The sequence below is a fragment of the Gallinula chloropus genome (genome assembly GCF_964237585.1).
Source record: "Gallinula chloropus genome assembly, chromosome: 3".
Taxonomy (NCBI): Eukaryota; Metazoa; Chordata; class Aves; order Gruiformes; family Rallidae; genus Gallinula; species Gallinula chloropus.
Genome location: NC_140087.1, coordinates 13,124,110 through 13,196,198, shown reverse-complemented (window position 1 = coordinate 13,196,198; position 72,089 = coordinate 13,124,110). Strand labels below are relative to the sequence as shown.

General features: G+C 44.6%; 2 protein-coding genes across 4 annotated transcripts in view; both read right to left on the bottom strand.

Moving 5' to 3' along the window:
* Window positions 1–20,017: 20,017 nt before the first annotated feature.
* Window positions 20,018–49,301, bottom strand: POPDC1 (popeye domain cAMP effector 1). Its single transcript, XM_084261834.1, has 8 exons — window positions 49,182–49,301; window positions 43,993–44,226; window positions 41,731–41,855; window positions 33,336–33,523; window positions 32,268–32,376; window positions 30,246–30,413; window positions 28,243–28,384; window positions 20,018–20,302 (listed from the first exon to the last, which is right to left on the bottom strand). The coding sequence occupies exons 2-8, from the start codon at window positions 44,213–44,215 to the stop codon at window positions 20,178–20,180; spliced, it is 1,080 nt and encodes a 359-aa protein (XP_084117960.1). The 5' UTR covers window positions 44,216–44,226; window positions 49,182–49,301; the 3' UTR covers window positions 20,018–20,177.
* An 11,371-nt stretch (window positions 49,302–60,672) lies between these two features.
* Window positions 60,673–72,089, bottom strand: part of POPDC3 (popeye domain cAMP effector 3) — a 17,434-nt gene continuing 6,017 nt past the window's right edge. For 2 of the 3 annotated variants that reach the window (XM_084261856.1, XM_084261857.1), the window contains exons 2-4: window positions 65,205–65,949; window positions 63,295–63,403; window positions 60,673–61,871 (exon numbers count right to left, since the gene is read on the bottom strand). In XM_084261856.1, the coding sequence (XP_084117982.1) occupies window positions 61,551–61,871; window positions 63,295–63,403; window positions 65,205–65,695 (921 nt within the window). In that variant the 5' untranslated portion in view covers window positions 65,696–65,949 and the 3' untranslated portion in view covers window positions 60,673–61,550. Of the gene's footprint in view, window positions 61,872–63,294; window positions 63,404–65,204; window positions 65,950–72,045 lie in introns of all 3 variants that reach the window. The other variant, XM_084261855.1, reaches the window with a different exon arrangement.

The following is a 72,089-nucleotide window of genomic DNA, read 5'->3' as shown; positions in this document are numbered from 1 at the left end:
AAATAAGAGGAAAAAAGAAATAATCACTTGAATTTTATGTTTTAAAGACAGTGAGTTGAAGTTTTGAAGGTCATTTCACCTGTTTACTGTCTTGAGGGACTAAAGCACTGATTGCCTTTCTACATATCATGTATTTTATATTCTCATTTCATGCCTCGTGTCTTTTTTTCCTGTCAGTCATGGATATTGTGAGGTTTTAAAAAAAAATTACTTGATTAAAAATAAAACATATAACGTTGGCATTTACAGCAGCCTCCAGGGTTTTCTTTACTTGTATGATAAAAAGAGCACCACGGAGTCACTGGGCAGACTTTTCCTGTGCACCTGTGTTCACTTAGCTTTAGGCTGTTACCTTCAGAAAAGGGAATATTAGTTATATATGTTGGTGTCAGGGGGTGGAAGAAATAAATGACTAATTTGTACCTAGATCACATGATAGCAGTGCTGCTGAAATTGCACTCCAAACCCTGTCCAGCTGCTCTCTGGGAGAATACACTGGTCTGGAACACAGGTCTTAAAATGAGTGGCTGAGGGAACTGGGACTGTTCAGTCTGGAGAAGAGGAGGCTGAGGGGAGACCTTACTGGTCTCTACAGCTACCTGACAGGAGGCTGGGGTGAGATGGGGATCAGCCTCTTCTCACAGATAACTCACAATAGGACCAGAGGGAATGGCTGCAAGTTGTGCCAGGGGAGGTTCAGGTTAGAAATTAGAAATTTCTTCTCAGCAGGAGTGTTTGGGCGTTGGAACGGATTGCCCAGGGAGGTGGTGGAGTCATCGTCCCTCAGGGTGTTCAAGGAAAGGTTGGATGAGGTACTTAGGGACATGGTTTAGTTAGCAATACAGTTGGTAGGGGGACAGTGGCACTAGATGATCTTGGAGGTCTTTTCCAACCTTAATGATCCTGTGATTAAAGTTACCAGACATTCAGGAATGAAAAGCTTTTGGTATTCAAGTCCCATCCCATCTTTACTATTTCTGCCATAATCTGTCAGCTTGCACATCTCTCACACACATTAATTTACAATGACTGAAAGAGTTGTTTCTTTTTTTAGCAATAAAGATCCTGCTGTCTTAACAGCTCCTGGAAATTCCATCTCCAAATCACGTGAGATATATCAGTGACTGCAGCAGCTCATCACGCTGTGTTAAAACAGTTGGGGTTTGTGTATAGGAGCTCCAGCCTCTGTGCCAGTGCAGGGTGCTCTCTGCCTGGCGATGATCAACAGCAAAATTCAATGATCTCAAAAGGCAAAAAGAAGACACAACCCCTATCTGTACAAACAGTTGCATGAAGGGTTACTATCTACTCACTCCATTTACTCTTCTAGTTACACAAACCTTCATTTACTCACCACCACTTTTCAAATTCATGGCCTCAGAAAAGGGCGAGCGACAACATGTCCCCTAAACACGTCCCACCCATCCAGTCCTGCCCCACCACCCCACTCCCAACCTGCAACCTTTCATCACCTCCCTGGAAAGGGGAAGTGGAATCCCCTTGGCTATCATCTCCTGCACCTCCCACTTCTTGGGACAACCGTGAGGAGCAAGGCTGTCTCTAAAACATCTGAGCGTGTTCTTGGAAGAACACAGTTCACACCATGTTGTTACGACATGCTCCTGACCCCAGTGCTTGTGGGAGTGGAAGGGCACACCTTGGGGGTGTCACCAGCTAACTGCTGCACCACCCTGCCAGATGGCCCAGGCAGGAGCACTGTACCTTGAGGAGCTGTGAGCAGCTCTGGACACAGACAGATGTGAGAACCCTTGGAAGAAATAAAATGGGGAAAGCCTCCCCTCCAGCAGTGCCTAATGGCAGCTGAAACCAAGGTGCCAGGAAGAGCAGCAACACCTAATCCCATCTAGCCTGCGATGAGTGCCTGCCTGCCTCCCTCTGGAGCAGCTCCACATCAGTGGGCTCCATCCTTTCAGCTTCTCCCTCCTCCCCACAGTTGAGAGCTATTGAGCTTTCGCCTTCACCTTAAAGTGGGGGGGAGCACTAGGCACAGACACGTCATCAGGAGTGCTTGCGAGCCAACATCCTCCTTCCTAACCTCCCAGAGAGGCAGAAAGTGCACCAGGTGTTAACAACAACAATGGTTCATGCCAATGAGACAGAATCCTTAGTTTGAAGCTTCCTGGTCAGTCCACAATCAAGATCACAGCAGCTCTTCAAAAAAACCAAAAAAGCATTTTCATTTGGTTTCCTGTTCCAGCAGCCCCAGGCCATGTGCTTCCCAGCCAGCCCCAGTCTCTGTGCAACCCTCAGTGCCCAAATTCAGCCTTTTTTGAAAGAGTTGGGTTTTCCCCCTGCAATCTGCAAGGACCAGGAGCTGTTTACACAAGCTGGTCATTTCAAAATCACTCTTAACCCATTAAACACTCCATACCTAATCTCCTCCCCCCAGCACCACTGATTTTTCCCCTGATAATAAAAATACCCCAGGTGAAAATAATTTCATGTATTTTCAAGTTGCTCACGTACTTAACACTCTCCTTCCCTGTATACTTGCACGTGAAGAAGCTGTGGTGGAGACAATCATAGAATGGGCTGGGTTGGAAGGGACTCCCAAGGATCACAGAGTCCCAACCCCCCTGCCACAGGCAGGGCCACCAACCTCCAGATCTGGATCTACACAAGGTTGCCCAGGGCCCCATCCAACCTGGCCTTGAACACCTCCAGGGACGGGGCATCCACCACCTCTCTGGGCAGCCTGTTCCAGCACCTCACCACTCGCTCTATAAAAAACTTCCCCCTAATATCTAATCTAAACCTACCCTCCTTTAGCTTTAGTCCATTCCCCCTTGTCCTGCCAGTGTCTACCCTTTTAAAAAGGGATTTAATTTTGTGTCTCCCCTGCTTCTGTTTATCAGGGTAATTTAGAGGATAACCTGATTAATTAACTTAAAGACCTTTTTTAGCCAAGCACTCTGCTGTGCCCAGTGGCATCCGCTGCCTGCCATGCTGTTGACCTCCAGGACAACCGATCCCCTTGAGAGCAGGTTACTCTGCAACCATGCAGTGGGTGAAACAACCAACCAGTAGGAACAGAGTAGTGGCCACCTCACCCCAGGCATGTTTTCAGGCTGCTGACTCTCCCTTAACATGCAGCTGGTCGATTTTTGTTCCCTGGCCATTCAATATTTGTCCCCAGGCATTATTCACTGCGCAGCACTTTTAGCCTAGATATTCAGGGCTGGAGCATCCAAACATAAACCAAGATGGATGAACTGGTGCCATTACTGCCCTTTTACCAGCCTGGAGAAGATGGACTAAGCTGAAAGGCTGACGAGTACTTGTCTTAGGTATCCATCCAGCTTTAAATGCTTACAATCCAGGGTTTTTTTTCCAAATAATCCAAAATTCAAGACCAGAAAGCACCAAGTTGTTCATCTAGTTTGACCTGCTGCATGGGGTGGGCCATTAAATTCAGGGCAGTTACTGCTGTATTGAATTTTAGCACTCAGCTTGAACTGGAGCCTTCTTGGCTTGGCTGCTTTAAGCAAATTTTCCAGTTGGGCCTCAGATCAGTCCTGGATGCTCTTGAGAAAAAAAAGACAAAGAAAAAAAATGAGATGTTCTGCTCCCTGGAAGCTTGTTTTAATCACCTGCTGTTAACTGGTAGCGCCTCATTTCCAGTTCCTCTGGCCTCAACTTCCAGCTCTTTGTCCACTACAGGAAAAAGTCCCAGTGTGCACCAGTAAGAAAATGCAAAACCATTTTTTTGGTGCTTTTAAAAAAATTATAGACAAGACCCAACTCCTTTATCATCATCTTGAGAAGCCTCCTCCAGAGTCCTTCCAACTTTTGATGATGGAATAGCGTAACCAGCACTTGGCTTTAAAACCAGCCTCCTGTCTTCAGTCAGCCAGCCAGCCCATGGTTTCAAGGCTGCGTTACCCAAAACAAACACCAGCCAGAGCACATAGTCCTACTAGCCATGGCGATCCAGCATCTACCAGGCCACTGCTGGATGTTGAACTGTGCCTTCCTCCCTGCAGGAGGACAGGTAAAAAGCCTGGACATTTCCATTAGTGGAGATAATTAACCACCAGAACACACACTCACCCCCCTCAAGGCACAGGGTAGATGGAGTTGGACTGCAATGTCTTTCCTTTGATGTCTTCAGGACTAAATGTCTTAGAGATGTTCTGCAGCTGGAAAAGAATTGGCAGACTCACCTTGGCTGCTGCTGAGTGAACCTGTTACTGGCAGTACTACACAAAGGTCTTTCAGTTGCACTGCCACAGCCTTGGTCTTCAGAGAACTGGTTCTTAGATGAGCTACTTAGGGACATGGCTTAGTAAATAATATAGGTGGCAGGGGGATGGTTGGACTAGGAGATCTTGGAGGTATTTTCCAACCTTAGTGATTCTGTGATTCTTTTATCTTCTTTCCTCTCTAGAAACATGTTGAATTGTCACATCCTATGATCTTTAAAGCAATTAACTAAAAAAAAAAAAAAAAGCCCAAACCAACAAAACCACCACCCAAAAAAAACCCCCACACACCACCAACCCCAAACAAAACAAACTAGCCAGAGTATCCAAAATATTTGAGGCAATCAGACTAACTGATTTTTAGGAACTACTGGCTGAAAGTTACTGGATTTTAAGTTAGATTTGGAAGCATTTTGGAAGCTGCTCATGGAAGAAAGCAGAAATGCTCCATCTCCCCCGAGGCAACACAGCAAGGGCAGGGGCTCAGAGTGCAGCAAGTTCCTTTCCATCCAGCCCCTGGTTCTTTCATCTCTCCCTGACCTACACTGACAGCTGTGACAGAAAGTCACAGTCAAGCCTGCCAAACCATAACCTCTGTGGAGTCCCCAGGCTGAGAGTCTCTGAAAAGCAGTTTTCTGGCACCAGGCTGCAGGGAGAGGAGCAGAGGTTTCCCTCGCAGCACAGGAGGATGAAGGGGCAGGCAGAAGCATCACCCCAGCCTCCCTGTGCCCCAGGACCAGTTTCCCTGTCAGCAAAAGACAAGGGGAATTCAAGTAAAAGAACTGCAGGAGCAGATGCATGGTTCCAGCACCAGGTGATTTAAAAAAGAAAACCAAAAGAGGGTAAGGTTTTCTAGCCCTTTGGAGCAAAGAATCCGGAAAAAGTATGGTTACTGGCAGCTCCTGGAGGGGGTGGAAGGAGCAGCGATAGGCTCAGGTCCCCTCCTGCCCCCTGACTGTCCCTTTCAGCCAGGGACTGGGGTTGCTTCTCCCAATGACCGGCCCAGAAGTGGTGGCCCACAACCAGCCCCTGTACTAAAAGCTACAGCCTTGTTCCCACAAAGTCATTTCAGTGGAGCTCTTACTCATTCTCAGCGATGCCAGAGAGTGTCATTAGCCACATTAGCATATCTGGAAGTGACCTAACATGCACCTTCTCCAGCTGAAGAGAGCAGCGGGTCAGGAGGAGTGCTCAGACCACCTCCTGCCCATTTCACCCTGGGACCCGTGGGCAGTGCAGTTAGACTGCAGGAGCTTTGTCTTGGGCAGGTACAGCTTCCTGAGGGACACAAGGGTTTTGGCACTGGGGGAGGGGGAGCCTGACTGTTGTTCTTGAACAGATCACCTCACCAGCCTGAGCAACGAGGAGACGTGGGCTCTTCGGGCAGAAAGTGTTTCTCCTGTCTGGGGCCAGCCCTTGGGTTCGGGCCAGTCTAACCACTATAGCTGTTCCCAAGCTGGTAGGTTTTATTTTGCACCTCTGATGTCTATGTATGTGTTGGATCCATACCACAACCACACATGCCACAGCGAAGGGCACGTGTCCCTGCTGTGCTAGACCATTAACTAGAGAGGCTCCCAACACAGGCAGCATCATTGCCCAGACTTTCTCCTGCAGTGCTGTGCAATTGCTACCTACAGGAGAGTGCCTATAGCTGAACTCAGACCAGATTAACTCACCTTGGCACAAAGAACAGACCCCATCATCTCCTTTGCAAAGCTCTGCTGTGGTCAGAAGAGCATCAAACCCATGAATGTCTCCCTCCCTTCCCGGTGGAGCCACCAGCATTTCTTCCAGACTTCAGGCTTTGGTGAGAGCATCTGAGACAAGATCATCTGTAAAATGCAGCTTGGTAAGAGCAGCTGTATCAGGTTCTGGTTTGGGGCTATGGGGCAGCTGCTTTTAGCTGCCCCATGAGCTTTTAGCACCGAAGCAGCAGGTGGGTTCTGTGCACCATCTGGTTTTGTGTCAAAAGTTTCTTCAGCACGTGTGGCTTCCAAATGGGAGAGCACAGCATCCCGTGCTGGGTGGTACCATGTGCTTTAGCACCAATAACTTATCCCTGCCCAAAGTCCAGAGAGGCTGAGCGTATTTCACCTTGAGCCAGTCCTACTGAGCAACAGCCACCTCAGCAGAATGCTCTTCCTCTGCATGCTGTGCTCTGCATCAGAGCCCAACGCTGGATAAAGGCCACACGTTGCCAAGAGGAAGGTAAAAACCCCTTCCTAGAAAACCCCACTGATCCACAGATCCAAGAAAGCAGCAAGGGAGAGGCTGAAATTCCAGCTCCTACCTCCAGCTGGTGGATCAGACAGCAGCATCTCTACAGGTAATGACATAAAACATCCCATATTTTGTCTACTCACAATTCAGCTTGGGAAGGGAGCAAAGCTGAGCTTAGAGCTCACAGAACGATAGGGGTCGGGAGGGACATCCAGAGATCATCTAGTCCAACAACCCCCCAACAGGTCCTTCCCAACAAGGCTGTAAGATAAACATTTTCTGAGCACTACAACTGGTGAGTCTTGGGGGCTGGGAATGACAATAGATTGATCTCAGTCTCTGAGGCTTAAGCAGGTGTTTTTCCTCTACCAGCAGCAGTGGCAACACTTTCCACAGAGCAAAGATTAGAACTGATCTGCAGGGAAAATTTTCCACACACACAAAAAAATCTACCTGCCTCTTTTTACACAGGTACACGGCCACGAGGAGCTACAGCTAGGCAGGGAAACACAACGGGAACAGGGAGGCTAATGGAAGAAAAAGATGCTGATCGGCTCAGATCTTGAGCCCCTAAGTAACACAAGATATCTATTGGCTTGCAGCTAGGAGACACAAAGAGTTACCAGCAAAAAAAAACCCCTCGTCACCCCTGTGAGTCAGAGGGGGACATGCTATACTCACTCAAAATAAAAAGAAACCCACCCCTTCCCCAGAACACAGCCACCACAAAGCCTAAGATGGAAAGTGACAGGATACAAGGAGGAAGGGCTGGTGGGAGAATAAAGATCAAGAGTCTCTTTCAATTGGTTTCCTCGGGCTGCAGGGAGATGCTAGCAGGTCCTCAGGGCCATGGGGCTCCTGGGGTCATTTGGAGCCCCCACCTTGCCAGCAGCACCAGCATCCACCTGCACTCATCACCCAGTGCCTCTCAAACGTCCCATCTAACCTAGTCCAGAGGGTCTGAGGCTGGTTTTGTCTCCATTGAGTCAAAGGGGGAAGGATTTGGGTCACTATGAGCTTTTGTCAGAAAGGTTCCCTAAATTAGCTCCTCTATTTGAGATAAAAGGAAGAAAGAGGTCCATCTCTATTTTCCCCATTCACCCACCATAATTACTCCATCTCATCCCTGTCTCCTATTCACTGGCTCTCAGCAAGGCCCCGGCAGCCAGGTCACAGGTCAGCACAGAGGACAAGCCTCTGCTTCCCTGAAAAGGGTTGAAACATCTTAAGTGCAGCTTCCAGAAAGCACCCATCCCTCCTGTAAAGACAAGAGTGAACAGCATCAGCAGCGATACAGCGAGGAGGTCAGGGGCCTGGGAATCAGCGCGTTTGCACTTTGTTCTCTGGATATCACTTGGTTTGTTCAGGATGTCAGGACAGTGGATGTACCCAAACCTCTTTATAGCACACTCCTTTGCTCCTCCAGACTGTATAGTGTGGTATTTCACAGAATCACTAGGTTGGGAAAGACCTTTGAGATCATTGAGTCCAACCATACCCATCCTCCACAAAACCAGATCCCTGAGCACCTCGTCTACCCATATTTTAAATACATCCAGGGTTGATGACTCAACCACCCCCCTGGGCAGCACCTTCCAGTGCCTGACAACCCTTTCAGTGAAGAACTTTTTCCTAATGTCTAATCTAAACCTGCCCTGGTGCAGCTTGAGCCCATTCCCCCTCATCCTATCACCTGTCACTTGGGTGAAGAGACCAATACCCTCCTCTCTACAACCTCCCTTCAGGTAGTTGTAGGCAGTGATAAGGTCTCCCCTCAGCCTCCTCTTCTCCAGGCTAAACATCCCCAGTTCCCTCAGCTGCTCCTCATAAGGCTTGCTCTCCAGCCTTCACCAGCCTTGTGGATTTTCAGATCCTAGAATCATTCTGGCTGGAAAAGACCTTTAAGATCATCCAACTGCTAACCCAGCACTGCCAAGTCCAACCACTAACCCACGTCCTGAAGCACCACATCTGCATGTCTTTTCAATACCTCCAGGGATGGTGACTCAGCCCCGGCAGCCTGTTCCAATGCCCGAAAACCCTTTTGGTGAATAAATTGTTCCTAATTTTCAATCCAAACATCCCTGACACAACTTGAGGCCATTTTCTCTTCTCTTATCGCTTGTTACTTGAAAGAAGAGACTAACACACATGGCTGCAATCTCCTGTCAGGTAGTTGCAGAGAGCAATCCGGTCTCCCTTCAGCCTCCTTTTATCCAGGATAAACCACCCCAGTTCCCTCAGCTACTCCACATAAGACCTGTTTTCTAGACCCTTCACCAGGGGTTCTACTCATGTGCCTCCTCTGTATCTGTGATTAATTTTAATCCACTGCATTATTTTGCCACTGTTGTTATTAACAGTTAACAGCAATTGCCCTTTGCCTCAAAGGCCTGGGAAGAGATGTTGCCTGTACATTTCATATTAGAGCTAGTGCTGGACATGTTTGCTCCTCTTAACTTCTTACATTGCTATTTCATAGTCTTTTGCACAGAAAGGGTTTCCTGAAACAACCAGCTTTAATAGCTATAAGAACACTTGGCCTTGAATTCATACATAGTTGTAGCTGCACTAGAAGCCATATCCCACATCACACCAACAGTAATGTGCTTTATCATCCCTGCACTGAGCCACCACCTCCCAGTTTGGACCTGGAGAACCAGGAAAAACAGACTATCTAAAGGAAGTGTTTGTAACAAACGTCTGCCATGAGTTTGAACACATCAAAGCCAGGCTGCTGAAGGATCCTCAAGTAAGAGCAGCAGCACGTGGGTCAGCAGCTGAGAGTTACCAGCCCAGCTCGGCCACATTCACAGGTAATGGAGTTAGAAGGCAGCATTTGATGTTACCTCACAGAGATCATCAGAAAAACTGCCTGGTGCACACACAAGTAGGTATGGTGGGGGGAATCTCAGCTAATCAAGAGAAAATGACAGTGTGGGTTTCCAACAGCCGTAAGGTTTAAGCCAGGATGCACTAAAGCCAAAAAAGAGCTCCTGGTAGTGTTACTGAACAGCGGGGATAGGAGAAAAGCATGATTTTGAACTACACATGACTGGAGCACTCAGAAATGCCTGGGTGTGTTCATGTCCTGGGTTCTTTTCCATTAAAAAAAGAAATAGGGGGAAAAAGAAAGAGAAAGGTTAAGTAGGCAAAGAAAGCGGTAATGTGATTCGTGCTCAGGAGGAACAGGCTGCAGTCCTAACATGAGGCCATCTGCTTAAGAGGAGATTCTTTTATTCATAGTTTAAGCTCAAATCAAGAGGAGAACATCACACTATCCAACCCCTGGCACACACCTCATTCAGGATCTTGTGAGATTCTATTGAATTTGTTCTACAGAAAAGCTGTTTGCTGCCCTGTGGAAAGAAGCTTCTTTCAGAGGTGCGTGCCCCTGGATACACGCCTGGATCCTGGATCCTAGGGAGCCTGCTTTGGCAGGGGGGTTGGACCCGATGATCTCTCGAGGTCCCTTCCAACCCCTACAATTCTATGATTCTATGATTCTATGATCCACCTGGCAGCATCCCACAAGTGCAGGATGCCCACATACATAACACAACCCATCCCAAAGAAATCTGAGGGCACACAACTGCAGGGTCATCATTATGAGCGTTATTAATGCAGGTCAGCAGCTCACACAAATACAGAATCAAAGAATCTTAGGGGTTGGAAGGGACCTCGAGAGATCATCGGGTCCAACCCCCCTGCCAAAGCAGCTCCCCAGCTCATATTGCACAGACAGGGGTTCAGACGAGTCTTGAATATCTCCAGAGAAGGAGACTCCACCACCTCCCTGGGCAGCCTGTCCCAGGGCTCTGTCACCCTCACTGTGAAAAAGTTCTTCCCCATGTTGGTGTGGAACTCCCTGTGCTCCAACTTGCAGCCGTTGCCCCTTGTCCTGTCCCCACAGAGCACTGAAAAGGGGCTGGCCAATTCCCTCTGCATTCCATGCTTAAGATACTTCCAGACATTAATTAGATCCCCCCTTAGTCTTCTCTTCTCAAGACTGAACAGCCCCAGCTTATTCAGCCTCTCCTCATAGGGGAGATGCTTCAGGCCCTTAATCATCTTTGTAGTCCTTCTCTGGACTCTCTCCAGGAGATCCCTGTCCTTTTTATAGTTTTTTATACGTGTTGCTTACAAGAGGAATTGTCCCAAAAGAGACACGTAACCCCCTGCATCCAATGGATGTTCCTGTGAAAGCATGAGGACTCTCAGCTTCTAGCTTGAGTAGAAACAGGACCACAGCAGTGATACATTGCAATACAACTCAGCTGTGATCCACACTGAAGCATCACATAAGCAAACATCTGAGGGAATTCACTCTGCCCTGGCATCGGTGCCGAGGACGCAGCTGGAGCAGTTTTTGTAGCTGCAGGTAGCACACCAGTGACAGCTTCTTGTACAAGCAGCATGTGCAGAAAATCGCCAGTTATGAGGGTAGGCTGAAAGGAGCAGATGTTGCTGTCTCTCTAGTAGCAGCCTCCTTCCACGGGGAGGGCTGCCTCAGAGGGACTAACAAGCAGTTGGTCTCCAAATCGAAAGGAGCTGGGTGGGGGGAACCCTATTGAACCCAGTTTCCTTTTGTAGCAGTTTGAAGCAGGTCAGCAGTAGGCAAGCACTGAACACCCATCTACCTGACCTTACTGGGAGAATTACTGCCAGGTGGGAGAAGACAAGCCCAGGAGAAGCAGGTTCCTCTTCCCTCTCTCTGCCCTGTTGTGGAGGGGTAGGTGAGATGGGGGAAAGAGGCAGAGAAACCAGCTGGGATCTCAAATGCCTTCGGACTGGCACAGCTTTAGCTGCCAAAATTAATCTGCTGCTTCCCTGCTCTGCTGCACAACGTCCCAAGATCTCAACAAGGCAGGCTTTGATGAGAATCAACCCATTCACCTGGCCACGAGGACAACACTCACTCTGCAAGACCCGTGCTGCAGATGCCAAAGATTCCTTTAATAACAACTCAATAGATGTCATCTTTTTCTCCCCATAATACCAGCCAGAACCAGGACTGGCTCTTAGTGTAGTGAGGTTAATGTACATAAGCTGGTAAGGAAAACAGTGTAAGAAAGTATGCAAGAGGGTTTGATTTTCAAACCTGAAGTTTAAGATAGAGCTGGAAAGTGCCAGATGCCAGTGGAAATTCTCCAGAAACACTGGAAAAGAAAATGAATTCCCACTCCCTTTGGAAGTGATTAAAATATTTCCCCATATTGTTTACATACATCATCTCTTTTTTTTTCCAGCTTGACTCTGTTGGGAGTTTCCACTACTTTCAGCAGCTGGCACTTTGTAGCACTTCTAAATGCACTGTACAGCATGATAAATATGACACTGGACAAGAGCAGAATGCAGACCAACTGCTTCGAGGCACAAATCGCTTCACAATCATTCTTTCCACGACGTGATTAGCTTACTCACTGCACAGTGGGTTTCTCCCTTCAGCAGGCTCCCATGCTGTTAACTGAGAGAGGTGGAAGAAGGATCTCTAAGAGAAGAGAGGGAATTGGAAAGAGATGGGAGATTGAAGTTGCAGGGTCACCTGCGGTACCCTGATGTAGCTAGGAGCTTCTCCAATAGGAGCAGCCATCTGGGGAAGCTGCTGCAGGCACACCTTACAGACCTGCAGCCTATCAAAATGATTCTGCTTGTTTTAGTAGTTTTCCCCAAAAAGTTTATGATCATATCTACACTTCACCACCCCAGTCTAGAAAACGTTGCCTCCATCACTTACTCTGGGCACCATGAGATACAGCCTAACCTCCTCTGGCCCATCTCCAAGCCTGAAGCTCACACGTTGCCTCCGCAGTCTTGGCCAAATCAGCATCTTTCAAATAAACTGATTTTGGGTTTTTTTTTCTCCCCCGTGGATACAGACGGCGTTTGCAGGGAGCACAGGAGGTTTGTCCCCAGCAGAGGCTGCTGTTTGTCTGCATTCTTGTCTCCCAACACCCAGAGCTTTAGATTTTGCCTCTGCTGATCCAAACAGCACAGATGTCGGGGTGCTCTCGCTGGGAACAGCCCATCGGGGCTCAGCGGTGGCTGTGCTGGGAGAAACTCTTGTGCTGGCTGAATGCCATCTGGAAGCAGTTTGGGAACAAGCTTGGCTGTAATGCCACCACCCAGCTCCACCTTCTCCCCTGGCCCTGACAGGGTACCCGCAGCAGAGAAGAGATACCCACTCAGTTCTCTTCACTGCTCCCAGTTTCAAGGTAACTTTCAGAAAGCAGTTGGACTTGTGGAGATGGTTATGCCAAGTGGAGATCAGATTGGATGTTCAGCAGAGCCTCTCTCCATTGAGACAGCCAACATAAAAACAAACTGGTTCGAGCCAAATGCAGCATGAGCCACCTGCAGACAAACTGTAATTAGCTCCAACTGACTCATTTAAGTGAATATAACTGAAAAAAAATCCCATGGGTTCCATGGTACTATCCCATGGATACACACCACCTGCATGTTAAACTGCCATTTAGGGGAGAAACTAAAAAAGCTGAACCCAAACTGTTGTCTGTTCTATGAAGAAAAAACAGGGTTCTCAGCCCACTAAAGCAAAATGGAAAAATAAACCCCACCCTGTTACAGATTCACTTTAAAAGGTTTTTTAGGGCTCTTCCTCTGTGTGCTAGCTTCTCAGCTGCCCAGTCTCCAACACCCCATTTCTAGGCCAAGGCAGCAGAGGGAGCAGACATTCACTGCAGAGCCCGGAGAAGAATCCCAGCTTCTCCAGGAATCACACACAAAAACGCATTGTCTCAGTCTTCTACTTCTCCTGCCCACCTCAAAGAGCTTGTAGCAATGAGTGTACACAATTAAAGAATGCCCAAGACAAATGAGGAGAGGGAGGCTTTTCAGGGTGGAGGAGAACCCCAACTTTTAAAAAAATGCTCCTTTTTTTCCTCTAAGTATCATGATTTCCCCTTTGATATTTAGGTAAGGATACACATTTAAACATTTATGGATACACATTGAAACTTCCACACTGTGTCAGGTGCTTTACAACATGCCCTGTGCTTGCAAAAAGCCATTTCCTATTCAATACCCTCTAAATCAAGAGTCAAAGGCAGCAGTAACCTATTAGACAGCTATTCCTCCAAACATCATGCTAAGTTATATCAATGCAAGCTTTTTATCTTCTACTTTGGCTGTTGCTCATCACAGTGTAGTAGTGAGCACAGAAAAGCCTACAAAAGAGGAAAATAAAGATTCCTTTGATAACTGTCCCTACTTTGGACTTGGTCCAAACACAGAAAGAGGGAAGGGAGCAGGAAAGAGGTGGGTCACCAGGCCAACCCCACAATACTTGTGTGAGCAACCCTCAGTAGGATTTCCAGGAATACTGCTCCCACCCACCCCAACAAGCACCTTTAACTTTAGGCAAACCAATATCATTACAATTCCACTTTCCACTCACATGAAATAGCAGCTGGAATACAGGACAGAACCTGGCCCTAAGGAGGACAAATCACAGCAGAGGTAGGAGCTGCAGGGGCAATACAGACTGCTTGCCCTATACTCAGGACCACTTACCTCTCCCCAGGCTGCAGCCAACCACCACCAGACATGTCTTCAGCTGATTTCCCCAAGCACAGAGCACAATCCAGCTCAACTCCAGGACATCAGAAACCACCCCCCAGCACACCCATGTGTTGACTCACTCCCTATCAACCAAGCTCACACCTCTCCCCTCACACCCAGCCAAATAAACCCCCCATCTCCACCTGGGTTTCCCCATTGCTACTGGTCTTAATGCAATCTTCACCCTGAGATAAAAACCCTGTTTCCCCCAGCCCAGCTCAATCCTGGTTGTGCTTGTTGTGTCCTCCAGGAAGGGGAACAGTGATGGAGGTATGATGGGAAGACATCATCAGAACAATAATGCTGTGATTTTAGAATTTAATGAATGTTTAGAAAGATCTATTTGATGTCCTGCCCCTGGGCACTACAAATGGTTTATGTCTTTCTCCCTGGGAAGTAGCTGCGTGCCTCAGGCCCCCAAAAGTCCTTAGAAATCAGGATGATCCCACCTTCGACTCCTATTCAGCCAGGAGCAGGTGTTCTCTGTGCCCTTTCTGAGTGTAAGCCAGCAACCTGCCAGCTCTCCTGAGTACCCCTGCTTGGAGAAGTAGCCTAAGGGACCAGGTTGTTGACTCGACTACAAAATGGAATTTGCAGCCTCTTGCAAAGGATTCCCTCCTCCCTTATCCTCTCTCCACAGGGGATTTTTAAAAATTCTGTGAGGAGGAAACAGTGGAGAGAGAAACACAGATCAGTGCCTGGGGAGCCCAGAACTGGACCAAGCACTCCAGATGCATCTCACCACACAGTTAGTAGAAAGGAAGGGTCACCCTCACCTTGACCTGCTGTCAATGCTTGTACTAAAGCAGCCCAGGATACTGCTGCCCCTCTTTGCTGCTGGGGCACATTGCTGGCTTGTGTTCAACTTTGTGTCCACCATGTCCTCCAGCTTATCTACTGCCAAGCTGGTTTCTGGCTCTTCAGCCCCCCCACACAAGCTGGTGCACAGGGTTGTTCCTCCCCAGGGGCAGGACCCCTCGCTTCTCCTTGTGGAACTTGGGTCACCCCTGTCAGCCCATTGCTGCAGCCTGTGCAGGTCTCTGAAGAGCAGCACAACCATCTGGTCTATCGGCTACTCCTCACAACTTCGTACTGTCTGAAGGGCTGCTGAGGGTGCAGACTGTCCCATCCTCTGGCTCATTAATGAAGATGCTAAACAGTATTGTCTCTGGCAAAGGCTCTAGGGGTACTTCCCTAGTGACCGGGCACCATCACAACCCTTCTGATCCTGACAGTTCGGGCAGTTTTCAGTTCACCACTGTCCACTTACACAGCCCATATTTCATCAGTTTGTTTGTGATGATGCTGTGGCAGACAGGGTCAAGAGTCTTGCTAAAATCAAGATAAACAACATTTACTGCTCTGCCCTCACCCACTAAGCCAGTCCAGTGTAAGCCATTAAGTCAGTCAAGAAGGATTTTCTTTTCATAAATCCATAGTGATCCAATCACATTCTTGTCCTTAATATTTGGAAATTGTTTCCAGGATTATCCATTCCCTACCCTTCCCAGGAATTATGATGACGATGATGTGTCTGGAATTTCCCAGATCCTTCTTCTTGTAGATAAGACCGACCTTTGTTTTCTTCAAGTCCTCAAGAACCTGTTGCCAGCAGGTCAAGGGAGATGATCCATGCCCTCCATTCAGCACTGGTGAGGCCACACCTGGAGTACCGTGCCCAGGTCTGGGCTCCTCGGTACAAGAGACATACCTGACCTGTTTGCCTTGGCAGGCTTTCCACAATGCCCTAGATCTGCATCCCCAGCAAGCAGGCCAGGCTGGCAGCTGAGGGTCTACTAGGAAGAGAAATCCATGTTCTCAAACCACAGTGACCCATCTGTGTGGCAAGCACAAGTTAATGAAGTGCAAAAAGAACATGGAGCTTGTGTTTAGCAACACCTGCACTGGGGCTGCTTCCCACCCTTCTGCTGTTTATGTGAGTCCCTGCACTGTCCGAACCTTCCCACGCTGGGCAACTGCCATCAGACAGCTGCCCAGGCTTTCTTTTATCGCCTGCCTAGGTGTCATCTGAAGTCACCTCCACATGAGTGCATTAAGAACTGAAGCTCATTTTCACTGTGTTAAGGCATTTTATACAGTACCAGTTCTGCTTCATCCCTTCACCATGAGCCATTTGCCTGCTGCCCCGGAGAGAAGCCCAAGGACAGTGAACAATTAAAAAAGCCCAGTGTAAAACTCCAGAGGTTGGTGCCATCATGGAAATTATCTTTTTAATAATTGAAGGACAGCATGCTTTCCTTAGCATTCAAAAGCCTAGAACATCCATATTTCTTCACAGTACTTTTGCAGACAGTGTCTATACTACTCCTAAATTCCTTAGTTTTCCGGAACAGACCAGAGCACTGAGTACTGGTGAGCGCAGCAGTATTGATGGAATAGCACACAAGTGGCTGCCTGTCAAGAGGCATTGCTTTTGATCTGTTCTTCGCTACAAAGGACGATGGGGAATTGCTATCCCAAAAGCACTTTGCACAGGAAATCAGGATGTGGCTGTTACAGATATTAATCCCCCAGGAGAAAGTTAAGGAGGAATTCAAGTATGGTAAATTGCAGTGGCTGGACAGTGTTTATTTGAGGAATCTGATAGCTACGGTAGGTGTCTGGAGATCGAAACACAACTTCCATCCATCCCTGTGCAAATCCCTAATTCCTGCTTGAGCTCTGACACATGGCTCTGAAAGAGCTTGCTGGAAAAGAAAGCTCTCAGGCTTCTATTTAGCAAACACAGCGGCAGGGCTGCAACTTACTTAGATTTGTAGTTTACTATTTCACAGAATCATAGGGGTTGGAAGGGACCTCGAGAGCTCATCGGGTCCAACCCCCCTGCCAAAGCAGCTCCCTAGGACAGATCACTCAGACAGGCGTCCAGGCGGGTCTTGAATATCTCCAGTTAAGGAGACTCCACCACCTCCCTGGGCAGCCTGTCCCAGGGCTCTGTCACTCTCACTGTGTAAAAGTTCTTCCACACGTTGGTGCGGAACTCCCTGTGCTCCAACTTGCAGCCATTGCCCCTTGTCCTGTCCCCACAGAGCACTGAGAAGGGGCTGGCTGATTCCCCCTGTTCATTAGGTGCTAAGTAACTACTTTTGCGAACTAAAATTCAGCTGATGTTTACGCTCACTGAAAATGCTTCGTTCTACCTGTAGTCATACCAACTTCACCAGCAGAAGAGCAGTTTGGTCGGTTAAATGGCCCAACTGCCGCGGTGCGGTGCAGCCCCCCTGCCGCGCTCTCCTTCCTGGGAGAAGGATCGCGGCTGCGTGGCGGCCGATGCTGAGCGACCCCCCCCGGCTCCTCCTGCCGCGCTGCCTCTCCCACGCCCTCTAACGACTCTCGCGTTGTCATCATCGTCCTGCTCGCAGGAAGTTTAAATGCCAGGGCTAATTAATCAAAATGGTTTGTCTTCTCTCATTAATCCCTCACGCACCGAGAGCCCATTCCCCTTTGATCAGAAGCAGCTGTGACCGACACGGCACGAGAGTTGGAGAATCAACATCCCTCTTGGAGGCACTTCCTAGGGCTACATTTCGGAACCCATAACTGAAGGAGCTGTTGCTGTACTTCCCGTAATAAGGTTAAAATGTGTCACTACAGTTTCGCTTCCCGAAATTCCATCCCAATGATTGGTAAATGTTGCTGTGATGCCCCATCGTGCACAATGCTTTCCTTTTTTAAAGGAGTTTGAAAACTAGCAGAAGATTGGGAAAATTACATCAGGACAAGGCTCCCTGTATCTCCTTATAAATAAGAGGCAACCTCAGAGATACAGCCACTGTCCTCCAGACACTGAGCCAATGATGCACCTGCTCCCAATGTTCTTCTGTTTGATAACCCAGGGAAATGGGTTTCTGTATTTTCAGCATGGCCAAGTGAGTTTATTATGTCATTCTTTTTAGTCCTAACTACTGAAATTTATGTGTCAGCATCCATCTTTTGGCTGACATGTTTTTTTTTTCCCCCAGGGATCATTTTCTCTGGAATGGTATTAAAATGTCACTTTTTACACGGGGTTTGAAACTGCTGCTGGGAGCAAGGAAGCCTTCATCTACCAAGCTCTGAGTCTCTCACCATCATGGTACTTGCAGAGCTTAGTAATCAACTGCTTGGAACAACTTTTGCAAAATCTGCAAAATACAGAGAATTGTTTGTTTCCAAAGTCTGGCTGTGTTGTGATACAAAAGGGAGCTTAGTGTTTGGCACATAGGATCCTCACATGAAACCATCTTCCAGTAACAGCACTTAGAATGTTTGTCTCCATCATTATATTTCCACACATGTGGACGTTGACCCTGCTTTAGCTGGAGGCTGTGCAGATTGGAGCACCTGCAGAGGTCTCAACCTAAATAAGTCTGTATTTCTATCGTTTATCCTGGTGAAATGTTTGGTGAGTATTATTCTTTTAATAAACAAACAGGGCATGCAAAAAACTCAGACAAGTTCACAACCTGACACCCAGCAGTTGCTGGAGTTATGAGGATACACATTCCTCCTTTAGTATGCTTTTTATTGCATGGAGAACATTTAATATTGTTCTAGCATGTTGTTTTCTTGTTGTCTACTCTATTTTTTGTTCACAGTGTCAGCTGCTGGCATTTCAGAGTCAGCTACTAAAAATGTGGTATGACTTTAAATATGCATTTATGCTTTAGCTGCTGAATCACAGTTGGACCCTGGTAGACTTGCAACCAATCCTATCTCTCATTCTGGTTGATCAAAGCGGTGGTTTTGAAAGCTGTTCCAACTAACACTTGTGCTTAAGTCACAACAGCTGCAAGACGACTTTTCTATTTTCTTTCCTATTTTCTGCTCAGGAAGACTTTCATAATATTAAAACAGATTTAGATGATAAACTACATCAACTCTACCAGAAGCCAATGCGCTACCTTTTGCGTGTAAGATATTTTACATCTGTTTATAGAACCAAGCACCTACCACTTCAGCATGACATTTTTAATAAGACAAACACTGAACCAGAAGACATACTGATGTAATATACCAGACATGAGATTGAAATTCACAGAAACAGGAACCCTGACAACACAGGTCAAACTACCACTTGTTTAACTGCTCATTTTGATCTTGCATGAGCTTTTGTGGAGGCAGTAAGTGGATGACACAACTCAGAACATCCTTGAATAAGTCAGGGTAAATTTTAGATACAAAACAGAATGACACAAACCAGAAAAACCCAAACTCTTGGCACCTCTGGCTGCTTGAGAGTTTACACCAAACTTCTATTATTGTATATAGCAGAGGTGTGTGCAGTTCAATAAAGGGAATGTTATCTATTCTCTGTTCAGTTAAAATACACCACTTGTTCCATAACAAATTTCAAGAATCATATAGCACAGAAGAACAGCTGTTGTAAGACTGATTTACTGTACCCAGAACTGAATTTCCTACATCAAGAGTCATTTGTACCTCACATGTTGCTGTGTGAGAAGGTTAATCCAGAGCAGCTCAATCAGTCCACGGATAAGACTAAGGAAAAGCATAGACTGCAGCGTAAAGACAGTTACCTAAGAAGAAAAAGTTACAGTTGGAAAGGTAGCATTAAATTTAAATATTTGGCCAAGAAAAGTGCAAACTGAAGTAATTCTTTACAACTATAGAGTTGAGCAGTCAGGTTGGGAAATGCAAGAATTAGTTAATAGGCAAATATCTACTGGAAGGTGCAGAAGAGCACGTGTTCTGTTTCACATGAGACTCACAGCAAGGATGGTAGGCAGCAGCAATGCAGTTTTGAAAACAGTTTCAAAAACTTCCATTAAAAGATACTAAGATACTGACTTCTAGGATATTCTCCAGCAAGTAAGTCTTTAGAAATTTCAGGCTAGTCAATTACCTAACACTAAATTTATGATGGCAAAAGAAATAAAGCAAATCACCCATGGCCAAAACCCCCAAAATAAAACCCATACAAGTTTGGTTTTGCTTTTTTTTTTTTTAAATTTTATTTAGAAGTAAAAGAAAGTGTGACATTTCCATCTAGAAGCCACTGACATACGCTGTGGTAAATTCAAACATGGAGTGGTGGTTTTCGCTTTCGGATTCATCCCAAATTGAAGCTTCTTCCTCTTGCACTGGATCTCTGTGCAAGCTCTGATACACCTGATCACACGCATCTGCTTAAGGCAGCTGCTGGAGGTCAAGCTTATCAGCAGATGGTGCTTCAAAGACGTCATCTTCAACACTTTCTTCTATTGGCTTCATTTTTGCTGAAGTTCTCAAGTAGGGAGACGTCCGGCCTGGGCCTGCCACAGTTACAGAGAGATTACCAATTAATTTAACACCACATACCTGCTACGTACACCTATTTGTGACAAAGCATACGCTATGTGGTGATCCTGTCCTGGCTCCCTGACAAGAGGATTTTACAAGGAAAGGTTTCCTTGTTATTTGGCCACAGGCATCAGGAAATTCTAGACGTGGGACAATCATGATGCTATGAACCAGCAACACTTCCCAGCTTCAAACCCTGCGGCTGGCCATAGGCACAGCATCATCTCCAAATTCCGTGTAATCCCTGACTGTGTGAGGTGCCCAATGCTCTGTCCCCTGCAATCATTTTCTCACCCTTACACTCACCAAATAGTGCTCCATGAACAAGGACATGCACAGCTGACCTAAGGTACGTCCATTTGCACACACACTTGCCTTGGCTGTGGAAAAAATCCTCAGTGTAGAGGGTAAACCTCAGGCAGGTACGTGTTTGCAGCCCTAACTGCCTTAAAAACACCATAATGCAAGGCCTATGCAGAAATACTGCACTCCCAACAATCAACCATAGAGGAAACAAGATGAACAGGTGAAGGCCACGTAACTTTTGATTGACAGTGATTTCATTCCTTCAAGACAATGTTTTGATTGCCTCGTAGAGCCTTCCAGAGTGGAGCACACCCCTCAGCTATTGCTGGCAAGACATCAAATGGAGCTTTTGTGCAAGTTACTGCTGTGAGCTGCCTTTACTGTAGCTACATTTTCAGCATGAGGGTGAACTCCTCTGGCATCAGCCAGACAGGTTTATTTGCTGTTGCTCACTCTGAAACTGCACCTGCACTTGGACTTTTAGGTTTTTTTTTTACCTCTGAGTACTCTCTTCCAGACATAAGCCACCACAATGGCACAAGGTTGCAAACAGCTAGGGTATGATTACTAGAGAGCTTAGGGAAATCTTTGAAATACCATTTGAAGAAGAAAAGAGCAAGAGGGAGCGGTCCTGTCTGACAGATCATCTGCATATTGGCTAAAAATTCAAATATTCTTGGAAGAAAACAGCCAAAAAATACTCTTATTGCAGGACTCCCTAAAAAAAGCTTCAGGTATACAGCGAATTGCTCTGCTAAGGAAGCCTGTTTTTGAAGGAGCACTCCTTTGCACTGCATGTGTTACAGAGAACAAAATACAGCTCCAGGCAAGACCAGCGGGTTATTGTATTACTGCATTTTAAAGTCACGTTCACACAAACACTGTTTGGAATTAGTTTTTTAGAACCGTTAATGTTAAAAAATGCATTAGAATTTTCTTTTGATGTTCAAAAGCTGCTTTAACTGCCATGACATAGGGTTTCTCAAACAGACTTTTAAATACTGGAAAATTGCTGAGCACTTTTCACATGGATGGGTTTTTGTGGTTAGGCCATAAGAAGAGATGGCTCCATCATTTAAATCAGCTAAATCCAAGGTTTGTGGGTACACTTGGATGCGAAATTGACTTTGCTGGGAGACACCAACAAGTTACACTTGAAGGTGAAAGGATGCCTGAAAACACCAAATTACGCTTTCAGCTTAGTTTAGATTTTTGTATGAGTACAGCTCACTGCCATGTTAAAAGCATTTTTCTTCTGATTAGAAGTCCTTAGTTCTCTCCAGAGATCAGAAGAAAGAAGCCATGCTGGATCCTGTTGAATAGACTTAAAAGGTCTAACTGCTTGGTTGAACAACATGCCCTTATTTTCTCCAGACACATAAACCTTGTTTTCCCAGCGTTGGACAGTTTTTCAAGAGGCCAAGTCAGACCTGGAACACAGCCCCTCCATACACTACTCTGTCACTCCCTCTTGAAGACCGAAGCCCAAGTACTTATCGAAGTGGCATTTCCCCTTGAAACTCAGCCATGCCTTTGCCCACAAGCTGGGTATAACACAGGGAGCACACATAATACCAAGGAAAGCACTACCAAAACAAAGCCTCTCCATGCTCCCGCTTAACCAGGTGAGGTGCTGGAACAGGCTGCCCAGAGAAGTAGTAGATTCCCTGTCCCTGGAGGTGTTCAAGGCCAGGTTGGATGGGACCCTGGACAACCTTGTGTAGATTCAGGCCTGGAGGTTGGTGTCCCTGCCTGTGGCAGGGGGGTTGGAGCTCTATGATCCTTGGGGTCCCTTCCAACCCAGACCATTCTATTCTATTCTATTCTATTCTATTCTATTCTATTCTATTCTATTCTATTCTATTCTATTCTATTCTATTCTATTCTATTCTATTCTATTCTATTCTATTCTATTCTATTCTATTCTATTCTATTCTATTCTATTCTATTCTATTCTATTCTATTCTATTCTATTCTATTCTATTCTATTCTATTCTATTCTATTCTATTCTAACTTGGAAATTTGCAGATTCATCAACCAGCAAACTTGAGTGATCTAAACCAAGCAGCCTAGAAAAACAGACTGCATCACTAATAAGTATATGAATGATGACTATCAAGCAATAGAATTACCAAACAGAAACTAATACTTAAAGGTTTTTTAAAAGACTGAAAGTCAGGTGAAGCCACCCACATAGTCGGGCTGAACTGTTTCTGTTTAATTTTGGAAAAAAAAAGAAGATACAGCAATTTAATTTATTAATAAATTACATACAGATGGATCATGGATGTCAAGCACAAGTATCCCGTGACAAACAAATCCCACTTTAATACCTTTTTGAGGATGCTTGCTGAGTTAATGTGATGTTATCAACAGAAAACATCATGCTGCAAACGACTCACTCCGTAAGCATTATAGAACTCTTGTTGGTTATTTCCTTAATATAAAAGCAAACAGTTAGTTGGGTTCCTTAGTCAATTAAAAACACAGTTTTGTTAATAACCATAGTTTAGAACCTACTAATTAGTAATTTTTACTGTTTCACTACTAAACACTTTGAAAAAAAGCTTTATACCAAATTCTTCAGAAAACGAGTCAAAGCTTACTGTTTGTAGCACAGAAAGAAGCATAATTTTAAAAGTTTGGCTTATAAAGAAATACAAATGCTCATTTTTAAGAGCACGGAAATTAGGAAAATTAAACTTATTTGTATTATAGTAGGCAACTTTCACATTTGTAATGGAAAGTTTTTGTCCACTCAACAATATCAACAGTAGTCCTGTAGAGCTCCTGTACACTTTAGCTTCTCTTATTCATTTCTTCTTCTAATTAAAAAGGAAAAAGAGTTTGTCATTTCCATATGTTCCACATTAAATGCTCTGGTTGTTGGGGGTTTTGTTTGTTTTTAAATTAAAAAATGTATGATTGCAGGAGGATCCAGGGGAACTGGGGCAGTAAGCCTCAACAGGTTCCTCATTCCAAATCTTAAAAAACAGACCAAAAAATGAGAAAAAGAAAGACAAAAAAAGAAAGACTGACTGCTTCACTGAGAGCACCCAGGAGAAGGTGTTTGAAAACACAACAGCAGTAAGGTAAGTGGCAGCTTTTTTGTTTATTTTCCCCCTGTATTTTACCTGAGAAAAAAAACGTGTGCATGGCCACAATCCACAGAGTACAAATCTTTAAGCAGAGCTCATCTTGGCAGCAAACCTCTCACTGGCAATGCCAGTGCCCAGGGATAACTAAGAAGCCATCTCAGCAAGAAGAAAGGCTGAGGCATGACAGTTCAAGTGAGATAAATAACCTTTGATGGAGAATTTTTACCAACCCATTAGAGAAGTCAGCAATTTCACAACAATCAAAATGCAAAGCAGAAATAAGTTACAGCCCTTCCCAAGGAGTACGACTTGCTGTCATAAGGTTAACCCCTCTGCCTCCCCAAAAGGCAGGGAAGTGTTGGACTCAGGAGGCTGCTGCCACACTACTGTTGCCAGAGGGATGGTGGGAGTGGCAGTTAGACTACACCATTGCTGCTGGAATGGCCAATTTCAGAACAGAAGACATTTAAACCCCTTTTTTGTGGGAAGTACACCCCATACACCAGAAAATAAGGTACACAAACCAATAGAGAAAAACATATTTAACAGAGAAAAACATATTTATCAATCACGTGCTAGGCATCTTAGGAATGAATGTAATTACAGCTGAACATGTCATGCATCTAGATTACTTTCTCTCAAAGCTGAAGTACTGGTGCAAGCGGTTTGCTGCTAAGCTTGAAAGAGAATTTTAGTTCTATCTAACTGCACAAACACATTTTTTTACAGTTTATTTCAGGCTTCTGACTGCAAATTTATCCAGGGGCTCTCTAGGCAAAGGAGTGGCTTCAATTTCATGGAGCTTTGCCGTGGAACAGGTGAAAAGCCAGTTGAGAGTTTATGAGGAAAGATCAGAGAACAGACCAACACGTGAGACTTCGTGGCAGGTATCTGCTACAGGCTGCCTGATCAAGAAGAGCAAGTAGATGGAAGCCTTCTTTACACAACCGGATGAAGCCTCATGATCGCAGGCCTTGGTACTCGTGGGGAACTTTAACCACCCCAGTGTCTGGTGGAAAGGCAACAGAGCTGGGAGCAAGCAGTCTAGGAGATTTCTGGGGACCGTAGCAGACAATTTCCTCACACAAGTGGTCGACGAGCCAACTAGGAGAGGTGCTCTGCTGGACCTGTCACTGATGAACAAGGAAGAATTTATCGTCAGGGAGCTGAAGGCTGATGGCGACTTTGGCTGCAGTGTCCAGGAGCTGGTGGAGTTTAAGATACTGAGAAGCGTGCAAGACAAATAGAGTTACAACCCTGGACCTGAGGACAGGGGACTGTGTCTTGCTCAGAGATCTATTTGTCAGAAACCCACAAGACATGGCCTGCAAGGGCAAAGGGACCGCAGGACAGATGATTGATCTTCAAGGATACCTTCCTCAAAAGACAAGGACAGTCCATTCCAGTGTGCAGAAAGTTGAGCAAGCGTGGTAGGAGGCTGGCATAGATCAACAGAAAGTCCTAACAGAGCTCAAACACATACACACAAAGTAAAAGCAGGGATAAGTTGCTTGGGGAATACAGGAACATGGCCCAAGCGTGCAGGGATAGATTTCACAAAGCCAAAGCTCAGTTGGACCCAGATCTAGTGAAGGGCAACAAGGAGGGCTTCTACAAATCCACCAGCAACAAAAGACCAGAGAAACTGAGAGGCTGTGGCTCAGTGGGGCACAGGAATTGGGGATGTGAAAAAGGCTGAGATATTAAGCACCTTTTTTGCTTCATTTTTCACTTTTCAGCTTTGTCTTAAGACCTCACAGGTCTCCAGATCTACTGGTAGAGACTGGGAGAGCAATACTTGATTTACAGAAAAGCCAGACTGAGTCAGGAACTGCTTAAGTCAACAGGACAAACCCAATACTCTGAACAAATATAGGTGGCATTCAAGAGTAATGCAATTGCAAGACCCCCTCTCATGGCAGTTTTGGAAGTGAAAAAGGCCAATATCATGCCTTTTCAAGAAGGGCAAGGAGGACCACCCAGGGGAACTATTGGCCTATCAGCTTAACTTCATTCCCTGGGAAAATTATGGAGCCTGTCTTCCTGGGAGACATGTCCAAGCACACAAAGGACAGCAAGGTGACTGTGAACAGTCAGCATTAATGTACCATTAGCAGACTGTGCCTGACCAGTGTGACCTGATTGTGCCACCACATTCCGTGGTGAGATGACGGGCTCTGCAGATGAATGGAGTACAGTGGATGTTGTTTACCTGGACTGTAGCATGACCTTCCACAGAATTCTTCTAGCTAAATAGGTGACAAACAGGCTGGATACATGGACTGCTGCTTGGGTAAAAAATTTATTCAGTTGCTGAGTTCACAGGGTGGTGAACAACGGTATAAAACCCAGCTGGCCATTGGTTACCAGCAGCATCCCTTGAGGGCCAATATGGAGGCCTCTAATGTTCACTGTATTCATGACCTGGGTGACAGGATGGAATGCCCTCCTGCCACGTTCATAGACAGCAGCCAAGCAGACAGGGAAACTTGACAAGCGAGAAGGTAGAGTGACTAGCCAGATTGGGCCTTCAGAGGCTGAAGAAAAGAACTGACAGAAACCACGTGAAGTTCAAAGGCAAATTCCTGCATCTGGGACATGACAAGCCTACATAGCAGTGCAGCCTGGGCATCATTTGGCTGGAAAGCAGCTTTGCAGAAACAGACCCGGGGGTCCTGGTGGACACAAAATGCATGGAACGCAGAGTGCCTCAGCAGTGAAGGTGGCCATTGATATTTTGGGTCATATAAGCAGCATATACTGGGCTGTATTAGCAAGAGCACAGGCAGCAGGTCAATGAAAGATTAACCCCTTCTATTTGGGACTCGTGAGACAGGTTCTGGAGTGCTAAGTCCAGTTTTGGGCTTCCCCATACAAGAAAGACATGGACATACGGGAGCAAGTGCAGTGGAGAGCAACCAAGATGGTCAGAGGCTGGAGCACATGACGTACACGGAGAGGCTGCAAGAACTGGGTGAGTTCAGCCTTACGAACAGAAGGTTCTCAGGGGATCCTACTGTTGTCTTCGGCTACCTAATGAAAGGGTATACAGAAGACAGAGCCAGACTCTTCTCGGAGGCATGCACTAAAGAACAAAGGACAACAGTCATGAGTTGCAATAAGGGAGATCTTTTTTTCACTGTGAGGGTGATAAGGTCCTGGAACAAGTTGCCCATAGAGGCTGTGAAATCTTTTACCTTGGACATATTCACAGCTTGACTGGACAGGGCCCTGAGCAACCTGTTCTAGACAACCCCGCTTTCAACACTGACTTGGACAAGACTATCTCCAGGGGTTCCTTCCAACCCCAACTGTTCTGTGATTCTAAATGTCCTTTCAGGGAACTGAGAAGAAATAAAGAAAACACCACTGGAATTTTCATCAAACTACATCCCAGCTGTCGCCCCAGATGTTCTAGTAGCGTGAAACACTAGCAGGGCTTTTGCTTCCATCTGCCTGGGCATGCAGACTATACCAATGTAAAGGAGTGAAAACAGATAGACTCTCCAAGCCTGAAGGAGTTCCTGGATCAGAACTGTGAGGAACAGAATGGAAAATTGATAATTAAACAAGAAAGTGAAATACTTCAAAATACTTTCTCTTCTTCGCAGACAATTTAACCATAATAAATAATTGGCAGTGATTTTCTCCCCCCCTCATATATCTGAATTCTAATTACTTAAGAGTAGTATTTCCCAAATCAAAATAAATAATTCTGTATGATCCTTTTAAATTCTGATAAGCTAACAACCTATGCCAAATGAGAAAAACTGAGCATCTTCTGGGTTTTTTTTTGTTCAAAACCTGAATTCAGAGTTCAGGCTACTGTTCAAGTTGGGATTCAGAAAAATTAAAAGTAAAGAACAACAATAGAATTGTTTAGGTTTCTACAAAGGAATAAATTCCAAGAGTAGAAGCAAAAAGGTCACACTTGGTTTCTTCCCTCACTTCATCTGTTCACTATTGTTCTTGCTGTACAACACATAGGGGAGGAGACCCTGACAGGGTATTTAGAGCTTTTCCAGGGGGCATCAAAATAGTCATTGTACACGCCATTTCTCCAGACCCTGTCAATAAAAACTCTCAGGAGGAAATACAGAGCATCAAGTTGCTGAGGGAAGAAGCTTTGTTTGGGTTTTTAAATTTCTACAGGCACCAGTCACAGACCAGAGGAGATATTACCATGACAGGCACAGCATATTCACAGTTTTGCCTCACTGGTATAAATATTCCATATTATGTCTACACACTGACATCATGCCAAAAAATTATTACAATAATGTGCTGGTTTTTTGCCAGTATGTACATGAGGTAGCTCCAGTTAGCATACAAAGCCTTCAGCATCTTATGGCTTCCCTACACATTGGTCTCTCGACTTAGCAGATGTACAGCAGCATCCAAGAAGCTACAGCCTGCTCCCTCTAGAAGGCAACAGGAGTTCTGCAATTATCTCTAATGCTCAACCAAGCTGTGATCAAAACTGGCATGAACTATTTGAAGCACTCACGAAGAGAGGATGCAGAGGAAGTCCCACGAAGAAACATCTGCAAGCCATCCTCACTGTCACTGGTACTGGCCATACTGTTTCTCATCTGCATCACAGACAGCTGTGAGCAGAGGCTAGGCTGTCTATCAATCTTTTTTGAAGCCTAGAAAAAGAGAAATAGTTATTTTCCATTTTTATTTTATACTTTTTAATAATAAAAAGTATCATCTCCTCTTTTTTTTTTAATACTTCGAAGGCACGATAAGGACCTTTCACTTGAAAACAACCAATTGCAAAATTATCATGACTGCTTCATTATACTTCTATTTCCCGAAGTATTTATATTGGTATGAAAGCTCTATGGTGCCAGAAGTCAGCTGCACAAGTGTGCTGTAGATTATAGTATACCAGGCATGAGATCCTAAGGGTGTCATCCACATGTGGGGGGAAAAAAACAAACAGAAGAAAACGAGAGAAGGAAGAAAAGAAGGGAAAAAGAGGAAACTAAAACAGGGCACAGAAAATAGATTAAAAAAAAAAAAAGAGAGAGAAAAAGGAAAATGGAAAAGAGAAAAAGGAAAAAATGTAGAGAAAAGAAAAAAGGTGCAAAGGAGAGTGAGCTGCAGACCCCCAGGAGAGGCAGTCCAAACACAATCCTCAGCACACTCAGAAGGCATGTCACTACATGTTCCTTTCAGATGCTATACTCCAGAAATTACTGTGATGATGTGGGTTTTATTACAACACATTCCCTTGTAATTCTGTTATACATACATTATATATATATAAAGCAGCTTTAACCACACATTTTATGAAATTAGTTTTATAGATGGTACATTCCTACTACATAACTTTTATCTTAGTGCATTAAAGAGATGAGTGATGTGAAATAGTTTCTACGATCTGATTGCAAGACAGTGTAATCCTCCATTTCATGGTCTCTCCAGCAATTATTTCTTTCATCTTTCTACAGAAAGTTTAAAATGTCTGATGAGCCATAAAGGCCTGACAAGTTCAACCTGTTGAAGTTCTGTTGTAGAGTAGAAGTCATTTCTTTTGGATCATTTTCCAGTAAATTCACAACTTTGCAGAAGCAACTATTTAAGCTATATGTAAGGGATCTATGGGCAATCTGATGAGGAGTTTTGCTCCAAGTTAGTGTGAGTTAAACAAATACAGGCAGAATACAAAAATGCTGTATTATAAATTTATAAAGCTTTTTATAAATGATGGTGAAGTTCTTAAGTTGTATATGAGAACACTACAGCCACTACATAAATAATAACAAAAAAGTCCCAGACACCGGCAGTCATGTTATTATCCAAATCTTGAAAAGCCACATAAGTAATGAAACAAAATGAAAGAAAATAAGGTAATTGATATATACATGACTACACCCAGTCCACTTACCATGACACCTAAACCACACTCCCTCTACATGCAAATAAGGATAGATTATATCCATGCCACTGAATATAAGTATTTATATGTTTTTGTATGCATTTCATGCTTCCTTCCACTAACCACACTGTATCAATATAACATTACTACATTTTTTTTTTGGTATTTGCACATCTCAAAAATATTGAAATGATTTGTCTTGCCAATCAGTATTCCCCAGCTGTTTGACCCCACAAGTAAATTCTTTAAGGAAAACTCCCCCAAAGCTTCTTTGTACAAAGGCACCCATTTGTTAGTGAGAAAGTAAATCCAGGGAAAAGCACCTTTTTAGCTACCAGCCATTGTGTTCACTAGCTGGCTGGAAACATTTGTGCTAGCCCATCAGTTCCTAGTCTCAGTTACTTGTCTTTCTTTCACATTACTGTACTAACCTTAACCAATATTGCTTCTGACAGAAATGATGCACTGACTCAGATTTTGGCACTAAAAAGTCAACACATGTTAATTTGGCAGCTGACAGCAGCAGATTGAAAAAAAGAGGTGCTTTAAGAGGATTTAAAACTGAAGTAACAATCCATTTGTGTGCAGGAGGAAAACTCCCAAATGCAACTTCGGCCGCTTACCTTGTCATTTAAGGTTGGGTCATTCAATGAGTAGAGTTTATTGGTAATATCCTTGCCAATAAGATACTTAAAGATCTCATAAAGAAACGGCTCAGATTCCAGAAAGTAAGTCAGCCTTTCTCTGGACCAGCACAGGAACTTGCAGTTGTCATCTGCGATAATGGTGACCTGAGAAAATACACGCTCAGAATCAGCACATTTTAAAAGTGCTTTTAAATTAGCAATTTAAACGTGCTTTAAAGTAAGAGATACTGTTTGATTTATGCCTCCAGTTAAAATAACTCTTAAAGCTGTAAAAAAAAAAAGGAGTTTTGTATCCTTTAGAACATGACACTTACAAACATAAAACATTTCAGATATTTATTAGCATCACATTTTTAACTGGTAAGCACATGTCTGGGGGGACATAACAGGGGAAAGTCTCTCCTATGCTCCCAAACTGTGAAAGAATTTACATTAGAGGAGCTTTACACATAAGGTCAGTCCTACACTAGTAATGACACTACTCACATCCCAGTAGGACAACATGTTGGTTTTGTTTTATGTTGTTGTAAACAGGAACAACTGGTACAGTCCGAAGGTCCCAGTCAAAGAGGTTTTAGTGATTATGTTTTTGCTTTGAAGTTTTACCTTCCTCTCTTCACTGTCAGCCCTGCCTATCCCACAGGTACCACCTTCCAGGAGCGGAGTCAAGGCTCTCTTTGCTCCTCTACTGGTAATTCAGCTCTGGACAGTAACGGAGGAGCTGCCAGGTTCATCCCCTGGTGCCAGCACACCGAAGCCTGCACCGCTCCGCGATACCCAGGAGCGCATTTCGCAAAGGAAAGGCAGCCATCCTCGATTAAATCAGGTATTTTCTGTTACTACCAGCCCCAGGAATAACGGGAAACTGCTGCACATCCGTGGATTTTCACGTGGATTTATGTGATACAAACACCGGGGCAGAGAAGGAATTCGCTGGCGTTGCCAGCAGATGGGGTCCTTAAGATTGAATCTGTGTCCTCCAGCAGCGGCAACGCTGAGAGCGTGGATATGGCAGCAGCAAGCAGAACTCGTTGAGTGGAGGACGCACACCCCACCGGATTACAGTCACTTTTAAAGCCTGCAGGAGTTGAGGCACGAGCCTCTTCCCTGACAAGGGACCGATCTCTATCCGAGAGAAACAGGCTGTGCCACAAGGACAGCCGTGACACAGGACAGGACACCTCGCTGCTGCACAGTGAATACATCTGGACAACCCTCTCTCCTTGGCGTTAAGCTTAGTGATCAACTGGAAAATATGAATCAGTGGCTGATGTTAGTGCCTACGTTGCTCTGCCTCCCTCCCCTTCTGCCAGGGTATCCCCTGCCATGTGGCTGAGGCATCCCCTCAGCCAGAAATGGTCACTCCTAGGTACATGCAGTTAAAGAACATCATGTAAGCAGCAGCAGCAAAACAGCCATTTCAGTACTGCATGGAAAAAATTTCTCTAACAGTATTTTTCCCAGTAAGATATCCTTTAATGTACTAGTATCTCCACACTGCTAGAGACATATACCCTTATTTTATCCATATGAGCATTTTTATTCAAAATGATTGATCTCTTTCAGCTTACACTGCTTTAACAACTTTACATGTAGATAAAAAACCCAAATGAAAACTACTAGCACCTTTAAGTATTTCATTTTAGTTGCACCAAATATCACAATAGCTAACTTTTCTCTTTTGTTTATGAGCCAGCGATGAGACTGCTCACATCATCTCTTTTCCAGTCAAGCGCTCCCTTAAATTATTTCTCCTGAATAATCTCTTGGCACAAAACAAACTTGCAAACAGAATAGCAAATAGCAAACTTCTCAGTGAACACCATCACAATACTGCTTTACAGCATCTCACTTTAAAAGATACCCTTGATATGGTCCACCATGAAACTAAAGAGTTAAAATTATGCAGGCCAAATAGTTCACTACTGACCAAGTTTACGCTCTGTTGTTTTATGATCTGGTTCATTCACATACAGTGACATTTAAACCAAAGTGTACCTGGAATTTCTCACCCCGGTTCATCTGCGTGGATCGAAATTCAGGAGAATCTATAAAGGCACAGGGGTAAATATTATGCAGAAAATGCCCTCGGTAAGACACCTTCATTCTGGAAATAAAAACGTATGAAACAACATTTTAAAGTCATGGAAGTTGATTAATTTAAACATGATGATTGACAGTGGTAAAGCAGCAGGTAACAGGCAAAAATATGTTAATCTTCTGGGAACTTCAGCCCCAGAGCTACCCTATCTCCTGCCTGCCTAAAATTCCACTGCCTCCTGCCTAAACCTCCACTGATTCCTCCCAGCTAATGATGCCAGGCACAGCAGTGTGTGGCCTCAAAACTCTGCTATTCAAAATAAAAACGTCTGAAGGGTTATGCACTACAGCTGGACCAGAATCAGGCTTCCTCTAGATGCCTAGCTTTGCAGTGATGAGCAGCTAGTGCCTTCAAAGACAGACAGTAAAATCCGATGTCTCTGTTGTCATCAGCAGAAACTGGTTACAGTGTTGGCCAGAACTTGGCGAGAGCTTCAAGATCACAACCTGGCCACTGGCATTTGTTTTACCTTTTCTCACCTGCATCCTGTCAGTCTCTGGGCAGTGGACCTCCCACTCCCCACACACACGTACACATATGCAATGGATCAGTTCCCACAGACCTGTTGTTCTGAAGTCCATGGGAGGACAAATTTTTCCTTCCCTCATGCACAATACTATTTTAACCTTAAAATACACTGAGAAGATGACTTGGCTATTTAAGACTCAAACAGATCTCTTCCTTGTTCTGGAAGACACTGCCTTCAGTAGTATATAAACATAATTCCTGCTAAAAATCCATGCAGCTGCACACACAAGTGGAGACTAATACACTTCCAGTAAGAGATGTCACTGTCACTTGAAAACAGCATTACAAAATAGTCTATGGCTATACACTTCAGCTGTAGATCGTAGTATTCTATGAACAGTATGATTTTAAAAGCTAACAAAACCCTCAACAACTTTTTAATGTATTCGACCATCACACAGAGTGTTAAGACTGTCCACAAGCTTTACAGAACCTACTTCCCCTTCAGCAGGATGCTTAGCCTATCATCAACCGATGTTTTGTCTTCCGCAGCATAGGCTTGACCTGTCTTTAAAGTCTGAATGTTGCAGAATTGTCCAGTGAGTCTTTGGAAGAGCTCTGGAGGCACGTGGAGAGGTTCAAACATTCTCTTGTAGAGGCTGCTAAGTTCCTTCTCTATCTTTATCTGGAATGGGAAACCAGAAGACATCACTAAGCAGAGAGGTGTTAGTTAAAAACGGGATAGACCGGGCGCACGTTTTAGTCGCTCCACTGGAGGAACGTCTTTGTTATGTTTAAGCACTGAAAGTACTGGTAAGCATGTGATATCTATCCACAAACAGTCCTTATGAGTGGGTGACCAAAACCATATCTAAAACTACCCAGGCTGGCTCACTGGTGCTTTAGGATGCTCTTCCATCAAAGCAGCACACTAAATCAGATACGGGGAGTCTTTTGACATGTCTGTTGATGTAACAGCAAATAGGACTTGGGCCAGAATTACACAGGGTGGGGGGAAGGTCACCTGCATTTCTCACACCACATGCACACATTGTTCTGGCCATCCCTCAGGCTCTCCTGGGAACCCCTTTCATCCCCGAGCATCTTGGCTTACTTGTGGTAGAAAAGCAGTACTATGGGTCCTGAGAAACAAACCCATCATATTGAAGCCACATGTGATGAGCATTAAAAACCAAACAAAAAAAAAGCCCCTGCCAGCTGAACATCCCACATCTAGAAGCCCACCCAAAAGGCTGCAGCAATGAGGGAAAGGATGTTGGCTGAAGTCCCAAGCCTGCAAGTCTTTCTTGAATGAAGGCAACAGGGAATGAGACCGTGTCACAGCTTCCCCAAAAGCAGAGGCAGCCTGAACAAAGCCTGCATATTTGCTAGGAGGAAAACAAATTAGAACAATAACCATCAGATCATAAAAATATAATATACAACAGAAAATATGGAAAAGGAACCAAGAAGAAAGGAGAAAAGAAATAAGAAAAGGAGGCACCAGTTCAGCAAACAAGAATATTCTAAATTTACACAATATTCTAAATTTGTGTGTGAATATAAATGTTAAAAACAGGGAAGGAGAGAAGATGGCAGCACAGGAGTCACTTTTCAGTTGCCAGTAACCCACAGTGGGAATCTAAAAACTTGTAGTCACCCTGTGGCTGGATGAGGTAGGGAATCCAGAGGGACCACAGGAGGCCCCAGGGTGCCTCAGGTCCACCAGGGCTTCAAACTGCCACTATTCCCTCCCCAGGTGAGCATTTTAAAGTGAAAACTAATTAGTCTTTAGCCCCTAAGAAAAGTATGCATTCCAACTCCCTGAGCTGTTTTTGGTAGAATTCTCTGTGTGTCAAACAGTAGACCAAGCATAATGAAAAGCTGCCTTGGAAAACTGAGGTTTCCTTGTTACATTTCAAGTTTATTTAAATATAGGACAAACTGAGCTAAGGCAGAAACTTTCTAGATGTGTGGAACTATATTTGGAGTATTTCACACTGCCTCAGTGACTGATGCCATCCATCCCACACTCGGGCCACTGAACACCATGAGAATTGCTCTGGAAGTGATAATCCAGTGGGCAGAGACGGTGGGTTAATCCCACAGAAATAGGATGCTGCTTGTTAGTAAACTGCTAAACAGGAAGATATAAGGCTGCTTACATGACCTTGCTGCTGTCCTTTCACAAGTTCTCAGCCTTTACTCTTCCACAAAAGGTCCTTACTGAAGCCCACTCTAGTTCAGGTATCCCAAACCTGCAGGCTTCACTTTTCACCCAGGCAGCCTCATACCACAAAGAGTAAAAGCAAATGTCTAAGCCACAAGTATTTAATGCAGCCTCCATGTGATATACATACCAACACCCGTTTCCAAGGGCTTTGTGGAAAAAATTATCCTGATGAGAGTGCTCCTGGGAACTTTATATTCCTTACACATCAGCAAACTTACTGCCAACTTTGTTTACAGTACCTGTGTGCATTTACCACCCACAACTGTATTAAAGCATTCACTTTCTTTGATTTTTTTGATCTGTCCATACATAAGTGTCAATCAAATGTGAATTACTGCCTCCTCAAAACATTTAAATAGGTCTTCCCACTTCATTACATTGTCAACATTGTTCCATGTCTCCCTCCTCCTAGAAATTAATCCTTTTCTCAACAAATGCTAGCAGAGCCAAGGAAAGGATGGCTGGAATATAAGACCTGATTGCTCTCCTAGAGCAAGGCTTCCCAGGGCTATGTTCAGATGGCTTCTGAATATCCTCAAGGATGGAGCTTCCACAAGCTCTCTAGACAACTTGTGCCAGTGCTCCATCACCATTATAGTAACAAAGTGTTTCCTGATGTTCAGATGTGCCTCAGTTTGTCTCCACAGCCTCTGGCCCTGTCACTGGGATACTGTTGCCCCACCTCGCCACAGAGGCCCATTGCTGGCTTATGTTCCAGTGTCCAACAGAACCTCTAGGTCTTTTCCTGGAAAAATGCTCTGCAGCTGGGCAGCCCCCAGCATGTCCTGGTACATGTGGTTGTTCTGCCCCAGGTCCAGGACTTGGTACTTCTTATTGAATTTCATTAGATTTCTGTCAACCCATTTCTCCAACCTATCACGGCAGTAGGCTGCCCAATCTTCTGTCCTACCAGCCACAACTTTGTCTCATCAGGGTACACTCTGCCCTATCACCCAGATCAGTAACAAAGCTATCAAGCAGGACTGGACCCAGTACTAACTCCTAGGCTATGCTTCTAGCATACACACCAGCGTAACACGTACAGTACACACCTCTAACTAGACTTCTTACTCCCGATTACCACCCTCAGCTCAGCCAGTTTTCAATCCACCTCATTGTCTCCCCATCCAGCCCACACTTCAACAGCTTCTCCAGGAGAATTTCATGGAAGACAATGGAAAAAGCCTGACTGAAGTTAAACAATACCCATTGCTCTCCATCTAGCCAGCCACTTATTTAATTGTGGAACATTATTGGGTTGGTTAAACATGACTTCCCCTTGGTGAATCCACCTGACTGCTCCTGGTCATCTTCTTGCTCTTCATGTGCCTGAAGGATTATCAAAAGTGGCCTCACATTGATATCAGCAAGCTCCCTCAGCACTCATGGGCATATGCCATTAAGACTCACGGACTTACATATGGCTAGTATGTCACTTGACCTCGAGTTACACTGGTTTCCACAGTCAATAAATTGCTACTCCAATCTTCCAGTAGTGACTACATCTATATGAAATCGAGGGGGGGTTATTTCCTGAATGTTCCTTATGCCACAGCCTTTAGCAGAGGACATCTACAAGGACAAAACAAAGCTTAAAATTTAAACTGGCAAGAGAAGCTGCCTGGTGTCAGGGATTTCACTTAACTGTTCAGTTTCAAAATACGTTCCATATACCTATGAAGTCAGACAACAATTGGTTGTGCCTACTGGAGCTCTCCAGGAGCTCCTTCACTTTTAACAACCATACCAATTTAATATGCATGGCAACTCAAAGAGATAAATTCCTTTCTCAGGTACATGTGCAAGTAGTTCCCAAGACTCATGAATTCAAAACAGTGCAGACAGACCTGAGGACAGGCTTTGGCCCTGGAGTGCTAATGCAATCCCTTAACTACCACATAATTCAGGGTTCGTGGTCTTCCTCTAATGTACAATACTCAAGAGAAAGTAGGCATAACAACTTTCTTTAAAAACCATCAGGTTGGATACCTTGGATATATTTTAGATGGCCTCCCTCATAACAGAATATTCACCTGTCACAAGCACAGCTGACTGCTCCTCCAGTCATGCTTGTGGGTCATATTCCAAATGAGCCATACTGGTAGGTGTAATGTTTTGTTCAGCAGCAGTTGAAATATTCTGGGACACTGCCAGAGCTCCGAGTCAGAGCTCTGTAGAGACACCGATTAGATTCTTTCAGCTTCCACTCAGACTAAAAATGCCAGATCTGTAAAGCTCCAAGGAGTCAAAACCACAGATATAATCTTCTGGTCAGAAGAGAAACACGCCGCTGTTTCGCATGCTCCATTTAATAAAATAAATATTTAACAACTGAACACATCAATTATTCATTTTGTAATATGACTAACTTGTCATTATTCTTCCATTCCTTCTTTTCCTTAAAAAGTCATCTGTGAGGATGACTAAATAGAATTGATTTTGAGATGGGCAATGCAATAGCTGCAGGCAGAAAATCTCATTCAAAATCACTTTTTGAGAGTTTCCTTTTTTCCCCTCCCATTCTCTAGCTTTCCACAGGAAAAGCACTTAAACCCAGCTTTCAACAGAATGTGTAAAAGTGCTAAAAGAGACACGTGACTACCAGGCATCACTTCAAGTAAGCTTGCTGATCGTAGTCTTCATATATTGTTTGGGATATTACCCTGAGTCCACATCATTTCAGCTATTGTTTAGCTTCACATAAGTCACTAGCCATTTAGAACCCAGTTTTCAGAGAAACCGGGTATCCACAGTTCCCAGACCACAGCCGTAGTGGTGAGAATGCAGACCTGAAAGCCAGACCCCAGTTCTCCACAGTGTTACAGTTTAGATCAGTGTGAAGCAATCTGAATTGGTTTTCTCAGGCTGCTAGAGAGCAGCGAAAACTTGCATCTCACCTATGACTGTATAAAGCTAGGCTAGTAGCTTGCAACAATTGTGTAGTCCTTTCTCTGGCCACTGGGGACTGATGTCACTGTCACACCTTAAACAGATATTGGGTGGGTGGGTTGAATTACACTGGACAACCAGCTTAAACGAGGTGTTTTAACTTGAAGATGGATAGAGTCATCCTGTAGCAGAAGTAGAGACCACAAATAACTATTTGGGCTCTTTAACAATTAAGAGCATTTTCAAACTCAGATATTACACGCTTCCTTTCATTTCTGGGAGCACCCATGCCCTGAATGATGTAGTATTTCAGCACAAGTATCAGTACATGACTGAAACTACCTAAAGAAAACAGTCAACAGTTACGTAGGGCATCCATGTCTTCTATGCCATGGTGTATTTCATCCTGTCCTACCCAAAGCTGATGCAACTGAACTACTATTCATTCTTAGTTGTTCTACCCAAATTATATGCCTCTTCTTACACTGTTTCCTTTCAGGTCTTTCTGGAAAAAGAAAAGAGTAAATCTCTCTGTATTGTGTCATTGCTGGACAGTGAGATGAGAACAAAACCTGAAAAGGAACTAATGTTAAGGTGTTTAGAAAGACAAAAAGCCCCGATTTAAAAATATTACTGATTATGTATTATACCAATAGCATAATATTTGTCATGCAATATCAATAAATACTGTTATTTATAAAACTTAATTGAAAGAAAAATACTGAAATTATTTTAAGTCTTAATAGATGAGGCATGTAGTGCCACTTCTTTGTGTATCAGAACTAATTCTTGGCTGAGCTTTAAGCTGTAAACGTCACAGAGCCTTGCAGATGGTAACCTTTGGGTGAATCTGCTCTCCAACCAGAGGAACACTGCTGTAGGTAGAACCCTTCCTTTGTTAACACATGTAAGTAGATGTACTCAATTTATCAGCTTCTTGTAGACAGACACGATTTAACCTTTACCCTCATTTTATAGGCTGCGGTTGCCTATCGGAGTTGGTTCTGCAGCTGTTTTTAGCCACACCGATCAAGATTCCAGCCTTTTTACCACCCATCCCCTTTAATTTTGTTTAAATTCCTCTCCCTTTGACAGCTTGCTCTGGCTCTACTTAAGCTGAAATCCTGACCTTGCACAGCATTTTAGAAGATCCACACCAAAGTCGGTTTTCCTAGGTTTCCTCTACTGTTCTCTGCCCAGCACTCCAGCTCCTAAGAGCAGCCATGGTTTTGCACCATAGGTGTATGGTGGGCAGCCTGCAGGACTGCCAAGCACCTCAGCTCTGCTGTGGTTCCACAGCTAGCGTGGAAGGGCTACAGAAATGCAGAGCAAAGTTAAAGGCAGGTCCTCTGCTCCTTCCTCTCTTAGAGGTATTTTCAACCAGTTTTGGTGACTGACGGTTTATCAGGTGTTTCATGTCCTTAGGTAATTCCTCCTTTCTAACCCCACCTATAGATGGGTTCATCCACTTCCATCACTCTATCACTTAACACATATAAGCAATTCTCCTAATAGACTTACTTGGGGATTTAGCAAAAATAGCTGGCACTTCAACAGGATGAAGCCTATACTACAATGCACAACCCCCCCTAGCCTGTGCTAACATAGATTTTTAGTCTACAATTGTAATAACAGAAGAAAAAGGTTTTCTTGCTTAATTCAGTACTGATTCTTCACTCATGCACATAATTGCGTGTCCACCTCCCAAGATGCTCCTCCACCTCCTTCACTCTCCAATAACCTCTTATTTAGATTTTTGGAAAGGGTTGGATGGGTAGGAACCCAGGGACCATTACCCATATTCTCAGGACACACATGCCACAACTCACTTTCAAAGATACAGTACAAGTTTTAAAGCTTGTTTTTCCTTAGGAAATGAGTTTCAGTTGTGTGCTCCTACCTTTTTCAATGATCTCTAGCTTCAGTAGCCAATTCCTGTCCCATCTGGCAAAAGACTAGAGGTCTCAAGGTGACATTAAAAGGCAAATTTGGTGGGTGGGTGGAGGGGAAGCAGAACACGTTACCTTCGTGTCTTCACCGAAGGAAAAGAGCGCAACACGAGCTCATTCAATATGAAGACCAAAGCACCTGCCTGGGATATCCAACTGCAGACACCCAGTCTGGCTTCACTGGCTCTACATTGTCACAACTACTACTTTGGGTGGTGCACTGGGCAGCATGGCCACAGCTGACCAACAGCAATATGGTGAAACTTCTCTGTATTTCTGAATCTCGACGCTGACACGTAAGTGGACCCAATAGTCTAAAAATAACAGCACTAGCAACACAAACCAAACAGGAACTTACCCTTCAACTGGGAAGATTATTCTTGGAGAGTGTAATATAAATAACTAGAAATATTTAAAATACACATCAATAAACATCTAGTAGTAGACCAGTCTAGCTAGCTTTAAGCTATCTTTGAGGAAAGACAGAGACCAGACGATCAGATACTGCCTTGCCAAGAAAGGAGGAGCAGCTTACACAGGCTGTGTTGACTTGCTGAAGAGTTACACTTGCTGTGTTGACTTGCTTCCAGTTAGGTTTGGGGTTTATTTGCTGTTTTTTCTTCTTTTGAGGGGGAGGGAGGGTTTGTACCAGCTATTACACATGCCCAGAATGTGTCTGATCTGGGGCAAAGGCAGAGTTATACATAATCTTCACATTATAAATCTATCTGTCTTAGATTTTGTCGACTACAGAATATAACATTAATATTTTGAACACTTGGCATTTCATTAATATTTGACTGGCACATAGCAGCAACTATTATATTAAAGATTATCTAGGTTGGATGTGCATATACCAACAGAATGTCGAGTTGCTAATCATTCTACAGAAACAGAATATACTTCTGGATGAGTAATACCAACAAAACCACAGAATCATAGGAATAAGTTGTCTCTCTGTTAGATGTACATTTAGCTGAAAAGAGGGCAGAGAATCCTGTATTTTTGGCATGTGCTTCAAGTGCATTGTTAGAGTACATTTGAAGAAAGTTATCCAACACATCCTCCTGAAGGCAACAAAACAAAACTCACTGGATGCTGTTCTTACACTTACTCAATTTTGCTGCTTATCTTTGAGTCCCACAGGCATTCGAAATGGGTAGTAGCACCTCGTTTACCTTTAATTTGTATTTAAAAGGAATCTGGCAGTACAAAGCATGGGCTAAAGCACTTGTCAGCAAAGCAAAAAGACCATTTATAAACAGACTGCATCACTTGTTCCTATGTTGAAATAACACTCTGTTAGGGCACTTAATTTATCAGTCTCCTTTCCCACCACAGAGGATGTTCAAGACTTAAAAGCAAGATAGGAAAGTTTAACACCTCTCAAACTCCTAATTTTAAAAAGTGACAGCCCTGGAATGCTCAATATTATGTTTCTTAGTAGGATTTTATTTCTATATGCATGTACTCTTGTGAGTGGTGAAAACTATATTCCCACCCTCCCTGCTCCCAAACCTCTCTTTGAGCAGCCCTTCCTTACCACCAAACCAAGGACAACAGCCAAAACCAACCAGCAACTTCTAAAGTCAAATGACTTTTTTCAAGAATATGGATTTCAGGGAAATAATCATGTACTGCATCAGATCACACTTGTGGTCTGGATCCTCCTGAAGTAACTGATTGACTCCATCCCAAAGAACTCCCATCTAATTCAAGAGCTGCTGTGTAATTTAATGGCATGTCCAGCAAACCATGGGCAAAGCTTCCTTTCTCAAGCATCATGCTAAACTGTTGGTGCAGTTTAGGTGTTGTACATACCGGTCTTCTCTTATAGACTAGGTATATGAAATGTAAAAGGTTGACAACCAAGAAGACAGAATTCCAGATCATTATGTCCAAGGCACAGCGGTAGAGCGTAGCCCAAATGATGAACAATGCACATCCTGTAAAGTGAGAGAAAAAAAAGGAAGTTAAATTTCACTGAACAATAAACATGCCTGTACAAGCTCATCAGGAATGCGTCCTCTGGGTGTAATTACACTGAAAAGCAATATATTCCACAAGCTTTAATACACTTAGGCTCTGTGGATCGGTGCACACACTGGTAGCAGAGCTGATGACTACAGTGCTATAAACAGGCACTGAGAGCAGGTTGACAGCAGAGTGCAGTCCTACTGTGTGGGACTGAAATACCAGAGCAGCAATAATTCAGACCAGGACTAGGGAAAGCAGAAAGGTGCACCCCACAATGGTCTGTTAAAGTGAAGCTGAAAAGGGACAGGGGAAGACTGTACCTCAGGTACAAAAAAACCCAAAAAAACCTATGTAGCTTGCAAAACTTGAATACTGGCATTGCATTAATTAATCAAACAAGAGACTAAAAGTCTCCTACAGTCATAAAGATATTTTTGAAAATCTAAATGAAGCATCATCACTGCATTTTTACAAGGTCACAGCAGGAACCTGAATTCTCTTTCAGGAAAAAGAAGGTTTCAAATGCTTATTCTTTCTTTAGTTGCTTTACTTTGCCTTATCTTTTAAAGCAATTGTCAATATTCATCTGTATAATTAGGGATACTATTTTTAGCCTACAAAGACAATACTTATCAAATGATAGATTACGCATCAGTGAGTCTCTCCCACATCACTGAACTTACTGTCCGATAGAGATAGCTGTAGAGGTCACACATAAATTTTCCCTTAAGTTTCAGGCAAAGGAAAGAAGGAGAAGAAGTGCTGAACTGTTTCTCCCTTTCTCCCTGAAGAGGATGCTGAATTAATGAACTCAGTATTATCTATTCTGTCTGAACTGGTGATTTTCCAGGCAGCAGTTACGTACAGATCAGAAAGAAAATCAAAAACTGATGACTTTTGATCAGCTAATTAATTAGACTACATGGGAGGAGGACACAAGGCCTGGAAGTATTAAAGGGGAGTGACAATGTGGAGCAGCACAAGGATGGGACAGGGTCATCAAAGCAATGGGGACAGATCCCGTGGAACCAGGCTTTGTTACTTGCTTATAGTTGCCATCTTAGCTTGCAAAACTGATTCTGTATCTCTTCAGACTGCAGTAAGACCTGCAGACCAAAGCAACAAGCTCAGCAAGTACAGAGCTCCCACTGCTTTTAAAACAAGAACTATGCAGACAAAATGTCTTGTGATGCTCAGACACTCAATCATTGGTGCAGTCTGTGTGAATAAGCTACCCTGTAATAGCTGTTAAAAGCAAGATCATTGTAAATTCAACCATAGAAGTTCTACCATAACACTAACCCACACTACTATACAAATAAGCTTTCTCACTTAGAAATACTTAAGCATGCTCTGTATCACAACACCCCTAGGGTTAACTTTTCTGCGCTGCAATGAGTCACTACTCCTTCTCCTTTGATCACAACGACCCTGTCTCACACAAGCATGGGAGCTCTCAAATAGCTGTGGGACTGCAAGAGTGTTTAAAACGAAACCACACTTGTTTAGTCTCAAGCATGCCAAACTTAAGTTTCCCTCTCACCCCAAAGTCAAATTTTGGTATCACAGGATGCCTACACCAGTGGAAGGAGTGCCACTGACTACAGGAGAACACACACAAACTTCATATCAAAACTCCACATTCTGGTGATCCACAAACACCACGTGTTTGAACCTGTATTTAAAGAATGCATGGGGTGACATCAAGCTTCAAGGTAAACCTTAACCACTTCAGGCATACCAGTCAACCTATTCACTAGAAATCTAAAATTAAGTTGATGGTTCATTACGACCTTAACTGTGATTTCAGTCATATCCGACGTAAGTGGGGTCCACTTGTTTTCTATTTGGAATCTAAACAAGTTTGAAGACCTAAGTTGTATTTCTGGGAAGTTTTATAAGCCTAGAGTCATATAATCTTTCTAGAAAAGGTCTGCCAGGACCAGAACAGATCCCCACCTACACCAAAAACACCTTCAGCAGAGCACAACAACCACGAATGTGTGTTGGAATTTCCCTGTAAGCAGAAAGGACCAGGAGAAAGCTCTGTCCTGTTCATGAGCAGTCACAGGAAGGTTGCAAATGTCTCCAGAATAATTCTCCTACCTATGGTGAGCAGGCCTCGCAGGAAAATCATGTGAAGATTCAGAGTGGTTGGAATAACCAGTCCGACTGCAAAGCAAATGTTTGCCACGTGGAAAACAAGATGATGAATCTCCTTCCAGTTTTCACATGCAGTCTCGTTGAAAGGCACAAGGGTGGTGTTTTTTAAGTCTGGAATAAAACCTAGTGGAGTAACAGTGAGCGGGCTCATTGCTGTAGTATTCATCTTGGAGACTCCTGCAATGAGAGAGAGAGAGAGGGGGAAAAAATAAAAATAATGATGCATTAAACTGAAATATATTAGACATACATATGGATTTCAGGTTATTCTCTTTCTTCCCAGGATATATTTTCCCATTATCATTTATGAGAAAAAAGGCTGGCAAAACTTGCCTCAACTTCTGGCTTTCTTGCAGTACTTGCAGGATCCTTTGGAGGTGTTCTAAGCCATGGGGCATCTTGCACAGATCAACCAGAATAGGCAAAAAAAAAATAATTACCCCAACCACTTCTGAGAACAGGAAATAAAAACTATTGTTTCTCATCCCAGTTGATCAGATGCTATGAAACCAGAAAGGGAGACACCCAAGTTACAACAAGGTTGCCACTCTTTCAGGGAAATCACTTGGTGTACCTAGAATGAGCAGGCTTGAAAGATCTTTGTCTGTGGAACTCCTGGAGAAAACAAGACAGTTAAAAAAAAAGCTGATTTCTAATCTAAAAATACACAGGGATTTTTGTTGTAATAATAGATCTGGCATATTTTGATTTCACACCAATTAAAAGAGAAGAAAAAAATCGCTCCCCAACACCAAGTAAAAAATTCTCTTTCTAGTTTGTTTTTAATAGTAAAGTGGAAGATTTCAAGACACTGCCTTTAAAGTCTAAAGGCTGGTCTCTCTAGGGAACTGCAGTCGGCGTTACAAGCACTCCAGAAGGACTTCTCAACCCAGAGCAGCTCCCAGCTGGAGGAACACGACAGTTCCTAGGTGGGCTGTCAGAAACACGGGAGAGCCCTGCTTCCAGCGAGGCACGTATGCTCCCCCATCGCTGCGGCGGGAGGGATTACATGGAGCTCTGCTGGAGCCTTGCTGATGAAATCCATGCACGTATCCCCGAGCAAACAGGCTCCCTAACATGCAGCACGGTGGGACTCGTGTTCAAATCAGTTCTGTAGAGACGGTGCACGTCCCTGCCGCGTGCCCTCACTCGCTGTCACGTAATTCATCTGCTCAGCAGACTTCCGAGTCACGGTTAATACACCCAGTGCTTCCTGCAGACTGGAATACGCTCGGCATTTGTCTGTTATGTAAAAGTGCTGTGAAGTAATTTCAAGTTGCTTCACTTCCATCCATTCTTTTTATTACCACCCCACCTCCCCCCCCCCACGCCCCAAATCAACTTGTGTACAAGCCATAAGCAAGCTGGAAAATTTCTGAAATTAATTGGTCTTTTAAAACCCTTTTTAAAGCAGTGGGAAGAAAGAAATCAGAAAGAAAACCTCAACCCTTTGAGAGCTCCTCTCTGATGCCCAGAGCCTGTTGAGACTAAGCCATGCTACAGAACATGCAGAGGCATCTTGCAGGATCAAACACCAACATATCATAGTGTACAGAGCCACTGGACAGATATGATTTTCAAAGGGGGGAAAAAAACCCACCCAAAACATCTGATCCTTACCAAAATACACAGTCCACTTACTTCTTAAGAGCTTGTTCCCCTCTTTTCATCCCTACATTAGTTACTCATAAAGGTCAATTCAAATGCGGGGGATTTGACATAAACAAGTTCTACACTAAGTTGTTACCAACAATGTTGGTGCCAAAACAAGTTCACAGTCCAGGTACTGTACAGGCAGCTTTTTTTCCTGGATTTAGTGACAAGAGCCACAAGAGCAGTTTCATTGTCCTGACAAAGCCACTCACCCACTGAGCCAAAGCGTGAGCCTGCACTCAGCTGCAGGACTGGCACTTTCATGCCCTCATAAACAGAGGGCGATTGCTAACTTGCGCTCATCTTACACACCTCTCGTGATCATGCTCCTCTTGTTTTCAAGCAAGGTAAGCTCCTTGGAACAGCAGGATCCATAGATCTCCTGCAAAGAGTTATCGGCGGAGCTTCTAGGTACATTGAGTCTTTCACTGCCTAGTCACCTGCCAATAAAAGCACCGCTTACTGTGGCATCACATGGGAAAAGAGTAAGACAACCAAACTCGCATTCCTGTGCAGATCCAGCCATAAGCCCACTGACTCATCTCAGAGCTAAAGTGGGCTGCAAGGGGTAACTTCCGTTTCATCTGATCACAAATCCACAAAGCTTTCCTGATGCTGGATTTTTTAATAGCAAAATTTCATACTGCATCACTGGGAGAAGAGAGGGTACCTTACTCTTTAAGGCCTGGTTGCAAAGCATCACACACTTCAAGACTGGAAACCCAATGAGCCCAGTCAACTACACGGCACATGACAAACTCATTCCCCTCACAACCCAGCCAGAACACCACTCCTTAGCCACTGATCATGACACCATAACCCACCAGCCAGCATCTAGTCATAAGGGGAAGACGTTTCTCCAACAAGTGTTGACCGAGTCATTTAGTCTTTGGCAATAAAGTGCCCATAGTTGTAACAACAGGATGTTTAATGCTTCTGAAAACCTGGACCACATACTCAGTTGCCTTAATTAGAATTTAAGAGCCTAAATATAACCATGCCCATTTTTTTCTTTCTTTTTTTTAACAAGATTTTTCTTAAAGACCTTGAAGTCCACACCTGAATACAACTGAGCTTAACCTACTACCCTCAGTCAAACATTGCAGCATGGCTAACGTCATGGAAACCAGCAGAAAGCTGCAGAATTTCTCTGTCACAATGGCGTTTTAAAGGCTGGCAGAAGTAGATTGATGCTATCTGCAAAGTGACACAGGGACAGATTGCGACACCAGCTCTGAATGAGAGCTGCCCATAAATTTCAACTAGGGAGCCTGTTCAAGAATAAACCAGAAAAAAAAAAGCCAACAGGGTTACAAACCTTAACCCAAAATGTTTGTCCACAGGTAGCATCAGAAACACAAATATTCAAAATAACATCTCTGTAGTTTTTAGATCCAATTCTTTAGTCTTAACATCTACTGCTGACAAATAATACAGAAGAATTAACAAGAAATCTGCTGTTCAACAGTCAGGGACTTGGAATTGTCACTTCCTACCTTCTACTACCTCAGAGAGTCAAAAAATAATTTTGGAAATACAGAATCAGGCCCTTAAAATTGTAATTTAGGGTTGTGTGTGCTAAGGACTAATACAGCATAAGACTTAAAAGTCTTATCATTAGGTTTTCAATATATTAAGTTGTGTATTGCTACGAGAAAATGCAGCCAACATGGTCAAATAATCTTGGAAAAAATGGGGAAGTAGTGTCAACTGAAATGTATGCTTTATGGAACATAGGGCAAAGAATTAAAAGAGTATTTTTAATATCCAGTAATGTTTCCTTCATAGGGATTTAGAGTTAAACAAAGAGCTTGAAAACTCATCTGATTGAAAGCTCAAGACATCCTATTGTCCAAACAGGAACAAAAAAAGAAACAGATCTCAAAAAGACTCCATTCAGCGACACTTTACATCTGTCAGAAATTAGTATAAGTAAAGCTTTTGTGTGTGTGTGTGTGTGTGTTCATCGATTGGATAGAGACTTAAGGTAATAGATCATGTTTTTAAGGCATGAAAATACAAGTTCTCAAAACATAAATGAGATGAGCTCACTCCAAGATGTTTTATACACTCAGGACACCTTCATACAAGAGGCCAAACTTCTGAAAGCCATTCCCAAAAGTATTGGGTTCCTAAAACTTCAGACATAAAGACAAATGGGGGTTTTAGGGATACCTAGGCAACACTGAAAGAAGACAGGCAGAGCAGAAAGGTTTAAAGCAGTTGGTGATGGTAGGACAACAGGTCAGCCAGGCCGATACGGGACAGTGCAGTGTCCCAGTCAATATCACCATCCACTTTATTCCATATCCCATGCCTTTACTGCTCAGTGTTACACAAGTGAGCTGCTTAAAGCCTTGTTTGAGCACGCCTGGGTAACTTTGGAGCCACCGTGACTTCACAGTCCTCCATTTATGTAGATGGATTTTGTGAGCCTCAATAAAGTTTTTTAAAACAATAAATCAAACTTACCCCCCCCCCCAAAAAACAACAACCTGCAGAGCCTCACTACTTTTCTACGTGGCACAAAAGCAGCACAGAGAATTTAGACAATTTCTTTGCCTTTGTGAGCTGAAGACAAACTGCTGGTGCTAATGCAATTAAGTTAATTACAGTTTAAGTTACCAATTCCCTTTCTATAATGAAGCAGGAGTGAATGGGTGAATGGGACGGCGTTATAGGAAAACAGGCGTTTCGGGACGCTCCTTGGGGCCAATTCGCGTCCGCTAAACGCGCCACGAAGTACAGAAATCTGTTCGCTTCGCCCTACACCCCGCTCCAGGGGAAGTTTAACACCACCAGCCTTCCGCGCGGTGAACAGAAGCGTCCACCCGCCAGAGACGCTCCCGCGTTGGCAGCCGCAGAGCCGTTCTACGGCACTGGGGGGTTGTGAACCGCGTTTGCGCTCCCGCTGCGCTGCGCACAGACGCGCAAAGCCCGGGCTGAGGGGCGCAGCCACAGCTCGCCCCCCGCCCCCCCGCCTCCGAAGCTTCAGTTTAGCCCACAACGCGACAACTCCAAACCCAACATTCTCTCCAGCACCACCCCGCCCCAAGTAAATTAAAACCCACTTAACACCAACGGAGCAACCGGTCCCTTCCCCCCGCGAAGGGCCGTTTCCAAGGCAAGTGCTTCCCGTACCGGCGGAGCCCCTGTTCCCAGAGCGCCCGTCGGGACCGTGCTCGGACCGGGCAGGACGGCGCCCGGCACCGCCGCAGCGAAGCCTGGCGAGCGCCCGAGAGGGGAACACGGAGACCAGAGCGGGGAGCCCGTCGCCCCGGCGGCGGGCAGCAGGGCACGTCCAGCACGGAGCCCGGCGCTCAAGTCCTCCTGCCGCCGCGGTCAGAGGGACCCGCCGCCGGTGCCCGCCGCCCGCAGCCTACCCGGGACAGCCGCCGCCGCACAGGTAAACCTCCCGCCGCTCCGGCCACTCACACCCACCCGCCTCTCCGGCGCAGGATGGCGGGAGCGCCCCTTACCTGCCCCGCAGCCCCGCCCGCGCCCTCGGAAAAGTTTCCCGGCCGTCCGGGGGACGTAGCGCCCGGACAGGACAGGCTCGAACCGCCACTCCGAGCACCGCGTCCGGCCACGGCCACCGAGCCGCCGCTGTGACTAAAATAGGCAGAAGCCGGCGGGAGGCTGCGGGCGGCGCCAGCTCCGGGGCCGGTGCCGAGCGGCCGCAGCGCGCAGGCGCCTCCCGCCGGCCCCGGGGAACTGCGGGCGGCGGGGGGCCGCGGGGCGACGCGGGTCCGCCAGGGGGCGGTACGGTGCGCGGGGCGGGGGCTGCGGGGGGCCGCGGGGCGGGAGCCCGCCCGGGTCCCCCCGTCGGAACGAGCATCACCCCCCGCTGTTCCCCCCGCAGCCTGAAGCCTGCGAGCGCCGAGCAGTGCCCGGCTCCCGCACCTAAACCACACGGTGACTCGCCCTGCAGAGCTGCCGCTATTCGCTGTGGGGGAGCCCCAGCGCCCCGCTTTTGGGCGGTTAAAGCCCGGTGAGCGGGATTCTCCCCCCGCAAGGAGCTGCACAAGCAGAGTTTTCCCTATATGGTGCGCCAAGGAGCCGCAAACAGCCTTTATAAAACTGCTCTTCTCAACTTGGCACCTGCCGCGGTGGCTCTGTCACAAGCACGGTGTTGAAATGTCCCCGAGCTTGCCCGCGCGGCACGTTGACAGCTCCCCGGAGTGACGCGGTTCCGAAGCGGGGCCGCTTCGCGTCCCTGCACCCCCGCAGATTGTTCTGCCGATGTCCTGTCTAAGCCCGGTCCTGCACCGCCGGTCTTGCCGGACAGGCAAAGTAGCCACCAAGCACGCCTTCGTCTCCAAGATGCTGATGTGCATCATCCGGCGGTGACAGGCGTTGCAGATACAATGCCGATGGGCATCCCAACCCGTCCTGAAGCCTGTCAGTGATAAATGATGACTGCAATGGCAGAACAATCTCTTTCAACACATTCCCATAAGCTAGCTGCAAAATGTTTTGGGTCTTTTTCAGCAGCCCAGAGCGTATGGTCTGCATTGTACTTGCATATCTCCTGAAAGCATGCAGAATCCTGAATAAATTTTGAACTAACTGTTTATACACACATATATACATGTGCCCCGGGGGGCTCTGTTACTGTTGTTCTTGGCTTTGCATCTTGGGCAATAACATGTGCCATGTGAATAATGAACCCTGCTGCCTGGTATAGGACCCGATTTTCCAAAATCCCTGTCCCACCTGCTCCAGCTCCTGACCCCTCCCCCTTCCTTGGGGGGAGGGAGGGCAATAAACACCCCTTAATTATTTTTTTTTAATCCTGGGGTGCATCAAGCATGGCATTGCCAGATGATCTCCTTTCTTTGGTGACCAGTGATAGAAGCCAAGGGAACGGCATGAAGCTGAGACAGGGGAGGTTTAGGTTGGATATTAGGAAGAGGTTCATTCCTGAGAGGGTGGTTGGGCACTGGAACAGGCTCCCCAGGGAAGTGGTCACAGCACCGAGCTTGGCTGAATTCAAGAAGCCCCTGGATGATGCACTCAGTCCCATGCTCTGACTTGGCTGGCCCTGTGTGGAGCCAGGAGTTGGACTCGATGATCCTTATGGGTCCCTTCCAACTCAGGAGATTCTATGATTCCATGAAAATCTATTATGAATATATTACAAAGGACTTGATTTGATACTGTGTCTCCTCTGATTAACCATCAGTTCTTTTTTCCTGAGATATGCAGAGTAAGTGAGCTGGGAAAAAAAGTAGGAAGGCGGAGTCAGGATAGCATGGCCACAGGAACAGTCATCAGTGATAGCACCCAGCATGTGTTTGAGGTTGGTAATATACAGCTATGATCAAAGCTTCTGAAAGCAGCACAAAGCAGCAGCCTGTCAGAGAGCTCCTATCCAAACCTAGACTGACATGTACGTGTTTTCTAGCACGTTACTGAATGTTATGCATTGAAAGAGCGCAGTCTGTTGTACTCATTGTGTCTTTTATAAGGTCTTTGTACTTCCTCTCATTACCCTTTGGGTCTTCTCGGGTTTTAGGGGGATCCTTGGTGATAAACAGTACCTGCTCAGCCCAATGCAGAAGATCCTGACAAGGATAGCTTGGCAATGAACTGATAACATCTGCAGCCATGTGAAGATGTAGAACTTTGGTCTGATTGCAGTTCATCTCTTGGGATCTTTATATTTCAGTACATTTGTGGCTAAATGTCATTTTCGCCGTGCAGCAGAGTGGTAAGAGCCAAGGTTACGTGGGTAACATAGATAGTGGTATTTCTCAGGGCTTCAAATGGAAAGAGAGAAATAAAGGAGTGTCTGAGAGCTGTCCCGCTCTCCTGCCCCCCTGGAAAGATCATGAGGAAATGAAGAGTGCAGACATGACTCTGATGGCCTGTGGGAGAAAAACCTCCTTTTCTAATAGAGTGATTAGCACCAGCACATTGTCCTGTGCAGATATTATCAACCAAAACTTTACATCACCTTCAGTGGCAGACACTCTATCAGCTAACATAACATTATCTATAGTTATATAGCTAGTGTCAGCATTGTGTAAGTATTGAGTAGTTTTTTCCTCTTAAACCTAGGGCTGATGTACCGTAGGAGGACGGGCTGGTCGAATTAAATCAGTTTAACATCCTACTGTTATTCCACCATGAAGACTCAGTTTAACCTCCTATCTATGTCAATAAAGGACACGTTCACTGAAGTCTGCTAATACAAATTAATCTGACAGAGAACAAGAAATAAAAACTGTTTGCATCTACACTGATGAGGGTTTGGCTTCAAACAGCCGGATCAATGGTTGGTGTTGAATTGATGCACTTTGTTAGCAGAGACAGCTGTTCATTGATGCAGGCGTTCTCCCTGTCGTGCTTCTCTCTCTTGCTATTAAAGTCTTGATAGCTTAAGTACCTTCTCCAATTTTTTTAGTTGTTTTCCACAGCAAATGGTCCGCAGCAGAAAATGTCACGTGGGGGTTGTAAATTGCTGTCTTGTTCCTTACCTTTATCAACCTGCTCTGTGATCTTCGACACTATACCCAAACCTCTTGGTGCCTGGCTGGTTTTTCTGCGTTACAAGGGAAATAAGACCCACTGATAGTGCGGGGAGATGCTGCTCAGCAGAGGTCAGGCAGGAGGTCAGAAGCATAGCTGAGCCCAGAGCCTCCTGCTCTGTTCAGCCCAGCCAGGCACTGAAAGGCTTCGTTAAGCAGGCAGCAAAGTGACTTTTTGTAAAATTGCAAGCGCTCTGCCTCGTCCAAATGAGAGCCCAATTCCCCAGCCTTTTTTAGGCAAAGTTTTTCACTAAAGAGAACAAATGCTTTGTGTGCTGGGATCCCAGATGTGCCAGGCTGACAGGGCTATTTTCAGACAATGGCGAGATCTATGAAATGTTTCCATTTATAGTTTCAGGAAGCATACTCAGCATCTACGGGCTAAAAGATGCCTACCCTCAACTAATCTTTTAAACTCCCTCTATAGACAATGCAAGGGAGCTGTTTCAGAATGTAATTAATCCTCTGTGTGTTTGACAACTGTCTGGAGTGGGATGAAACATGCAGGCATAGTTCAGACCTTCATTTCAGTGAGGCAAATCCCATCCGAGATGCTGAAATTATCTGCCATATAGCTGAGAAATTACACATAATTTCCATGGTGAAAAAAAACCCCAAACCCAAATATTTATTTGGGTTCTGCCTGAAATTCATCCTTGAGAATTATGGTTTATTAGAAGGAAGTTTGTATGGAAGAGATTACGAAAGATAAACACTCTCTCAGCTTGTCAGTATTCTGGAGGTCCATTTGAGAGGAGCATGTGCATTCCAGTGTGTTTTTACCTCAGCCCCTCTGAGAGCCGCTCTCTGATGTATCGCAGTGTGGTCTGGCAATTCTTCCCATGCTGTTGCTACAAGGGAGGGTGTCTCCTGTGCGTACGAGACAGACTATCTATCTGTGAAGCTCGTTTGAATTAGAGGTATAAAACATCATATCCCAGGGCTTCGAGGTGCCAGAGGAGTTGTACAGTAATTGGTTGTTGCAAACCTAAAGCCGGGAGCCAACTCTCTCCTCGAATGATCTGTCAGAGTACCCAAGTTTTAACAGATGCCCTGGCTGTCACGGATGTTTATGCGAAGGGTACACAATCCTGAGGTGCAAGGGCAGAGTAAAACTGTTTGCTATTAAAGTTATCTAAACTGTGCGTGGTAAACAATTTACTCAGTCACTCTTGGCAATTATCCCTGTTCCCGAATTCTGCGTGAGCAGCCTCCTGTTGACAATTTAATTCGGATGCTCATTATTTGAAATTGCTCAGCGAGCGATTTCTGTGCATATGTACAAGCCTATGAGCTGAGACTGCTGTGCTGCTCGCTTCAGCTCCACCTAAATCACATGGTTTTCTGCCCTTTGCCACCCCACCACCACCAAAAAAAAGAGGGCTGATATAAAACTGACTGGATTTCCTAAGGTGCACCTGATGCCACCGTGCCAGGGCAGCTGGCGAACAGCATTGGGAATAACAGGGAGCCCGTCCCCAAGATGCTATTGGTATGTTGCTCTTGGATAACATGGGGCAGCTCTTCACATGTAACTGGAAGGCAAGTCACCAAGCAGTGCTTTTGCATTGCACCTCTCCCCTCCCTGGGAGACAACCTATTTCTTAGGGGGTCCCTGCTATGCTGGGTTTGGCAGCCCTGGTCGAACTGGCTGTGATTTTTCTGTTCCCTTTCTGGACAACTTCCGTGCCCAAAGAAACCTGGAAAGGATGGTGTGGAGTCTCCTGCGCTCATCCTGGAGTAAATCCATCCCAACCACAGCAGCTCACACTGTTCTCACTGCAGGGATCTTTGTGAATTCATGGGAGCCTATGTGGATGCCTGAGGAACCCAAAGGAATGTCAAATATTGTCAAGGTGTAAATGGATGCGTGTGTCTGGGTGTGGGTACAGCAGCAGTTAACGTTTGGTTGCAATCTTAGTCCTTCTTACCTGTGCATCTTAATAGTCACCAGCGGCTGTTTCTGAGAAGCAAGGGCTAGGCTTGAACCTCCAGGACACTGCATGCTAGCATCATTAAAAACAACCATTTGGGGTTTAAAAAAAATTTAAATCATTGGTAAGGATCTAAAATTATATTTCAAGATAAAAAAGGAGCTAAAAAAGAACTTTTTAACATATCCTGAGGGAAAGGGACAGAATTCAAAAAAAAGCCACCAAAAACCTAACTTAGAACTTGAGGAAGGACAGAGAGGAAGCAGGGGGAGGCAGAAAATGAGACTATGGGATTATTTAAGCAAGGGACAGAGAAAGCATGTAGGATTTGAGAGTGAAAATACTCCACACTCTGAGGGGGAAGAAAAGGTAAATAGATTATTAGCTCAGGAGAACTGTGAATGGGTATGAGGCAGCTTTTCCAAACTTTATTTTTTCTTTGCAAGAAGTCATGGGGAGAAGAGAGCAAGAGTGCAGAGAAAATGGATAATCCCATGAAGGAACGTACTGGGGAAGAAAGTGAGCCAAAATATATTACAGGAACAAAAGTTCAAGAGCTAAAACCAAGCCAGGAATACACAAGTTTGGTCCAAATGCACAGAAACAGGTTGATGTAGCCCAAGTGTCAAGCAGGAGCATTCTTTGAAGTGCTCCTTGTTTTGAGCATAACCCTCAAGGAGATAATAAATGCCCAGTTTCTGGATCAGCTGCCACCTCTGCCATTTCAGAAGAGTCAGCATCAAACAGTCACTACGGAGCAGCTGGTCAGCATTTACTGTCACCCCAACTATGCTGCTTTGTACATGCAGTTATATCATACCTCAGCTGCTTCTTGCTGCTGCTTGAGTGATTTGTGAGAGTAAAGACAAATGCAGAATTTAAAAAAAAAAAAAAAAACAAAAACCCCAAACCCCCAAACCTCTCATTTCAATGAATAAATAAGACCAGTCTTCTGGAGAATGTTTATTATACTTCTTTGTTCGGCAAAGAAAAAAAATCAACTAACAAACCCCTATTCTATGGGGTTAAAAATGGATACAGACCATAGTAAACATACAGATTTTATATATATATATATATGATTATTGCTTTTGCATGTAGTACTAGCATAAGTACATACACCAATGTATATAGCAGTTTCAGACTTAAAATGGCAGTGAGCATGGTAAAAAGTACTAATAACTTGTAAAACCAAAACCAGTATAAAAAAGTTTTCTGTTCCATGTCTGAATTCAGAACATCAGCATTTGTTGTATTTTTTCCTAATAATAATTACTCCCTAGTTCTTTGAAACATGAACACATAGACTGAAAAGATGCTATAATTTTGGAAAGCCGTAGCTGAACGAGAAAATGGAAATCCAGTAAAAAACAGTGTGGTGCTTTATGACTGGTTTTTAAGAAGTTGTCCCATTCACTTCACCAGGGAGATCTGCTTAGAAAGGTCACCTGAGAGGACCTGACCTTTCTGTAAAGGAAAACAGGACAGTTTTGCTTCCTATATGTAGTAAGTGTTCAAAATACTTCATCTAAGCTAAATAGAGTGTAAAATAGAGTGTATCTGCTACAACCAGGTCCACTGAACATTTGAAGGATTTTTAACATGAAGGAGTTAAACAAACAAAGTGCAGTAAGGATTTCCAGCTGTTTCATGGCAACTGCTGATGCTCATCCTTCTGTGTCCTAGCAGATGAGGGCTGGCTTGCCTCGCTCTTGTCACGGGGTAAGTTACTTTGCATTTACCCCAGTGTAAGAAAATGCATATGGGAAGACACAAGGTCCTACTTAAGATGTTTTACACCCATCCCATAGCTTCCCATGGAAGTCCAAACCCAGTGTTGGGCATCTAGATTATCCCATGTGCTTCTTAAGAGGCACTAAACCCTGCACATGGGAAATGCTAAACAGAGTCATGTGCCTCACCTCCCACTGAGCCCCGTCTCTGGCAGGCCACCAGCTACTTGGGATCATCCAGCCAAAATCCCTGCCTGGAGACAAGGACCTGCTCACCTCCTTTCACAGGTCTGAGATGCTTTAATGGTTGTCTACGACATATGGTTGTTGCAGAAGGTGGTGGTGCTGCCCAAGTCTATACAGTGCCATACAGCATCTATCCATGAAGTGGGATTTTTGGCTTCAGTGTGGTTCTCAGCCCAAGGTACTTTACTTGCAGAAAGTTATTACATCCCCCAAGCTTTAGACAAGTTTAGGTGGAGAGTTACTGGTGGATACAAGGAAAACTATGAGATTCACTGCAAAACCAGTTATTTACCACAATTTTATTGCAGTTGTTTATTTACATGACTTTAATGTCCCCACCACAGAGGCAGGAATATAGTCCTGTCCCCACAATACACCATAGATCCCTTAAACTAGGGGCTGGAACCGCTGACTGAATTAAACTACTTGGGAACCCACAGCAGAAGAATCACTGCTACAAAACACCGTTGCTCCCACAAGCTTTTGGGGACATCCCATCATCTCAGCCCATGAGAACGTTTAACAATGTTTGTGGCTTGCAGAGTGGTAATTTGGGTCCAAACACTACCCTCTAGGAGGGCTTTGCCAGCTGTGGTTTGGGACACAACCCCTGAATCCCGGGGCTTACACATGACACTCTTGTGCTGCCTTTCTACAGCCTCCTACTGACAAAGCTCCACCTACACGGTTTGATTCATTGGGATGAGGTGGCTTGATTTATGTGCTGAGTTAAATTAACTCTTTTGATTCACGCAGAATTAGAGTGAGCAGAAACTGCAGACACACAGAAATCTACATGAAGGGAAAGTTAACATCAAGTAGACAAACAGGAAAAGATGGGTGCTTTTCCTTAGGAACCCTGAACTCACAGTTTTATGCACATTAATGTAATTAAAGTAAGAATTTTCAAGAAGCAGCTTAGGAAGGTATTTATTTTGTTGTACCATTAAAAAAATATCTGTTATACAGTAACACCTTGGGGCAGAAGAATATTCATTCAATTGTTACAGGAGTAGAAAGAAAAATACTTAATCTGTGAAAGTCTGAACTCAGCAAATAAATATTAATTTTTTCCATTTCTACTCAAATAGTTTTCTTCTATCTAAATAGCTGAGCATTTGTTTCATTCTTAGCACATAGTTTGCACAACCTATTTATATGAGCAGTACAATACCATATCTTTATTTTTCATGTATACTGAGCCCAAATATATCTTATATTTATAATTAACAGTAATTGAAAAGTGCAGAGGGTGTTTTGCTAGAAATGTAGCATCAACATGTATTTAATTACTGCAGACATCTGCCTTTTTTGTAACATGGCAAAACTATACAATTTCATCCAAGCATGTATTCAGCTTTCCCAGCTTTACCCTCGTGAAGGTCATATACATCCATGTGTACAGTTCACCGTCATTCTTTACATTACTGAGTTTCCTTTGATCACTGTCACAGTTGCTGGTTTGTTGCAGAGCAATTATTGAAAATTGAGGACTGGGATGGCTTTCCTCAGTCACCAAGCCCAACCTTCATTATCATAGGCAACTACATAAAATAGCCTTTCTCATTAAATCCTTATAATTTTTCTTGCATAGTGTTATCATAGTACACAGGGATACAGTCTGTCTGGCTATTGTGTAGTTTTGAGTAGAGTTGGAGTTAAAACATCGCTTAGAATCTGTTGCCTGTACCAGAACCCTTCTGCAGGCTGTAAGGGTGGTAAAAAACTCTGTAAGGTCAACTGATGCTGACGGGTGAGCAGATCATGATGTGCACCGGATCCCGCCACTCTTACAAACGGAGCCGTAACCCCATAGAGGTCATAGAAATGGTAAAAATGTGAAATGTGAGTAATCACTGCAGAGCAAGAAAAGGATTCACAGAGTGTTCTCACTTCACAAAACAGTGCAGACTCGAATATCCACTTGACCACCTCACTGATAGTTATTCCTGAGTAATAACCTAGGCATAAATTGGATGATGCTCAAGTCAGAGCCTCATCTATCTCCAAATGTTTACTAATCTATAAATAATCATAGAATCATGGCGCTGTTTGGGTTGCAAGGGACCTCCTATGCTCATCTCGTTCATCCCCCCTGCAATAAGCAGGGACATCTCCAACCAGACAAGGGTGCCCACAGCCCCATCCAGCCTGGCCCTGAACACTGCCAGGGTGGGAACAGCCACAGCTTCTCCGGGCAGCCTGTGCCTGGGCCTCACTGCCCTTGCTGTAAAAAATTTCTTCTTTATATCTAGCCTGAATCTACCCTTCCAGTTTAAAGCATTACTCCTTGTCCTATTGCTACAGGCCTTACTAAAAATTTTGTCCCTACCTTTTTACAATCCCCTTCCAAGTACTGAAAGGATGCTATAAAGTGTCCCCAGAAAGTTCTCTTCTCCAGGCTGAACAGCCCCAACTCTCTAATGACTGGGTATATATATGATAGCATAAAAGACTGTATTATTTCACTGACATCAGTCTGAGTACATCTTTACTTAGGTAGATAGTATACTCATAACATTGGTTTATGAGTCACATGCCAGGGCATATTTTACAGTACATTTTAGAAGTGCTGTCAAGATTAAAAAAAGAAACCCAAAACCTGAAATGAAACAAAATAAAACCAGGGGTGGAAAGGGCTTGCTGTCTTGCTTCCAGTCCTTTTGTGTGTATTTATGGTGGATATATATTCACAGAAGTCTACAGCTGAAACGTTCTGCTAGTTATGACTCAAACAGATGCTGGGAAATGGGAAACAATTTTTAAGAAGTGACTAAAAGCCCAAAAAGCACAGTAGCAAAAGCTAAACAAGATTAGCTAAGAGCATGTTCAGATATTGACTCAGACATGTCCTAGTAGAGATATCTGATAGTAACTGATTCCAGCAGAGAGAAGTATGACAGAGGGCTGTGGTTGGAAACCAGCCTGAAAATAAGGCACAAGTCACAAACAAGAAAATGTTACCTCAGTGTGTAATGAAGCACTGTCACTCAGGAGCAGGTATCTTTCTAAGCAACGTGCTATAGCTTAAATAGAATGGATAAGCTTCATACAGAAACTGGGTGGGCAAAACTCCTCCGTCTTATTTTGAAGGTGAAGATGACCACAGTAGTTTATTAAATGCTTACCCTAAGGCAAGTTTTCTTACAGACATATATATCCAAGGAAACTTATGAAAGCATGAATGCATGAGGATCGATGCATTGAAGATCCACTGAGGATTATGCCTAAGCCTAGAATGCTATATGATCTTTTTTATGTGTCTAGACTATAATATTTTGATGCTTGTAGATTGGTAACACATAAAACGTTAAGTATAAACTTCATATTGGTCCAACAGAGGTTATTCCACAAGAAATTTTTTCAGAATGAGAGACTGGGGAGCCATTGAATCACCTGTTAAAAACCAGCATAAGGTTTTCAGCACATGGCACGTTCAGCAGAAGCACCTTGTCTGGGCGAAGCAGAGCGCAGCCTGAGTGACCGTATCCATGACAGACAACACGCTTCCTACCCACCTCAGGCACCACTGACAAGTGAGACACGACACTAATCACAGCACTGACTTTACATGAGAATACCTGTGCCAAGTCCCACCAAGGGGTCAGGCAGCCTGCTATCCTGTCTCTTAACCATGACCTGATGACACGTACAGGAGGAGGACAGACGTGGCTCACTACACACTGGCAGCTTCTGGCACGCTGTGCCTTAGTTATTTCTTGAGCTGGTCTTTAATTGCTATCAATGAACTCTCCCTTTGTGCTTTTTCAGTTCTCTTTTGACCAGGGTGAAGCAGATTTGTGGCTCAGGGACTTCACGCAGTAACGCACACAGAAAGCACGGTGTGGAAGGCGTATTAGCAGGATTGGGGGATTATCACACTGCACACTGTGGCACTGGGGTTTGGCAGATTTCCCTCTCTCAGAAAGGGAGGCAAAGCTAAAAGCAGAACTCCTACATTAACCATTCTACAGGGAAGATCCTTCAAACAGGTGGCATTTCATATCACTCCTAACACACCCTGCACAATTAGCTTTCAAGCACGAGGTTGGATCCTTATTTTAACTGAGAGCAGCAGCTCCCAAGATGTAAGTTCGCGGGTACACCGGCACGTATGTGAACACACAGCGGGCATCCCACCAAACAGTCCAGCAATCCTAAATTATTAAAACCGTGATCTACCTCCAGATCTATCAAGCAGCAGCACAGCCTCCTAAAAGGGTAATGCTTTGTATTTGTTGACTACTGGCAGGCATCAGGCACAGCAGCGGGAAGGTGAGTTAGCGGAGACATTCCGACGCTTCTCCCCAAAGGCACAGCGACCTCCAAGGTCGAAACCAGCCTTCTCATACTGCAGCTTGAGCTGGTGCTCCCTTATGGCATTAAGATACCTTTTACATCAAGAATTTCACAGGCACAGAGAAGCAACTCTGGAAGCTAAAGAAGAATGTTTTGGTTAAAAATTGTATTTATTGCTATGGCTGGCTTTTTAACTAGTTACTTCCTGACAAACCTGGCTAAAAACAAGATTGTAAAACAAACTCCAATGGTTTGGCAGCTGATTGATTAACAGTATTTATTGTAAATGTCACAAATGGCACTGACACTGTGGAAACCTAGGTCCTATAGCATCACATTCTGTCTGAAACATTACACAATCATTTCCCTAAGCTATATTTGCAGCAGTTACAACCACTTTACTTTCCTAATGCCAGCAATAACATTTGTTTTTTTTCATGTAACAGCTGGAGAGAAACCAATCACTCATGGGATGGAATTTGTTTTCTTTTGTCTGTTTTTTAAGGATCTTGTGCATTTCAAAATCTTCCATTCCTTTATAAACAAAGCCACTACAATCAGTGTCTTAGTCTTTTCCTGCAGTATTCTTCATGTTAATTGAGACAATATTCATGTGACACAAGTATGACTATTACAAGCAAGTTGCTATATTTTGAAGACAGCTTACTTGTTTTCATTGACTACACTGACTACACTTCATTACGGCAAATAATTTTGAGAAAGTAAAATTACAAATACCGTGGGTTTTGTTTTGTGGTGGTGGTTTGTTTATTTTTTTTAGAACACAACACGGAGGCCACCACAATTACAATATAACTTCAGCCTGAAATGATTTGTTTTCTTCCAAAAGAAAAGAGATGAAGATCAACAAAAGAGTCAACAGTAATGAAACATATTGCACAAAACAGTCAAAAATGCAGAAGCCAACCCACTGGCTCTAGAGAGAGGAAGAATTCAAGCTACTCCAATGAAAGTAAATGGCACTTGTCTGTCAAATTTGGCTTGACCGTGTCTCATCCTCCTTCACCTTTCTGCTCTTCTGCTTCAATGCTTTTCTTTTCCCTTCATCCCTTTGGGGAATGGCTGCAGCAGAGTTTTCCTTTCTAGGACTGTGTGCTGAAGGAGCTGCAGTTTGTAACCCCTGCGGGCTTGCGCCGGGGGGACCCTCTCTGTAAGTGGTGGGAGGGCTGCACCGGAGGGGTCTCTGGCAGTGACACGTGGTAGAAGTTCGGTAACCGAATGTCGTACCTAAAGCCTTTCCCCACGTGCACTCTGTCATTCAAGGCATACAGTTTCTCAGCAATGTCGCTCCCAATTAAAATTGAGAACAGGCGGGAGATGAAACGGTGCTTAGCAAACAGCAGGTACAGCTTCTTTCTCCTCCAGGCCACGTACCGACAATCTGTCTCTGCTGTTAGTGTTACCTACAGAAGAGAAAATTAAAATTAACTAGGTGATAAGGCAGTGATATTGCTGCCCTTGCTCAGAAACCACCCCTCTCTCAGCAGACACACAGGTTGTGTCTGTAGTGTACACCTCACGTCTTTGCACCTACTCCAATGAAAACCATTTCATCCAGCCAGAGAGCTGGATGAGCTGGAGCTCTGTGAGGTCTACAGCATGCATGTCCTGGTTTTGGCTGGGATAGAGTTCATTTTCTTCCTAGCAGCTGGTATGTGGTTTGTATTTACGATAAGAATAACACTGGTAACTAATATTTTAGTGGCTGCTGAGAAGCCTTCTCATACTGTCCTGCCAACGAGAAAGCAGGGGATGCACAAGCTGCTGGAGGGGCCATGGCCAAGACAGTTGATCCAAACTGGCCGAATGGATATTCCATACCCTATGATGCCATACCCAGTATATAACTGGGGAAGTTGGCTGGGAGTCAGCACAGCTCAGGAACTAGCTGAGCATCAGGTCCCGGTGGTGAGCAATTTGTGCTGTGCATCACTTGTTTTGTATATTCTTCTATCATTATTACTGTCTTCCTTTTCTGTCCTATTAAACTGTCTTTTATCTCAACCCACGAGTTTTACCTTCTTCTTTTTGATTCGCTCCCCCATCCCACTCAGGCTGTGTGGGTGTTTTATCTGCGGGCTGCGTTCAACCACGACAATGCGAAAGACAAGTGAGAAGGGTGACTGGGAACAGACCAAACGACTGTGCCTTGTTGGTCGCAGTGATGACATGCCTACGCCCACACCGAGTGACAGCCAGGACGCCGGTTGATGGCGTGCCCCAGCCTCAGCCCTGCTCTCCCTGTTTCACTCTCTGCAGCCACAGCTGGAAAGGCAAGTCTAAAGAAAGCTCATGACAAATGCCATTTGCCACGAGACATCAGATCCCACACGGGCAGGAGCTAGTGTGTCAGTCAAGTGACAGCAGTGGGAGGGCTCATGGATCACAGAGGGCAGCCCAGACGGACACCGTGTCCCACGCTGTGTCCCTGGCACCAAGCTGTACCACCAGCATGCCTCTCCCCAGCTCGTGCTCACCGGCTCACCTCCTTTCAGGAAGCCCCCTCAGCAGCAGCTTCCACACACCTCCTGCAAGCCTGGTTTTCTCAGGGCTGGATTTTAAGTACGGCCAAAGAATGCAAACAGAGTTTGCCTCCCAGGTTAGCTTTAAGAAAAAGACCCTTTGTTCTACCAAGATGCAAACAGAAAAGGTACAAACAGCATAACCAGTGCAATGGGTAAGGAGGACTTCCCTCCCCAAATCCATGGAATGCCATTTGTTTGTATAATTTTGCAAACAGAACCCACAACTAAATGAACTTATTTTGAAGCTAATTATTGCTTGAGCAGTTTCATGTGGTATTAAAAAAAAACCCTCGGCTTTTACCTGGAATATTCCCTCTTCTGTGGGCCTCAGTGAATCCCATTCAGGAGAATCCAGAAATTGCAGAGGGAAAATGTAATGCAGAAACTCCCCATCAACTGTCACTCTGATCCTACCAAGATAAGATGTGTTAATTTGTTAGTACTACCTGTACAGCAGCAACCACTGCGACAAGAAGGTGTTACTTCTACTAAGTGAGGAGTTTAAACACAGCTTTGAGAGCACGAAAAAGCAATCGCTGCCCAACATTATCCTAATGATAATTTTGAATACAACTTGATCAGGCCAGCTGAATGAGAATACAAGGCCATTGTGCAACTGGAACAGAAATCTTTCCAGGCCTTACCCAAGCCATACTACTCCCTCTGGGGCAGGTCTGTGCAGCAATGTGCAAGCTTTGTCATGAAAAGCCCAGCATATGCCACAGAGGTGGAAGACCAATGCGTGTAACACCATCTGCTGCCTTCACTTGAGAGCCCTGGGATCGACTCTGTGTTTGGCAAATACACATTTTGTGACAAAAGCAGGGAGTGGGAAGCAGGAGTTGCCCACAGCATGTGTTCAGTAGGACTCTCTCAATGTTTAACAGCAATTACATGGCCGGAGCCAGGAGAACAGCATGGAGCTACGGGATCTCTGTATGAATGCTGAGGCCTTCTTCAGATACCAAAGGAAAACTTCCTTCCTACTTTTTAAACCATACTTTGAAGGCACACAAGCAGGAAATGTATGCTTGAACCTCATGAGCTGAAAGAAAAAGAGCGAGCTGTAGAAGTTCCCTTTTTACAACTGGTCTGCATGGAGATGAATGCTTCTTATAAAAGGGGAAGCAGCAGCTCTATACTACATGAAGGAGGGCAGCAGGAACTCCCTGCTTGATTATAAACTAGCTGGGCCTGTAGAAGGCTGGACACCTCTCTTTCAGTATGACTGTGACCAACAGCAACCTCCATGTGGTACTTTCTAGGCATCTCCCAAGAGTGCTCGGATCCAGGGTGTTGCAAGGGTCAGCTACCTGAATGCCACATTGTTTGCTGCAAGTAGTCCTAAATCACATTAATTTCAAGCTGCCTACCAATTCTACCTGTCCATGCAGCAGGCTGTCAAAATGCACCTACAAAGTGTTCCATCACAGACCATGGCCATCTTCTGTGGGTAACCCATCTACTCTTGGGGTGGTCTAGTACCACTTTATATACAGAGCAAAACCTAGAATTTGCCTTCAGAAGAGCATCAGCAAGGATGCCAGAAGAATCTCCAGCACACAGGGAGTACAAACAGGTAGATTTATTGCCTCAGGGTCTAACTAAAGACCACACAGTAACTGTAGAGTCAGTTCTGCAAATCTTGATAGGGCTTGACCACATCCCCTTGTAATGGAAGGGTGTCTTTCTGCTCTCCCTTACTCCCTCCATTCTCCCATCCTGCAGAAAGCAACCAAATACAACTTCTATGAAAGTCGAGATCTCTCAAGTTTACCTCAGTATATTCAGTTTCATAACCACCTTTTAGTCCTGTTTCAGATGACACTAGCCAAGAAAAATAAGAAGGATGCTTCAGCCAGGCAGTCGATAGATAGCAAAGCGTAGCCTGAAGACTGAAGCACACATTTGTTCCCCCCTTTATCTGCCTCACCTGTTAAAAGTGCTATGACACACTGGTCTGGAAAGAATGCCTTAAAATCCTTTTCTTTATGCCATTACAGATCTTGTGCTTGGGGTTTTTATGCTAGTGCTGCCCTAGACAAGATATTTAGCCTATTAATATTTATATTACTGGCATTAATATTTAATCCATTGTACTGGAAAGTGAACAAACAATACACAAATCTGGCCTTTTTTTCCCCCCTTTCATTTTCAAAAAGGAGGAATAATAAAGATATTTGCAGTGAGTCTGAACAAACTGATACAAACCTCCCTGACACAAGCAAGGACAGTTTATCAATAGGAGTTTTGCCCTGCATGGCGTAACAGTGTTCCTTCTCCAGGGTAACCACTTCTGCATCACAGCACAAGACGATCTTCCTGTAGACAGTCAAGGAAATTCCCAGAGGCTGGAAGAGAGCGCTGTAGAGTTCCTGGAATTCTTTGTCAAAGGAAACACTCCGAACTTGGTAGGTAACGTAAATGAACTGGACGAAGCATATAGCAAAGAGTATAAAATTCCAAGAGAATATATCAGCAGCACAGACATCCAGCCAAGCCCAAACAGAAGAGCAGAGAAAACCCAATCCAAGCAAGCTGAAGACATAGAGAAGCCCAAAGAATCCACTTCCACCCATGAAGCCAACAACAAAGAGAATACTGGCTAGGTGGTAGATAGATCCCTCTGCCTCCAGCTTCCATGTGGTGCAGGCAGGATGTGCATATATCAGACTTTCCCAAAAACTTGCATTTTCTCCCATGGCTGGAATAATTTTTTGATTTGGCTGAATCTTGGAAATTCTTATTTATGTGACACAGCTAGTGGGGTCCTTTGCTTTTCCATTCTTGCAAACTCTGCTCAACGATCACATAACATCAGGCTTTCTTTTGGCAGGAAACCTGCACTTAGGATTTCCAGCAACTGGGAGGCTAATGTTCTCAGGAGGCAATGCTGTTTCTCATCAGTTCATGCGTTGTCTTGACTTTGGCCATGTCATCTGTAGTTTCATCTGATCTGGACAATTGAAGAAAAGACTAATTACTTATGAAATTATTTTCATCAATTAAACTCTATCAAAGCTTTTATTGTCTCAAACCACAGACTGCATTACAATCATCCAACTCCCCATGTAGCCCTGTGATTCCAGGATCAAACCTTAATATTCATTCAAATGAAGACCATTTTTCTGTAGCAACTGTTGAATCGTAGCTGAATCTACGTAAACCTGTACGCTGCATCCACAGCATCCTGTGACAAGCCTTTCTGCAGCATAACTGCTGAGACAGTAGCTGCATTGGTTGGTCATGAACCTGTCACCTGGGAGTCTCACTTGATGCCTATCTAGGTCTTGAACAAGAAGAGACAAAGAACTCTTGTCCCTTGTTCACCTCCTCCATCTCACACTGAATTTCTGTCAAAGCACTCTCCTTCCCCCTCTTTGCTTTTCTGCTATCATTAATGAGTTGAGCAAAGCTGCCCTGTCCCTAGAGACAACAAACTACACCCCCAAACACCACAATAATGGAAACGAGGGATGGTCTTTTCTACTCCAAGGATGACAAACAAAAAGCTGTCCTGTATGAAGAAGACTACAAAGCTTAAAGGCAGCTTTATGCAGGTATCTTATTAGAACACGAAGTAGTCTTGTGGAATATTTCCCAAAGGGCATTTGCAAAACAATTTTATAACATTAGAAGTTCTACCTTGTATTATTTCATACCACAGCCCACATAATGTTATTGTTCAACACTATAAAATGTTAATGCCACCTGTATCCTGGGGTGCATCAAGCATGGCATGGCCAGCTGGTCCAGGGAGGTGATTGTCCTGCTCCACACTGCATTGGTGCAGCCTCACCTCAAGTACTGGGTGCAGTTTTGGGTGCCACAGTACAAGAGGGACATAAAAATATTGGAGAGTGACCAGAGGAGGGCAACGGGGTGGTGAAGGGTCTGGAGGGGAAGTCTGATGAGGAGAGGCTGAAGTCCCTTGGTTTGTACAGCTTGGAGAAGAGGAGGCTGAGGGGAGACCTCATCACAGCCTATGGCTTCCTGACAAGGGGGAGCAAAGGTACAGACGCTGATCTCCTTTCTTTGGTGACCAGTGATAGAACCCAAGGGAACGGTATAAAACTGTGAGAGGGGAGGTTTAGGCTGATTATTAGGAAGAGGTTCTTTCCTGAGAGGGTGGTTGGGCACTGGAACAGGTTCCCCAGGGAAGTGGTCACAGCACCGAGCTTGGCTGAATTCAAGAAGCCCCTGGATGATGCACTCAGTCCCATGCTCTGACTTGTCTGGCCCTGTGTGGAGCCAGGAGTTGGACTCGATGATCCTTATGGGTCCCTTCCAACTCAGGAGACTCTATACTATTTGTTTTCATATTATAATGTATTCCTAATAGTTAAAAAGTAAAATACAGAAAAGTCAGAAGTAAAATACAGAACCAAAAAGTATGGAAAAAAAAACCCAAAATAAATTTTGAAATATCAAAACCAGCTTTCTGTGCCTGGAAAACAAAAATGCATGCTTCAATGTGAGATTAGACATGGTAGAAATTGCAAAGCCAGAGTCTATCAGTAGGTATAATCAGGATTGAAACCCACCAAAAGTCTTTAACTGTCTGGTTCTTTTCCTGATAAAACAGAAAGGAAGCTAAGAAATATCTTGTGGTCTAATTTACTAGATTCTCTATAATATCAAAGGTAGTGCTTCCCCCCTCTCCCAAGAGCCACACATGTCAATACTTAAAAAGTACTGCTGGTGCAGTGAAGCATCCAATGTCATGCAGCAGGGCTTTCAGTGTTGGGTTTTTCTGGTTGGGTTTTTTTACAGTGACAGGTCTAAGAAATTAAAACAGCAGAGTCATATCACATTTCCTGGCTGCTACAGCTTTACTTCTTTTAAGTTTATTCAAGCCTAAACATTAATTCCACGACTCAAAACCACTGATGCTAAATGAAGATACAAAATCCTGAACAAGAGTAGCAGAGTTCAGAAGAAAAGGTTAGGAGGAGAGCTCTCCCTCTCCAGGAGGGGCCATAGGGAAGTCACTGACCCACAAAAATACCACAGCTAAGGAATCTTTCCAAATTAGAAGTGCTCAGGATCCTACTGAGGTGGAAAACCAGCATCACAAAAATGAGGTATTTTGTAGCTACAAGCTTTGCTGCTTGTCTCTTTACCCAAACACTCTTCTCTGCCACAGGATTCTGCCTGGATGCAGGATTTAGCCCTCAGAGAACAGGACATGAGAACTGCATCAACTAGGAAGAAGTTACCTGGGCTTGGTAAAAGGATGAGGAATTTTTGGTGGTGCTTTTCTGACCAAGGGGTGAGATTTCTGAGCCGAAAGAAAACAAAACTGGAACATGCCGTTCCCAGACCTCGTGAACCCAGTGAGCATCTCCACTGCAGGGGTCACAAATCGTCAGCATTAAGGTTTTTGTTTCACTGTTTGTTGCCAACACTTTGTTCTGAGCAGTTACCTGGGAAGCTGTATGCATGACACAAAACCACCACACTGCACACTACCTCCCATTACCAACGTCTTTCTGCCATGTAAACTCCCACATTGCAATATTTTAACATGATGCTGCAATCATTTTGCAAAATTGATGTTCAGTGGTCGATTCACTTACAGCATTCACAGCCTGGCCACACTACCACTCATAGCTTTGCTGTAAAACATCTACTCAGGAAAAGATGGGTCAAAATAGTCTGGGAAGAACAGCACATGACTAGGACACAGACTGAGGGTTATCTAACACAAAACCAAAGCCCTGAAAAAAACTGTCCTGTGTTTGTAACTGTTATGGAATGTGTCTTCCAAAAAGACAATATGCAAAACAGACTGTATGCAAAATTCCCACTTGTTTCAGTAGATCTCCACAATGTGAACTTCTCTGGTACAGCATCACCGAGGCTGGAGGGGATCTCCCTCTAAAAAGGAAGGGCAAAGGATGGGGGACAACAGTGGCACTCATCAACATGATGCTTTCCTGAGCTACTCAATGTGTGCAGTCAAACCCAAACCATCTGGAAGCACTGATGAAGTCTACTGTAAGTAGTCTACAGAAAACTATCAGCTTCTATAGGTACATTAGTGATAAAGGATGAGGGAAAATGTGGGCCCTCTCCAGAAGAAAACAGGAGACCTGGTTATCCCGTCACAAAGCTGGACCGTGCCCAAACTGTCCCGCCCAACTATCCCCTTTTATAGTGAGCTTGACATCATATGGTATGAAATACCCCTTTGGTTAGTTTGGGTCACCTGTACTGGCTGTGTCTCACCCCAGCTTCTGGGGAAAGTTAACCCCATCCTAGCTGAACCCAGGAAACCTGCCTGGAACCCTGTGTTCATCTCTGGGGCCCCCAGTACAGGAAGGATATGGAATTGCTGGAACATGTCCAGAGGAGGGCCACAAAGACGATCAGAGAGCTGGAGCACTTCTATGAGGACAGGCTGAGAGAGTAGATGTTTTTCAGCCTGAAGAAGAGAAGGTGTGGTGAGACCTTACAGCAGCCATCCAGTATCTAAAGGGGGCCTGCAAGAAAGGTGGAGAGGGCATGTAGTGACAGGACAATGAGCAATGGGTTTAAACTGGAGGAGGGTAGATTTAGATTAGGTATTAGGCCCTGACACAGGGTGCCCAGAGAAGCTGTGGCTGCCCCCTCCCTGGCAGTGTTCAAGGCCAGGTTGGATGGGGCTTTGGGCAGCCTGGCCTAGGGGAGGGTGTCTCTGCCCATAGCAGGGGGTTGGAACTAGATGAGCTTTGAGGTCTCTTTCAAACCAAACTGTTCTGTGATTCTGTGACACTACTAAATGGAGCTAGTTTTTCAGGGCTATGGGGAAGAGCAGGCATGCTTGCTGCTAATGTAATAGCCTGAAAGAGAAAATTCACCTCTTTTCACCTTTTAATCAAGAAGCTACTCTATGATTTAGGAGCCAAAAACTGTAGGTGGGGGGGGGGGGGGTTTGTAAGTATAACATAGAGCATTTAGTGCTATATAAGGCCTTTCATATTTTTCTTTGTAGTTCCTACAAGCCCAAAATTTATACTCTTGACTCCAGAACAGGCACTTCAATTTTGCCTTTCAACTCCTGCAAACATGGGAGAGGAAGAAACCCTAAAACCAAAAAGCCAAACAGCCAAGAGTGCTCATCCACTTAAGGACCCTTCTACAAAGTGGCCACAGTGGCATGGCATTACCAAGTTTGTATTGTCTGGAGGGAACACCATCCTTTCACTGAGATGTTTCAGTGTTCTTAAACACAGGGACAGGAAACATGTCAGCTGATGTGCCTCATTTGATGTCCTGCTTCAGCTGTCCCGTTTGTGGTGACCAGTTACCACTATAATGTTTCATTTGATGATGGTGATCAAGCAAGCTTCAGTGGGAAACTCCATTTAAAGCAGGTATCTTAGATTATATGCCTGAAGAACCATATCTTCCCCAAGGAAACATCAAATACTTTCTACTCCATCCCCTGCCTCGAGAGAAGCAGCAGCACCACGTACAGTCTCTGCTATGTGGTGACCCTATCCAGAATAACACAACATAGGCACCTGTAGGCTGCCAGACCCAGAGGTGCCTGGAAGAGATGTCCTCCCAGCTCAGGAAGGAGACATGCCCTGCCAGGAGCAGATCAAATGCAGGGAAAAATCAGCCCAGATGAGTGACATACACAATATACAGCAGCATGGACTTCTTTAAAAGAAACAACAACATTGCTGGAAGGACTAAGCTGTCATCAGAAAGTGTTAAAGTCAACAAGTTTGCTGGTGCTTCAAAACAGTAAATGGAGTATTTCACTTATACTCCCCAAAATAAATACCTGACAGCAACTTAAAACTTCATATAGCAGTGTACTAAACCAGTCAAACCAGAATGGATTTATACTGTAATTTACAGACTCATGGTATAACTCCCCTTCCACAAACAGGCATTTTCCTCATACACTGGAAGAGTCCCACAAAGAATAACCATTAATGTAAAATTTTAATTTGCTTGAAAACCGTGTACTTCACCCCATTTTTGTAATTGATGACTCAAACTGAGCTTTGAGAAACTTTGAGTATTACCTACTGTGTCTGGATCATAGTCGATTTCTGTAAAAAAAACAAACCCTAAAAGCCCTGAGGCCAAGAGCAGATCTCTCTCTGGTCTTTTTTAAAATGTCAAAAGTAAGGCTATTCAGAGTTCAAATACTCCATTCTTTAGTTGTCTCATTCCAAGTATTCAGCTAGAAAGCCCTCAACACCCTCACCCCATACGTGGTGACAGGCTGTAGAGCCATACATTGCTGACTGTGTAACCAGCCTGGATGAACTGAATTGTTTGCTACAGGTTTGGGAGCAAAAGGGAAGATTTTCTTTTGCAGTATATATGTACCAAATGAGATTATGTTGGATTTGGCAGGATTTGTCTCACTGGTTTTAGCCATGCACAGCGCAGATATTATACACTAGCTGCTGGCCACAGGCTGGCTCAGCAGTCAGCAAAGCTGCTCCAGCAGCTCCCTTGGGAACTGTGCAGTCCCTTCGGCCAAGGGCAGCCCTCCCAGCCTCAATGCCCCCTGCTTCCCGAAGGACGAGCTCTGAGCACCCTGTCAAGGCTGGCAAATTACATCTGGTCTGGCCACCATTTACACATATAAAAAGAAGCTGCTCCTTAATTTTAGGGAGTATCTCCTCTAACGTGCAACGTAATCGCACACGTTGATGAATTATACCCCTTCCTTCCATAGTCCCTATCCCCTCTGCTCCCCTGCTGGCACCTGCTGCTCTCAATAGCTGTTTGCAGCACGTTTTCCCCTGTTTATGTAGCACACTTTCTCCACACTACTTTCCTTCTGCCCTTGTCCACTTGGAGCTAGATATCCAGGGGGATCCAGACAGCCAGACTCCCAGCTGCAACGCGGTGTCTAACTCGCTCAGTGCACAGAGGAGCTGTACACCTACAGACAGGTATGGTGATGTGCCTACAGGCAAGCACAGGCTGTTAAAAAAGCTGTTCTCAGTGATAAATTGTCCTTGAACCCACCAGGCTCAGAGCACGCATGCAGCAATCAGGACAGTAACTACCACCACAGGCTTGTATCCTAGCTTACCTTAAGCTTCTTGAGACTGCATCCTAGAGAAAGCAGTAATTGTA

Coding starts and splice junctions, on each gene's coding strand:
- POPDC1 (XM_084261834.1), bottom strand. CDS start 44,215: ATGAATACTACAGCAATGAGCCCGCTCACTGTTACTCCACTAGGTTTT. Junction 41,856..43,992: donor GCGAGGCCTGCTCACCATAG/GTAGGAGAATTA, acceptor CTCACTTTACAG/GATGTGCATTGTTCATCATT. Junction 28,385..30,245: donor ACCCAACCTTAAATGACAAG/GTAAGCGGCCGA, acceptor CTCTTTTTCTAG/GCTTCAAAAAAGATTGATAG.